General features: G+C 34.8%; 5 protein-coding genes and 1 non-coding gene across 6 annotated transcripts; 4 read left to right on the top strand and 2 right to left on the bottom strand.

Moving 5' to 3' along the window:
- The first annotated feature begins 22,765 nt into the window (after positions 1-22,765).
- LOC133336424 (uncharacterized) lies at positions 22,766-28,224 on the top strand. The gene is made up of 3 exons (XM_061544717.1): positions 22,766-23,065; positions 24,322-24,618; positions 28,015-28,224. The coding sequence occupies exons 1-3, from the start codon at positions 22,766-22,768 to the stop codon at positions 28,222-28,224; spliced, it is 807 nt and encodes a 268-aa protein (XP_061400701.1).
- Positions 28,225-29,200: 976 nt separating this feature from the next.
- On the top strand, positions 29,201-30,016 carry LOC133336422 (protein insensitive-like). The gene has a single exon (XM_061544716.1). It carries the CDS (start codon positions 29,201-29,203, stop codon positions 30,014-30,016), a length of 816 nt encoding a protein of 271 aa, XP_061400700.1.
- A 2,446-nt stretch (positions 30,017-32,462) lies between these two features.
- Positions 32,463-33,269, bottom strand: LOC133336421 (protein insensitive-like). Its single transcript, XM_061544715.1, has one exon. It carries the CDS (start codon positions 33,267-33,269, stop codon positions 32,463-32,465), a length of 807 nt encoding a protein of 268 aa, XP_061400699.1.
- A 5,617-nt stretch (positions 33,270-38,886) lies between these two features.
- Positions 38,887-49,339, top strand: LOC133336420 (sodium- and chloride-dependent glycine transporter 1-like). The gene is made up of 10 exons (XM_061544714.1): positions 38,887-39,145; positions 44,925-45,056; positions 45,122-45,285; positions 45,358-45,419; positions 47,068-47,191; positions 47,247-47,580; positions 47,702-47,853; positions 47,918-48,046; positions 48,138-48,338; positions 49,022-49,339. Exons 1-10 carry the CDS (start codon positions 38,887-38,889, stop codon positions 49,337-49,339), a joined length of 1,875 nt encoding a protein of 624 aa, XP_061400698.1.
- Positions 42,907-43,118, top strand: Trnay-gua (transfer RNA tyrosine (anticodon GUA)). Its single transcript has 2 exons — positions 42,907-42,943; positions 43,083-43,118. It is a non-coding gene; the product is annotated as a tRNA-Tyr (tRNA).
- Positions 49,340-49,678: 339 nt separating the features above from the next.
- LOC133336419 (sodium- and chloride-dependent neutral and basic amino acid transporter B(0+)-like) lies at positions 49,679-66,641 on the bottom strand. Its single transcript, XM_061544713.1, has 10 exons — positions 66,461-66,641; positions 58,466-58,600; positions 58,231-58,400; positions 58,026-58,159; positions 57,325-57,460; positions 52,269-52,596; positions 52,059-52,207; positions 51,839-51,967; positions 51,576-51,782; positions 49,679-49,961 (listed from the first exon to the last, which is right to left on the bottom strand). The coding sequence occupies exons 1-10, from the start codon at positions 66,621-66,623 to the stop codon at positions 49,680-49,682; spliced, it is 1,833 nt and encodes a 610-aa protein (XP_061400697.1). The 5' UTR covers positions 66,624-66,641; the 3' UTR covers position 49,679.
- Positions 66,642-72,089: the final 5,448 nt, after the last annotated feature.

Raw genomic sequence — 72,089 nt, 5'->3', positions numbered from 1 at the left:
AATTATTACAATTTATTTCAATTGGACATGATAAGAAAGTGATGGAGGACTGGATTCATGGGAACGCACATGAAGACAGCCACACAATGTATATATGTACGTATGAAGAATTAGAATATCAATGCTTGCAGCTCTGAATAGATAAATAGAGATTATATGTTTATCAACATAGTCATGCTTAACGATAGATTTATGATTATAATAATACGATCGGATGTTTGCCGTGTGTGTCCTTTTTTATGCTTTACCAGGTATTTGAACTCTCACACAAGTAATACCGTCATAAAAGAATCGTTTCACTTTGGCAGCGACCTTTACGATTGGTATACATTGTGGTGAGTTTTACAACTGGGAATTCCCCAATTTATGGATGTGCGGTGCAGTGCATTTGGACAGGTCCTTGAAATCGAAAGAACAACTTGTTGTGTTGGCATATTGGATTTTGAAAAGAATTCCTATGAAATGTTGAATGTGCATTTTGTTGCTTCTTTTGTTTTTGGTTGCAATATTCTTGTAAGGATTAGAATGTATAGATGTATGTATGCTAAAACTCGAACAGACATTTTTTGTTTTTATTTTATGACATCCTTGACTGAAACACTTATTGTTGTTACAGTGTCAATATACGTGATTATGTGTTCCTTAAAATTTCATGGTGTATGGGGATTAATTATTGGCCTGATGGCGAGTAGTCATCGAATCACGTCAGTACTATAGTTATTTTTGTAAAGTTTTTTTTTTTTATATTGCAGATATCCTTCAGGAAAGATACTAGAGATAACGTGCTTCACTTATTCTTCAGCATATCCTTGATTTTGTCAATAGCAGTCCTCCATAGGAGCAAATGTTATAGAGCACACCAAGCCAATCACAATTCATCCCCAACATTTCGTTATAAAAAGGCTGGCATGTGTATTTGATTTGACACAATAAAAACAAGAGCAAAGCCAGCCAAGGTTATCATAAAATAAAACAATACTTTCATAAACAACAGAAATGCTGTTTATAATTCTCAACAAAAATCTTCTAATCCTTACAAGACAATTGCAAACATGAAAAAAATTCGGATATATGAAAACACCGAGGCTTCTTACATCTTCGCAGTGTAAAAATTTCTTCTGATATAAGAAATGTTTGTCAAATACCAAAGATGACAAAAGTATTTGAAAACGTTTTATATAAGAAAATATTAAGATTTTTGGCCACACAAAATATATTTAATATTGTTAGTTAAACTATGAACAGATTTTAATTTTGTTATTTTTGTTTATTTAAATTTTTAGTTTTTAAGATACTGAATTTTTTCTTGCAAAACTGTGATTTAATTTCTTAACTTTGTATTTTTATATACTGAATTGTTTTATTTAATAACATATTGTTCTTTAAACATGCTTTTCATTTAAACAATTTATTTTAAAAAAATATTCGTATAAGAAATAGATTTCCTATATGCATATGTACTCTTATAAGGAACAACTTTCTTATATCTCATAATTCCATATAAGAACAAAACGCATATAAGAAAGAAATCTCTGACTTTTTTGAGTTTCTTATACATATCTATCTTTATATCTTTACGTTAAATTCGCACTTTCTTCTTACTACGTCCAATTGGAATATATTGAACAATTCAAAAAGGGATTTTCTAAAGTATTATATAGATGTAAAGACTTATTTAGTCTTTATCTTTTTTAATGCCTCACCTGATTTCAGAACATACCAAAAAGTGTTCCTGTACCGACAATTGTTCCAAGCGATTGTTGTAAGCTATAATGCACACGAAATACATATTTCGGCAATTTTAGTGGACATTTTACTAAAATCTCAAAACTCAAATCGTGGTTCGATATTGATTGTGCATGGTAGGGTGTAATATGTATATAAAATCCTCAAAATACTGCAATTAAGAGGGCAAAGATATATATGGGGCTATACCTAAAGGTTGACCAATATTGATTATTATTATGTGAGGGGCTATGCCTAATTGAGGACCGATAAGCTCAATTTCGAACCCAATATTTTAGTTTTGTATATCAATTGGTATATAATAATATCGTGCAAACGGACTATCATATTTGAACCAAACATTGAACAACCTATTATCTTTATTAAGTCTAGATCAAGTTTGAAGATGGGACCCATTGGTCCACTCCTTCTGGTACCTTCCCCAAAAAGGTTATATGGGGACTATCCCAAAAAGGGGGTGAATGTTAATAATTTTTGGTAGGGAGATTTGTTGGCATATACGACTACAAAATACCAATTTACAGCGAATTCGGATGAAAAGGGCGCTCTGAACCCCCAAAATTCCGAAAATTGGGAAGTACTTTTATATGGGATCTATCCGAAAAAATTGACCTATATTCATATTTTTTGTGGAGAGTTTTGGTACCTATTAAGAACTCAAAATACTAAATTACTGCCAATTCGGTGGAAAATAAGATCAAAACTACCAAATACTGAAAATTAGGGGTACCGTTATATAGGGGCTATGAATTCAGCTGAAAAACGAGTTCAAAAACCACAAAATTCCGAAAATTGGGAAGTAACCTTATATGGGAGCTATGCCTAAACGTGGACCGATATATCCCATCTTCGAACTTGACAAAATACAACCATATGCAATACAACCCTATTTCAGCACCCTATCTCAATTCCTTCAGAAGATTGCGTAATTACAATAGACGGACGGACATGGCTATCCGAAAAAATTGATCTATATTCATAATTTTTTGTGGAGAGAAAATATAGAAAAACATATGTTCTTTGAAATTATAGTGTAAATTTTAAGAAATTGTTAATTTTTCAGCTGCTGACATTTGCTAGGCAATTATTTTTCATTAAAATTTATATTTTGACAAGTAAAGTGTTGCCATTTTGATACTTTTATGAGAAGTGATGCATTTTTTTGGCGCAAAAGCAGGGTTGTGTTTAAAGTTTTCTCGATTTAGCAGAGGATTTCGAACAAATGAAAAGTCTGTAGGTACTCTGATATGTAGATGTCGCACTTTGTATCAGCACGCCATCCTGCGAAGACAATACTAAAAAAGTATTTTCTCATTTGAAGACCATATTTTTTAGAAGGTTTCATTTTGTGTTTTATTTGTAGGAATCGCATTCGATCGACTCTGAATTGGAAAATATAATTACCGCTTATGGTCTTGTATAGATAGAATATCATTTTAAAAAAATTACAATATATTTCAATGATAAGAAGACGATGCAGAATTGGATTAAAGGGAAGGCACATAAAAATCAAATAATTGTATACCTAAAATCATGAACATTGAAATATAAAAAATTATAATACCAATACATATAGCTATGAATAGATTTATAGAGATTATATGTTTATCAACATAGTCATGCTTAAGGTTGTAAGGGCAGATTTATGATTATAATAATACGATAGGATGCTTGTCGTGTATGTCCTTTTTACGGTTTAGCAGGTATTTAAATTCGCACACAACTGATACCGTCATAAAAGAACATTTTTCGTTAACTTCGTAGAATCGTCTTACGTTGGAAGCGACCATTTCGCATGGTACGAATTGTGGTGAGTTTTACAACTGGGAATTCCCCAATTTAAAGATGTGCAGTGCAGTATATTTGGGCAGGTCTTTGAAATAAAGAGAACAACTTGTTGTGTTGGCATATTGGATTTTGAAAAGAATTCCTATGAAATGTTGAATGTGTGTTTTGTTGCTGTTTTCGGTTTTGGTTGCAATATTCTTGTAAGGATTATAATGTACATAGTTAGGGGTATGTATGCTAAAACACGAACGTGTGTAACAGATCTTTCTGAATATTTTTGTTTTTATTTTATGGCATCCTTGACTGAAACACTTATTGTTGTTATAGTATCACAACACATGATTATGTGTTGCTTAAATCCTTCACGGTGTATGCGGATTAATTATTGGCGTGGTGGCGAGTAGTTATCTCTTCATCGAAGAGATGACTACTGCAAAGTATTTTTATATTGTCGATAGATCTAACGCCAATATAGTTAGTGCTAAAAGGCTGAACTTAGCTTACCGTATCGTATAGCCTTGATTTTGTCAATTGCTGTCGCCCTTAGGAATTAATTTTATAAATCACGATTAATCTCCTACACGGAAGACATATATATTTGATTTAAGCCAATAACAACAAGTGTAATGCCAACTAAGGGTATCATAAAATAAAAAAAATAAAGCATTCATAAATAGTAGAAAAACAATTTATTATTCACAGCAATATCCCATAATCCTAACAAGATAACTGCATACAAGAATACTTAAGCGAAACCATACATAAAACACTTCTTAGGAATTCAATATTCAAAATCCAATATGCCAACGATACAAGTTCATCTTTAGAATTGAAAGACAAAGATCTGGCCAAATAACATACAACAACCAAATGTATTGTTCTGCAGATGTACTGTGTGTCCTAAAAATGGGGAATTCCCAGTCGTAAAACTTGCTACAAATTCCTGCTATGCAAAATGGTTGATGCCAAGAAGCACACATTCTGCGAAGTTAATAAAACTCTTCTTTTATGGCCACACACACAGAGACTAAATACCTGCGCAATCATAAAATGGACGACTAACATCCGATGGAATTATACTAATCTTAGATCTTATCCTACAGTTTTGAGTATGACTACACAAATGTAGATGTAATTCTACATACAAAAGGGATATAATTCCTTTCAAACGTTCTCTTCTCCTTATCATATCCAATTGGAATATTTTGAACAAGATAAAAAGTGGAACATTTGAAGTGGTATTATGTAGATTAACAAATATTATACAAAACGTATAGTTTTCAAAACATATTACAATTATAAAAGGTAACAGCAAATCCCAGCTGATATGATTCAAACGTATTACTCTTGTCAATATGTATATGACAAATTTTATTTTTAACAAGTGAAAAAGAGTTAAGTTCGGCCGAGCCGAACTTTAGATACCCTCTCCGACATTTCTACAAACCGATTATGGTTCTAAATCCCATGATTTTTTGGACCAAATTTGTTTCAAAAAATGTTGCTTTCATCCAAACTTTGTCCATCTTATTATTTCTTCCAAATTTAGTTCCAGTTCGAACGTGGGGAATATCGGTCCACTCCTTCTGGTACCTCCCACTTAGGGGCTAGGCCTAAATGCGGGTTACAGTTCATATATATATGAATATATAAAGTTAATTATCGAACCTTATGTTCTAGTTTTTTTTTCGTATCTTCCTTAAATGATTACAACAGAGTCTTAGAAACAAACCCAAACACGGAACAAATCATATAACTATTTTAATACAATATTTTTCGGTTAATTGACCTTACGGTTAATTGGTTTCCACGCTTTATTGAACCACATGATGGAGCAAAAAATATTTCGTAGGAAAATACATGTAAATTTTCTCGGATAATTAAACCCTGTTAATTGATTTTCCCGCTTAATTGGTTCAAAATTCATGTCATCAAAAATAAATTTCCTTTTACTTTTCACCGGTTAATTGCATAATAATAATTGACAAGTAATCTGTAATTTTTTACATACATATTTGACATAAAAACTGCGAGAAAGCGTAATTTGTATTTGACATTGGATTTTTTTAAATCATTAGTAGTTCCAATTATACGTGATTACTGTAATTGAAAAAACTATTCAATTAAGCGGGTTCGGATAATTGATTCCTCGGTTAATTGAATAAAAATTTGTGCAAATTTTGATGTGCAATTAACCGAAAAATACTGTATAAACAAGTGAAAAGAGCGTTAAGATCGGCCGGGCCGAACTTTGGATACCCTCCACCATAGGTATACTAACAGATACTAGTATCGAAAATATAGGGTACATACCCAAAATTCAATGTACACCGAAAATTCTATGTACACCAAATACAAATTTCAGCAATTTTTAATGGATATTTTCCTAAAAACCCCAGAAAGTGGTCCGATATTGACGATGCATGATAGGGTGCAATTAAGAGGTCTCCAAAATACTGCAATTAAGAGGTCACAGTTATATAAGGCCATCACCAATATACACAGGTTTGATTTCGGCCTAATTGAGAACATATATAGCTCTATTTCGAAATTAACATTTTTGCGTTAGAATACATTTCTTTACGCTAAATATTAAAAATACCGAAAATCGGTAGGTACCATTATATAGGGGCTAGGCTAAATATGGACTATAGTTCAACGTTTTCGATATCCTCCGCGTGTGAAATAATTACAACAGAGTCCTAGAAGCAAACCCAAAACGCGGAACAAATCAGATAACTATTTTAATATAAACCAGTAAGGAAAGTAGTAAAATCGGACTGGACCGACTATATGATACCCTTCCCACTTCGGTTATATTCTACATATGTATCCTAACAGACGTCGCGTTTTTGTTATATATCTATATCTGAACCGATTTCAGGGAAACTTGCTAGAGACTAATTTACATTACTTCAGTACGTTGTGTCAATCGGCCTAGCGATTGAGCTTTTCACGAAGCTTATACCAAAATTCGTGCAAATCGAAAGACATATAGGGACTTTGGTGGACCAATTACATAAAATCGGACGAAAATATATATGGGAGCTATGTGAAAATATATATGGAAAGATGTGAATAAATATATAAATTTGATAGATTTTTATTCATTTTTTGCAATTTTATGTTGAGGATAGAGTCGTCTTTCGTTCTTGGGCGCGTTTTATAGCTGAATTCGCTGACTTTTTTTACATTATTGGGTACCAAATTACTCCACTAAAAATTATAAATGTAGGTCAACTTTTTCTGGTAGTCCCCATATAACGATACTTTGGGAGTTCTGATCGTATTTTTCGACCGAATACTTTGAGTTCCTAATGGGTAGCACATCCCTCAATTAAAAATGATAAATATATGCCCAAATGTTCGGTATTTTGGGGTTCTTAAACGCGTTTTTCAACCAAATTCTTTTGTAGTCATATATGGTAACAAAGCTCCCTCCCAAAAATTATTAATATTCGCCCCCCCTTTTTGGGGCAGTCCCCATATAACCGCCTTTTTATATTAAAATAGTAATCTGATTTGTTCCGCGTTTTCGGTTTGGTTCTAAGACTTTCTTGTAATCATCCTACCTGGAAGTATCTGTTAGTATATTTATGCTGGATGGTATCCAAAGTTTGGCCCGGCCGAACTTAACGCTTTTCCTCTTGTTTTAATTTGTATGTTTGGTTTACATTTTTTTTTATTAAATGACGTTGACACTAGTTTTACTTCCAACAACAAATTTCCAAGTGGTTGTTGTATCGTTTGTTGTACGAACTTACCTTATATATTTATACCATGACTTATATCATATAAGTTCTTTTGGTTTGTAATACATAAATTTGTACAGGTATTTATTGGAGATGTCAAAAATTGATTCTATATTTAAATAAGCGAGGTTATGATCATATTGTTAAATAAGAGTTATGATTGCTGGCCCTAAAATGTTTACTCTGCACCATGTGTTGTGTATCAGTAGAGACCTTTATAAGATGGCCGCGTCATGGTAAATTGTCGATAAGTAGGTTGTTTATGCTCTGAGAATATTAAATACTAATTTACCACTACACAGGTTGAAAAATTGAGGCAGGAACTTCTACAAAACGAAACATATATTCTCCATCAGAATAAAATTCTATGTCGATTTACGCACGTCCGTCTGTCTGTTGAAATCACTATAGAGATCGCAATATTTAAGATAGAGCTCATAAATATCATGGGTTCTCATGATATAGCATATCTCCGAACCAAAAAATCTTAATATTAAACCATGATGAGATCTACGGACGGAACCACGATATTTCTGTGGCGGTCTTTAATGGTCTTGGGGACATTTTATAGCGACGGAATGCTTGATTTGGCATTTCCTAGTTGTCGGGTGTATTCAATGGAGTACGTTCAAGTATTGGAAGACAAATTATTGCCATTTTGGGAAAGCAGCAACAATGAAGGACTCGTTTTCAGCAGGACAACGCGCCAGTTCATAAAAGCCGACATTTTCAAGTATGGTTAAAATAAAAAAATATTAAAATTTCTGGCTAGAATCCGATCGATAAAGTACGTGGAATCTTAACTCGCCGTGTCTATGCAGAAAACAGCCAATATGAAACTATATTTTACTCCAAGAAGTGATTATCGATGAATGTCGGTCAATCGATGAAGATTTGCGAAAATTTTTGATCATAGTGTGATGGATTACATTTTTGAACTTATTCATAATAAGGGAGGCCCTACTCATTATTGATTAAATTTATTTTATTTTATTTAAGTTTTTAAAAATAAATTTATTTAATTTTGTAAAAGTGTGTCTATGGTTATGCAACACCAGTAAGTTTGAAAGTGCAGAATTAGGCGAAACCATAAAGAGTAAATTAATTATTTTTGTTGAATAATATGTTTTTCTGATCATTTTATTGTGAACAATAACTTAATTGGTACATTTTATTTGTCAACTAACATAATAATTGAATAAAAAGTGCGTCTATAGTTATGCTATGCAGTGTATACCCTCCATAGTATGATGGAGTGTATAATAAAAATAATAATATAAATATCTATTGTTGTGTTCACGAACATGTAATATTTTGCATTGTTTTTGATTTTCCCTTAATATATTTGAGTACGTGAAAATAGCAAATTTACATAAAAATATACATTTAGATTAACTTATCTGGCTTATGACAGAACGTTTGTTCTATAAGCCGAACTTAAAAAAGATTTCCAAGCGAATCTCATCCAATTTTAAAGCCCATGTTCCGAGATATTGTTTTCTACTTGATTTTTCCATCATTCACCGTCGACGCAGATCGGTCAATAGATCTTCCGGAGAATTTTTCTCTCAAACACCATCTGCTTACGCAAGTACCCATGCTTTAAATCCATACAACAGCACGGGTAGTATCTGCGTCTTGCGTGCGTTTGGTCTGGCGAGAGGTGGCATTGCTTTTGAGTTGCTTACTCAGACCATAGTAGCATTTGTTGGCCAACACTATTCTCCTCCGGATTTTAAAGCTTATGTTATTAGCTTTGTTCATGGCGGTATTGAGGTATATAAAATAGTTCACTACATCGAAGCTGTAGTTTTCAAGTTCCACAGTTGGTTCGAGTCTATTGAACGACTTGCGCGTCGATACCACCAGCTTGGTCTTCTCACCATTTACTGCCAGTCCCACTTCTAAATTTGTTCAAAGGTGTCTGTTACCGCTCGCAGTGTTCAATGGGTCCATATCATCGGTGTAGGCGAGTAATATATGCTGTTTGGTGTATACCGACTTAATCATTTTTAGTGCGGAGATGTGGTAAGGGTACCCCAATTAATCATTTTTAGTGCGGAGATGTGGTAAGGTTGCCCCATTTTTTTGTATTTTGGGGTTTTTAAGATCCTTTTTTAATCAAATTCGCTCCACTAAAAATAATAAATCATGGTACAATTATAAAAGGTAACATCAAATCCCAGCTGATTTGATTCCAACGTAATACTAGTGTCAATATGAATTTGACAAATTATGTTTTTAAAAATCACCCAACAGGAAAATTGGGAACGGATACAATTTGAAATTGTTCTTTATTAAATGTGCTCCGTATTCAATTTACTCAATCTGCCTGCTGGGAAAGTTTGAGGAAGCAAATCTTTCTTCAAGGAATAACTCGCTATTCCCAGCATTTTCATATGTGTTACACATATATATGGCAATGGCTCAATTATAGGAAAGATGTGGAAGCGATAGAAATATAAATTTGATAGATTTTCATTCATGTTTTTCAATTTTTATTTTGAGGATTCGAAAATATTTAATTTTCAAAATAAAAATAATTTGATGATAATTTGTTTGTTTGTTTACATTTTTCTGTCAAATGAGTTGACACTAGTAGAACTTACAATAACAAATTTCCATGTGGTTGTTGTATCATTTTTTGTACAACAACACTTGCTGTTACCTTCTATTATTATACCATGATAATAAATATAGGTTCACTTTTTCAAGATTCCTTCATATAAAGTGTTTTGAAGCTTTTAAGGGTGTTTTTAACCGCAATCGCAGTAATTTGGTATTTTGTAGTCTAAATTTTGCACATAGTTGTATATACATATTCCACCCATGCGTTGTCAATATCGTTCTAAGTTTTGGGTTTTTGAGATTTTAAGAAAAACTTCCATTACAAATTGTTGAAATTTATATTTGGCGTACATTATAGTTTACAACAATCAGTTGGTACAATTGTCAAGTAACTATATGTGTACCTATTCCCGGCCCAATTTAACGCCAAAATTGAAGATTATACTATTTCTCTTTATCAATTGTAATCAGATTCGAAAATTAACAATATTGGTCCATATTTATTGATAGTCCCCTATAATACATCGCGATTTTCATTTATAATCATTAATAGTACTCTTTCAGATATACGGGTATGTTCTGGAATTCACGGCGTGTTGTTCTCACTTCACACATACACTTCACCTCATAAGTTACCTCCTGTTCTGGTTCTCACGTGAATTGAAATTTTTAACTGCGACAATAATAAACGCCAACATGGTACTTTGCAAAAATAGTGTTGCCATACATTATAAACTGTATTCGTTTTTAACATGGTTTCTCTAATTTTTTTACTAACTTCGTTAGTTTTAACGGTAATTTTGGTATTATTTTTTAATATTTTATTATTCGCAACATAAAATATATGTATGAAAGACTCTGTAATATCATTAATTTGTTGATTGATTTAAGAGGATCATTTGGTAACCTTGTCTTCTTCGGCCTAACTTCAAATCAGCTGTTTGTGTCAAGCGAGCAATCCAGTTGAAGAAAATGGAACACAAACCATAGTATCTATTTAAAATTTGTTTTTAAAGACGTTTTATCTTAATTTTGTGATTTTAAACAAATTATACGCAATAATAACATATTAATCTATCATCATGTGCCTTTTTTATTTCAAAAAAGATTTTCTTTTCTTAGTTGATTTTTTCAGTGGTTCGTGAAAATTAGAGTTTTGTGGACGCTTAGAAAAATGCCAGTGAAATTAAATTTAGTTAATGATTAATTGTAAGCAAAAAGTGCCATCAAACAAATTCTGCAAAATCATTGAAAGATGAAGACACCAAAAAAATGGTCGAATGGCTGGATTGTCAGAATCTGTATCTTCGTACAGATTTAAGTTTTAATATTCCTGGGTAGCTGCCAAGGTTACTTTTGTTAGCTTGCAGTACTAAGACAGGGAGGATATAAGAATGCCCAAAACAATGTTATTACTTCCTGACGAACGTGTTGAAACATGATTTTCATTTCAATGAAATTTGAATATATGTATTTCAATTTATTTTGAATAAATTTTCAAATTCAAAACAAAACACACACATACACAAAATATGATGGAACATGCCACCTTGAGAAAAAATTGTAATCAGTTGGTACCTTGTAATAATTTTAATTTTCAATATACATAATAATCTTTTCAAAAAGTTGACATATCTTTATTGTTTACAAATTTCCAGTTTGGAATAGAAGACGACACGACACTTGCTGAAGTCTGAAATCCGAAAATGGGTTTAAAACAGCAGCATCACATCTTCAGTTGCATCCCCTGTAGTTGAAGTATCACGTTGGAATGGTTCAATATAAGATCAATATAGAAAAATCTTCTTGTAAAATTGTTTCATTCTTAATTTAACATTGTTTCAATGTTAATTATATATGTATGTAATAATGAACTACCTTCAATTAACAACATTTTCACATTGATTGAAGAAGAATTCAATTTTAAATCTACATGGATTACATTTTAAATCAACATGGATTAAATATTAAACCAACATGGATTCAATATTAATTCAACGCCGAACAATGCTAATTCTAAGTTGTTTCCATATTAAATTTGGCATTTTAAAATCAACATTGTTCAATATTGGAATAAGAATATCCTACGTTGATAGACTTTCATTATCGTTTCATTTGAATTTGACATCGTGTTTCTTAATTTTATGTTGCTTTTCTCTTTCCAAACATATTCGCTGTAGTATAGGTCCACGTGGGCTTTATCTTTAATTATCGATTACCCGGCCAAAAAAGTGTACAATTTTGTAGAATATGAACTTTGACAGGTAAATGTTGGTAATGTTATTACCAATATTAAGGACCGCTCACGAGTTTTCCGGTGTATCGCTTCCCATCTGTTACGGACCGCTCACGAGTTCTCTTGTGTTTCACGTTCCGTCTGTTACGGATGGACAAGCTACGAAAAACTTGTCCATTGCTTCATAAATAACAAAGTTATGATGATTTTAGAACGTACAAGTTTGCCCAAAAAACGTGCGGTCCCAGGCGATTTAAGCATGTCCGTGCGTTGTAATCACTATACCCTCTAAACGAATTGAGATAGACCGTCAAAAATTTTGCACAAAGTCGTCTTTTGTCTGCAGGCAGGTCACGTTCGAAGATGGGCTATATCGGCATAGCTCCCATATACGGGTAGCCCCAATTTTCGATATTTTGTGGTTCTTGAACTTGCTTTTCTACCGAAATTCGGTACATTGTCTTCTTATTGGATACCAAATATCTCCACTAAAAATTATATACCTTTGCTGGTAGCCCCCATATAACGGTACTCTCCAATTTACGGTATTTTGATGTATATAACCACGTTTTTCAACCGAATTCGCTGCAATTTTGTACAATGGATTCTTATTGGTTAAAAAATAGGCCAATATAGATCAATTTTTTCGGGTACCGCCCATATAAGGGTACTCCCAATTTTCGGTATTTTGGGGTTCTTGAGCGCGTTTTTCAACAGTTACGATCTGACAACTGCTTCATATAGAAAAAGGTGTTCAAAAAAGACGCATCCGAAGACGCATTTTTTTACAATCAAAGCTCGCATTTCAAATTTTTGTATAAAATTGCGGATAAGTCTATTTAGAACACCCGTTTCTATATGAAGGAGTTGCCAGATCGAAACAAAATTTAGTATGTATGCATAACAGAGATGGAACTAAACTTTTTTCCGTTTATACCGCGCTTTTTGTGCTAGAATAACAACTTTCCGACCTCGTACCCTTCACCACTCTGTGGTACAGGGTATTATGTCTTTGTTTATATATTTGTAACAGGCAACAGGAATCGAGAAAGACCCATAGAATCACTTTCTGAGCCGATTTATGCATGTCCATCTGTCAGTCCATGTATTTTTGTGAACAAAGTACAGGTCGCATTTATGATCTGATTTGGATGAAATTTGGCACATGTCACTTATTTGACTTAAGGACGAACCCTATTGAAATTGGAGAAAATCGGTTCAGATTTAGATATAGCTCCCATATATAGTTTAGCCCGATTTCATGTAAATGGTGCACCAAAGTCCCTATATATCATTCGATTTGCACGAAATTTAGCATGGCATACTAAATTGGGCCTTGAGTGATGTCTGCCAAGTTTTGTGAAAATCGGTCTAGATTTAGATATAGCTCCCATATATAGTTTCGCCCGATTTAATGTAAATGGTGCACCAATGTCCCTAAATATCTTTCCATTTGGACGAAATTTGGAATGGCAGACGGAATTGAACCTGGAGTGATGTCTGCCAAGTTTCGTGAAAATTGGTCCAGATTTAGATATAGCTTCGCCCGATTTCGTGTAAATGGTGCACCAAAGTCCCTATATATCTTTTGATTTGGACGAAATTTGGCATGACATACTGAATTGTACCTGAAGTGATGTCTGCTTAGTTTCGTGGAAATCTTTCCAGATTTAGATATAGCTCCCATATATATTTTCGTCCGATTTAATGCAAAAGGTGCACCAAAGTCTCTATATATCATTCGATTTGCACGAAATTTTGCATGACATAAAGAATTCAACCTTGAGTGATGTCTGTCAAGTTTCGTGGAAATCGGTGTAATTTAGATATAGCTCCCATATATATTTTCGTCCGATTTAACGTAAAAGGTGCACCAAAGTCCCTATATATCTTTCGTTTTGCACCAAATTTGGCATAGTGTACTGCATTGAGCCTGGAATGATGCCTGCCAAGTTTCGTAAAAATCGGTTCAGACCTATATATATATATATATATAGCTCCCATATATAGTTTCGTCCGATTTTATGTTAATGGTGCACCAAAGTCCTTATATATCTTTCGATTTGCACGATATTTGGCATAGCGTACTGAATTGAGTATGGAATGATGTGTGTTGAGTTTCGTGAAAATCGGTTGGGATTTAGATATAGCTCCCGTACATATTATCGATTGATTTTAAGTACAACGTACAAAATTGAGCATAGAATAACGTTGTTGCGTTTCCAACGGATGTCCTATTGATATTTGTTTCAAGTCGATTTACATACTTTAGTCCCATTGTAACAAACGAATGACATGCTTATGGATTGATCTAAGTCGATGCACATTTATATAAATATCACATATTTCAGTTCATCCAATTTCATGTTAATAGTCCTGTTTAATATATCCATAGTGGTGAAGGGTATCATATAGTCGGCCCCGTCCGACTTTACTACTTTCCTTACTGGTTTTCATACTGACTCAAGGTATGTGTGTTTACCTCATTTGCATCACCTCCTCTAATTTCGTTCGATTTTATCTAAATGGTGCACCATACTGCCAATATTGGTCCGATTAAGATATAATTTTGCACAGAGTACTGAACTAGGCCCAGATTGGTGTATGCGAAGTTTTCTGGGATTCGGTTCTGATATTGATATAGCTTCCATATATAGTTTTGTTCGATTTTATGTAAATGGAGTACCATACAGCCAATATTGATCCGTTTGAGACAAAATTTTGCACAGAGCACTGAATTAGGCCCAGACTGATGTATGCGAATTTTTTGGAATCGGTTTAGATTTAGATATAGCTCCCATATATAGTTTCGTCCGGTTTTATGTAAGTGTAGCACTAGTCACATTTAGGACGAATGGCACAAAATTTTTTTCGGCTGATTTTATGTAAATGGCGCACCGTATTGGATTGAAGACGTTGCAGGTTTAGATATAGCTACCATATATATTTTCATCCGATTTCATCAAAAAGATGTACAGTAGATTTCGGATATAAGAAACTCAAAAAACCGGAGATTTCTTTCTTATATACGTGTTTTTCTTATATGGAATTATATGATATAAGAAAGTATAAGCTCGGTGTTTTTGATAATCTTTCTTATATACGATTATTTCTTATATGAGATGTGCTTATATCCGATATCTACTGTACCAAATAACTAAAGTTTGTACGCTTAGGACGAAGTACACAACTTTCCAAATTGAACTTAGAATAACGTGTATTGGATTTTGTGTGGAGATAAATTTTGTATATGGAGTTCATGGATCTTATACATATTTTGCTCGATGACTGACATTGATTTTTTCATAAATTACAGATTGGTACGTGTATGGGCTGTTTAAATTTAGTTCATATCTATAAACTTCACGCAGTTAATTTCGTCCGATTCCATTTCAATGGTTCTCCAAAGATGCTCGGTCTATTCTATCTAAAGGATATTGTACATATGAGCATCTCTTGTATGTACCCAAAGTGGTGAAGGGTATCATATAGTCGGCCCCGTCCGACTTTTGAACTTTCCGTACTGGTTTATTTTTGAGATTTTAACTTCGTGAGACATAACCATGTTAAAAAGTCTCCAATCCAAACGGGGTTTTAAGCAAAGTTGGTTGCTTTTTGTTGACTAACTTCGTGTCATATATTGTTGTCCAAAAATCGTAAAACACCAAAACGTGAACTGAGAAAAAAATCTGCATTGGTTGTAAATTGCGGTTAAGATCGATCGACTTCATTTAAAATAACGATCCAGCTAAGTTGTCGGAGGGACATATTTGCATTGCCTTCAAATATCCTGAAATAAATGCTGTTCAAACAGCCTATATATATTCCAATTGAAAATGGTAAGAAAAAAATAAGATTGGGTTGAGAAGGATCTTTCTGATCGTACCATTTTACATATATATGTATTTACGTATGAGAATTGTGATGGTAATAATACCTGTATCTGTGCTTAGTTTGACACTGAAGGTTGTATAGGATAAATCTATGATTAAAATAATTCGATCGAATGTTTGGCGTACCACGATTCTTCGATGTTTTGTTTGGGGCGCTCAGGTAGTTAATCTTTCTTTGTGTGTGGTGCAGAAGCAGCACTAGGGCCATAAAAGGACCTTTTTATTAACTTCGCAGAATCTGTTCACAATTTCACTATAAGCGAGCACAAGTACATGGTACAAGTTTGCGGCTACTTTTACGACTGGGAATTCCCCATTTTAGGTATGAACAGTTTGTGTGTGCGCTCGCAGTGCAATGCAACCACATTGCAGGTTAGCTGAACAGATCAGACCTATACGTTTCAAAGCAAAAGAAGAATAACTTGTAACGTTGACATATTATTGGATTGAATAGAATTCTGGAGAATTATCGAATATGTGCATTGTTGCTGTTTACGTTTTGTTGTTGGTTTTGTTACTTTACGGATTCTTGTTTGCAATTGTCTTGTAAGGATTATACGACTGGGAAGGTGTATTGTTTCTATTCATGAATGTTTTTGTTTTTATTTTATGACAGACTTGCTGTTGTTATTGTGTCAAAACAAATGCACATGTCTTCCTATTTTTATTTGTCTACGAGGTGTAGAGGATTAATTATGATTGCCCTGCTGTGCTTTATAATACTTGTTCCTACGGAAGACTACAATTGTTGCAATGACATTATTAGAGGGTGTTTAGGATTTTGAGTAGTATTTTTTCAATACGGAGAAGGTTATACGATTGCCATTTTCGTCCTTTTTATTCTCGATTCAAACAACACTAGGATACGTTTTTATAAACTAAAGTAGTTTTATCCTGGTCTAAGTTGAGGTATACTAGGTTTAGATCACACAGGATTCACCATTCGGTTTATTTTATGTATATGTATTGTATTGACCAAGTATTGACCAAAACGAGTGGACCGATTGGTCCACTCGGTCTTGATCTGGGTTTGGTGAAAATATTTCGATGTGCATTTAACGGATCAAATCCGTTACCCCATCAGTTCCTGCACAACTTATTATTAGTGAATCTAAATCTCGATTCTGAGGAAAAAAATCGCGAGAGTTGTCCATTAGTAGAGGAGACTGGGGCACCTTCGGCACTTTTTGTTTAGAGCTCTATATCTCAGTACTTATTCAACATATATATATATAAACTTTATGGCTGATTATTGTCCTCTGACACTTAATTATAAAAACTAGTACCAAAAAGATATAAAAAATTAGTATTAGTTAAATTTTTTACAGTTTTGTAAAAAAGTCAAATTCGCCGGATGTGCCCCAACCCGGGGTTGCTTCGGCATTTAATGGGGCACATTCAGCACCATAGTCATAGCCTGGTAATTATGATCGCTATCAGTCTGGTTGAAATTCAGATCCTCTAAAGGCTCTATTTGGTTTTAAAACGCGACAAAATGTTTGAATTTTAGGGCTATATTTTCAAGCGGCGGACGTTGAAATCTCAACGTCGCACACACCATCAAAAATAGGGTTTTTCTATTGCATTTTCGTCAATACAAGCATGTTTAGTCTTATATATGTAATTTTGAACCATATTAAAGGAATATTTTTAAAGACAAATTAACCCCAATTAACCCCAAAATACCGAAAATTTGGGGGTACCCTTATATGGGAGCTATGCCTAAACGTGGACCGATAAAGCCCATCTTCGAACTTGACCTGCCTGCAGACAAAAGACGACTCTATGCAAAATTTTGCCGATCTATCTCCATTCGTTTAGACGCTAGAGTGATTACAACAGGCAGACAGACGGACATGGCTATATTAATTTATATTAGAATTTTACGCTGATCAAGAATATATATACTTTATAGGGTCGGAAATAATTATTTCGATGTGTTACAAACGGAAAAACAAAACTAATATACCCTCCATACTATGGTGGAGGGTATAAAAAGTGTTATCGGAGTAAAAAATAGTAGATTCTTGCAGTACGGGAACATCTATATATATAAAATAGAAAAAAATTTGTTTGTTTGTTACCGATAGACGCAAAAACCGCTGAACAGATGTTGATGAGATTTACCCAGTATGTCATGGCATGCCCTGAAAGTAACATAGGCTACATAAGCTATTAAAATTCCGCGTGGATGCAGAGTTATATCATCAATAGTAAACATACCTCAAAAATTCAGAACATGTAATATGCGTATATCTTAAGAACGGTCACAGATACCGTCTTCAAAATTTGTCTGAATAACGTAGGTGTAAATACACATCATCCTTACAAAAATGAGCCTGGTACGATTGGGGGAAAATGCACTCCCCGTTGCACTTAAATTATTTACATGTAGGAAATAAAAAGGTTTCGTTTCTAGATGCAAACACCGTAAACAGATTTTACTGAAATTTTCACCGCACATCATACCATCTGAGGCAAATAATATAGGCTATACAAACTTCTAAAATTCGGCGTGGATGTGGATTTATAGCATCAGAAGAAATCATAAATCTGACATAATATTTCAATTCTATACTTTTATCTTAAAGAGGATTACAGATTCCAACTTCTAAATTTGTCTGAGTAACTTAGATACAAATATGAATCATCCCTATAAAAGTTGACGATATAGAATGGGGGAAATTTACTCTGAATTGCGTTTAATTTATCTATACATAGGAAATAGGAACTATTTTGGTTCTAGATAAAAAAATCAATTAATAAACTCTACATAAATTTCCGCAGTGTTATTCCTTCCCATGGAAGCAAGACAGGCAAGATAAACTTCCAAAATTCCGCAATCACGAAGAGATATAGCATCAAAAGTATACATCTGAACTAATATTTAGTTTCTATGCATATCTATGAATATCTTGAAGTGGTTCATAAGCATGTGTATGGTACTCAGATGATTACATATCCAATGTTAAATGACCATGAAGTAAAAAAATGGTCCAAATTAAGAATTTCCGACTCATAACTTTTGATTGTATTACATATGTATGTATGTCATTATCAGTAATGATAATAACCACCAGTTAAATAATTCCGTTAACGTCTGTTGTTTTTCATTTCACCATTATCATCACATAATGGATAAAAAATTGTGTAAGATTAAAAATTATTGATATTTTCTGAAAAAAAACACAAACACACAATTATAAAAATGAGAAACATTTGAAAATGAAACAAATATTTTTAAAATTGTCATTTATTTCGTTTGTTTTCATACACTGAACGAAAAAATTAGGATAAATTTGGGCAAAATCCGTTTGGCACAAGTCGAAATACATGATTAATACAATGGCAGGAAAGAAGCAAATATATCTTAATATGGGAATATATCACCATCAAACTAATTTGCAATTCCTTAATTTATTAAATAAAAATTTTTACAATATTTTCACAGTTGAATGGCAGAGAAACAGAAATTTTGAAATGTTTGTATTTAAAGCAAATACAATCACATAAATTTTATATTAGTGTGGACAGCCCTGCTATAAATTCTATAAAATTATGCACCAACAATATAAGGGAGATATCAACAATAGAAGGACCTGAACTGGATATGACTAAAGCTATTATTTCGAGAATGTATAAAGTAAACGACTAATACGGCATTTACATTAGAACTTTTTACCGGGTTATCCTACTTTATGAGGATTTATTTGGCATATATTCAAAGAAATTTACAATTTAAACCCACTGGGATAACCAAATCCGGTACAATGTAAACGTACTTTAACTCAGTTCTCATTCCATATTGGGAATTGATCTTGGTTTGTTAAAAATACCAAGGTGTGTACAGTTAAGCCCAATACTAAATTAAGGTTGGGTTAAAATATGAAGTGGCACAAATGTATTCATTTTTAAAACCTTTTTTTGGCAATAAAACAAATATACAAAATTCAAACTTAGTAAGAAATATTCAGCAGGGATCTATGCGATATTATTCGGAGCGAGGAAGGGATCAGACAGACATATAGGTTGGTGATAATGGGAATGAAGGATTGCATTGGCATTTAAATAAGCCAAATTTGTTTAAGCCAATTTTGTCTTTTTAGTTTAAGATGATATTATTTTTACCGAAATATTTATAGTCGAACATTAATGTTCAATTTTGGGGCTACTATAATACCGATATCGTACTTATCAATAAATAGCAAACCATTGTTAACCGTGGGAATTATAGGTCATGAACCAAATCCCATATTGATGTAAGTTTGGCAGAAGGATCAACTGCCATCAAATAGTAGCTTCTTTAAAAACAGCCTTGAATTTACGTGGAATATCCTAGGTTAAAAACTTAAGTAGGGGCAGCGAAGCGCCACGGGTTCAGCTACACTATATATTTTTGAATATTTATATTTTGTGTAAATGGTGCACCAATATCCCTATATAACATTCGATTTGCACGAAATTTGGCATAGCGGTCCTGATTTAGATATAGCTCCCACATATATTTTCGTCCGATTTAATGTAAATGGTGCACCAATATCCCTATATATGATTCGATTTGCACGAAATTTGGCTGAATTGAGACTAGAAAGATGTGTGCTAAGATTCGTGAAAATTGGTTCAAATTTAAATATAGCTCCCATATATTTTGGTCCTATTTTATGTAAATGGTGCACCAATGTCCCTATATATCATTAGATTTGCACGAAATTTATCATAGCGTACTGAATTGAGACTAGAATGATGTGTGCTAAGATTCGTGAAAATCGATTGAGATTTAGATATAGGTCCCATATATATTTTCGTCCCATTTAAGGTAAATGATGCACCAAAGTCCCTAAATATCTTTCAATATGCACGAAATTTGGCACAGCGTACTGAATTCAGCCTAGAATGATGTGTGCTAAGCTTCGTGAAAATCGGTTGAGATTTAGATATAGCTCCCATATATATTTTCGCGCGATTTAAGACAAATGGTGCACCAAAGTCCCCATATATCTTTCGATTTGCACACAATTTTGCATAGCGTACTAAATGAAGTCTAGAATGATGTGTGCTAAGTTTCGTAAAGATCCGTTCAGATTTAAATATAGCTCCCATATATATTTACATCCGATTTAATGTAAATGGTGCACCAAAGCCCCTATATATCTTTCGATTTGCACACAATTTTGCATAGCGTACTAAATGAAGTCTAGAATGATGTGTGCTAAGTTTCGTAAAGATCCATTCAGATTTAAAAATCGCTCCCATATAAATTTCCGTCCTAGTTACATAAATGTTGCACCAAACTCCTAATGTTTTTCCGTTTAACACGAAATTTTGCACAATGTATCAAATTAAGACTTGAATGGCGTTATTAGCTTTTGTCGAAATTTATGCAGAACGGGTGTCTGATATAGATTAAATTTTTAACAGTGCGGAGTACCGAATAGCGTGTATCGATTTTGCTATAAATCGTTTTCCATAATTTTGTCCCATTGTACGCAGACGACTCTAAATCGGCCAGAATGAAATTTATTTATCATTTATCATAGGTTGCAGAAAGACAGGAGTATGTTCTTTCGAGGTACATTGACATACAATTGTAAGGATACATATGTGCAATATACCCAAAGTGGTGAAGGGTATCATATAGTCGGCCCTATCCGACTTTATCACTTTTCTTACTGGATTTTAAATAAAATCCTTTTAAAAATTAATTACGGGGGAGGTTCGAAAACTTCTTAGCCTATCAATGAAAGAGAATAGTTAGTTTTTTAAAAATATTTTTATTTTTTTTTCCAGCATAATGTCCTGAAAATTCAATACACTTAGTCCAACGCTTTTCTAGCAATTCTATACCTAGTTTTCCTCGAGGTCTTCAAAATAGTGGTTTACAACTGTAATTGCAGCTTGAGGGAAAACGCTTGCCAGCAAGGATTTTTTTAGGTTTGAGAACAATTAAACGTCACTGACTGGGAGCTAAATCAGGAGCATAAGGTGGGTGGTCAAGCAACTCGTAAAAATACATAAATTGCGATGATTAAAGTCAATTCAGTACAGTTCAAAAAATTAAAATAATGTTATTATCATGAATAGTCCTATACGCCGAACAATTGTCAAATTAAATATTATATCTCAAATTGCGACATAATCTCTTTTTGTTTTTGCACCATATCTTGCTCATATGTACTGTTATAACAGCGATGGTACAAACATTAAAGTTACTGTCATAGTTATTCTAATGTCAAAATCATAGTTGGGCAGACGTCCACACCAGCGTTGATGCGTTCTCTAAACATTTTTTGATGTTAAAACAAAAATAAACCTTAATAAAATTTTTTCCGCAATTTTTTTAATGAATTTATTTTTTGAACTTACTAAGATGCTATTTATGTTTTAAAAATATTAAATTAATTAAATTCCGTAGAATTATTCATGTTTTTATTTTCCCTTAACAAAATTTTAAGAGAAATTTTGCCCACCATTGGTCAACATATTATTTACGTAGAAAATGGCAAATATCTTTAAAATAAATGAGAGTCTATCTAAAAATTGCGTAAAATGCAGTTTCTATTGCAATGTTTATATAAATGCCTTTTAAAGGCAAGGTTTTATTTTTATTATTTAATTTTTATTATTTAATATAGTACGTCAAAAATGTTGTCAACATATACGACATGCCATCCCTGACTATAAAGATAAATATTATAAATTGCTGCAGTCATCAACTGTTAGTGGGCATTAAACACAATTTTCTGCAATTCTTCAAAAAAAAAAAAGATAAATAAATAAAAAAAATGGATTCAAAAGACTTTCAAAAGGATTTACTACCCGCCAGCGATAATAAAAGTGAATGGTTTCTGGTGCAATACGATCAGGATGCTCAAAAATTAACGAGGAAAATAGTCAACTCCGATGATTTGATGTGGAATGAAGAATTGCTAAAAGTCGAATCGGACGACAGTGGGAAGAAGAAAGAACATGTGCTAATACGAGATCAGAATAAACTGCATTTGGGCCACATCATTTATAGGGCAAAAACACTGGAGGAGTGTATCGATCATCATACATATTTGCAAATAATATGTATGCAACTGGTAAGTAGTTGATGGACGAACAGTGGTACTGGGTACTGTCCGTCCATGTTTCAACCTAATTGTATGTCACTTGGTATTTTGGATTGTGGTGTGGTAGTAAATCTACCAACTAAAAATGATCAATATTGGTGCACTTTTTATGCAACCAATTTGGGAGCAATTTGATATTTTGGATTTTCTTTGAGTAGGAAATGTCCCTACGACATTGGTCCAAGCTCCCGGGAAGCTCTCATATTATAGTTATTAGATATTTTGGTGGGTGTGAGCATACTTTTCAATCGTATTCGCTCTAATTTGATTTTCATATTCTCATGGGGTGTCAAATCTTCCTACCATAAATCTTCAATGTCATTTAATGGTTTGGAATAGCTCCCTTATAACGGTACCCTCCTACCTTTTTTCGGTATTAATACTTCTACCCTTCACCACATTGTGGTACAAGGTATTAGGTCTTTGTGCATATGTTTATAAAAGGCAAAAGGAAGCGAGATAGATCCATTAGAATATGCATAGAATCACTTTCTGAATCCGATTTGGATGAAATTTGGCACAAGTCACTTGTTTGGCCCAAAGACGAACCTCATATAAAAATTGGAGAAAATCGGTTCATAGGATTTAAATATAACTACCATATATAGTTTCGTCCGATTTTATGTAAATGGTGCGCCAAACTCCCAATATTGGTCCAATTGAGGCAAAGTTTAGCACAGAGTATTTAATTAGGTCTAGATTGATATACGCCTAGTTTTGTTGAAATCGCTTCACATTTAGACATAGCTCCCATATATAGTCTCGTCCGATTTTATGTAAATGAAGCACCATACTGCCAATTCGATTCGTCCGATTCCATTTCAATGATCCCCCAAAGATGCTACGTATATTCCATCTACAGAATATTGTTCATTTGAGCATCTCTCGTATGTACCTAAAATGATGAAGAGTATATATCATATAGTCGGACCGGCCGAGTTTTGAATTTTCCTTACTGGTTTTTAACCGATTTTTTGCATGAAAGTGGCTATAAATTGGAATATCGAATTTCTAGTGCTGGTCTCGTTTTATTTTCGGTATTTTGAAGTTGTCCAAATCAAACAACCTACTACCACATAATGCAATAACATAGTCCCCATATAAATGTCCTGATCGATTGAAGGAATTTTGAATGCACACTACGTTGTAGAGGGTATAAAATGTCCGGCTCTTATACCCTCTTAATTTTTCCATCGTATTACAAAAATGTGGTTTTGTCTTTTCAGCTACATACACCACACGAAGTTAACGATATTATGGATCGTTTACATTTCAACAATAACTTCTGGCTCCTCGTGATGTACAGTCGTAGCCCTAAGAAGGAGGAACAAGTTGTCTATGCCGTTTTCCATAGAAATGATGTCATTATGAAAGTGGACTCTCATACAAATGCCCTTATGGCATTTGTCCAAGAAGGACCGGCTACGTTCAAAGGCATGGTTGTAAAGATCTCCAATGATTTGAGCGATATGATGTTTGTCATCGATATCATACGTAATGAATTATTGAAATCGTGTGAGGAGGTAAGTACATATATTGTTTAATAACCCCCACCATAAGGTGGAGTGTATAGAAGGGGAAACTGGGGCACCTTCGGCATCCGGACACATCCGGAATCGCGTTTTCCATATGAAGCTATTACATTAGATCATTAGCTTCGATACATAGGTATCGAATATAAAAATAAATAACTGTCACAAAGTTTGAAATCTCTACAGATGTTTTTTTCTAATATTTCCATTCCATTTTGTAGGTATTTCGTGTATAAAACCTTTTAAATTTTAAGGCAGTATTATTAAAATTAGTTAATTACATTGTATATTCTTATAAAAATAATTAAAAATGTAAAGTTTTTAGGAGACTTTATATTTTTAGACAGCATTTTGAAGTGGGGAATATTCAGCCAAATATTTATACCCTTCACCACACTGTGGTACAGGGTATTATGTCTTTGTGCATATGTTTGTAACAGGCAAAAATAATCGAGATAGACACATGGTTCCTTTTGAGAATATACATAGAATCACTTTCTAAGTCGATTTATGCATGTCCGTCCGTCCGTCTGTCTGTCCATGTTAAATTGTAAACAAAGTACAGGTCGCATTTATGATCCGAATTGGATGAAATTTGGCATAGGTCACTTATTCGGCCCAAGGACGAACCCTATTGAAATTGGGAAAAATCGGTTTAGATTTAGATATAGCTCCCATATATATATTTAACCGATTTAATGTAAACGGTCCCTATATATCTTTCGATTTGCACGAAATTTGGTACAGCCTAGATCCAGATTTAGATTTAGCTCCCATATATAGTTTCGTCCGATTTCATGTAAATGGTGCCCCAAAGTCCCTATATATCTTTCGATTTGCACGAAATTTGGCATAACGTACTGAATTGAGCCTAGAATGATGTCTGTCAACTTTCGAAAAAATCGGTCCAGATTTAGATATAGCTCCCATATATAGTTTCGTCCGATTTCATGTAAATGGTGCCCCAAAGTCCCTATATATCTTTCGATTTGCACGAAATTTGGTGCAGCCTAATAATTTGGGTCTAGAATGATGTCTGCCAAGTTTCGTGAAAATCGATTTAGATAGATATAGCCCTTTTTATTATAGATTGATTTTAAGTAATTGACGCACCATATATATTTTCGCCCGATTTCAAGTAAATTGGGCATCAAACTCCTCATGTTAGTCAGATTGACATAAAAGTTTGCACATCGTACAAAATTGAGCATAAAATTATATAGTTGCGTTTTCTAGAAGTACATACATATTTGTTTGAAGTCGATTTACATACTTTATGGATAGATTCACATTTAGATAAATATCACATACTTTATTTCATCCAATTTCATGCTAATAGTCCTGTTTAATATACCCATAGTGGTGAAGGGTATCATATAGTCGGCCCAAATTTCGGGTAAATTGAAAGATATATAGGGACTTTGGTGCATCATTTCTTTTTAATCGGACGAAAATATATATGGGAGCTATATCTAAATCTGAACCGATTTTCACGAAATTTAGCACACATCACTCTAGACATAATTCCGTACGCTATGCCAAATTTCATGCAAATCGAAAGATATATAGGGACTTTGGTGCACCATTTACATAAAATCGGACGAAAATATATATGGGTGCCAAGCAAATGAGCCTTGGACCAAAGAAATGAGCTTTACCAAATTTCATCCAAATCGAATTATAAATGCGACCTGTACTTTTTTACAATTTAACACCAACAGATGGACAGGCGGACGGACATGCATAAATCGACTCAGAAAGTGATTCTATGCATATTCTCAAAAGAAACCGTGTGTCTATCTCGTTTCCTTTTGCCTGCTACAAACATATGCACAAAGACATAATACCGTTTACCACAGTGTGGTGAAGGGTATAAAAAGCTATTTCTGATTGTGTATGTGGCCTTGAGACGTCAACGTCCGCTGCTAGTAAATATAGCATTAAAAGTCAAACATTGAGTCGCTTATTAAAACAAAATAGAACCTTTATAGGATCTGAATTCCAAACAGACTGATAGCGGTGATAATTACCATGATATGACTATGGTGCCGAATGTGTCCCATCAAATGCCGAAGCTACCCCGGGTAGGGGCACATTCGGCGAATTTGACTTTTTTTACAAAACTGTAAAGATTTTTAACTAATACTAGTTTTTATATGTTTATTACTAGTTTTTATAATTAAGTATCAGACGACAATAACCAGCCATAAAGTTTTTATATTTATTGAATAAGTACTCTAAAAAAAGTGCCGAATGTGACCCAGTCTTCCCTAAATGTGCCATACCGTTTGCAACATCTCAAAATATTCGCCGTATTGATCAGATGTCTATTTAGCAATGTTCGTCACGATAGAGATCGTAATATTCAAGATAGATATTTGAATTTTTGTACTGACATTGCTGTTACTCCTATGATGTTTGATATTCAAAATGGGTTATATCGGTCCACGTCTTGGTATCCACCCCATCTTCGAATTTAATGTTAATGGTCTATTCTCAATTTGACCCGTTTCTTGTCACTAAAACCCTATATGGATGTATTTCAAAAAATTCAGTAGGGGAGATTGGGGCACCATATTAAAACAAATGTGCCCCATCAAATGCCGAAACTACCACGGGTAGGGGCACATTCAGCGAATTTGATTTTTTTTACAAAACTGTACTAACTAATATTAATTTAATATATGTTTTTGGTACTAGTTTTTATAAATAAATATCAGGCGACCAGTCATAAAGATTTTATATCTGTTGAATAAGTACTGAGATATAGAGCTCTAAAAATGTGCCGAATGTGCCCCAGTCTCCCCTATACATTCTTTATTATGTAGATCTGCTGTATTCGTCGAATTATTTTCTAAAATATAGTTATGCCAAATACGCAAAAAAAAATAATAAGGAAAAAATAACCGAATTTTCATGTTTGAACCGGATATTCACATAATGATATCGTTTTCAATGCCATATATGCATATTATTAGAAATCTAGTAAACAAACGTAGAACCGGACTATTGTCGGTTTTATAATCTGAATATACGGTTCAAAAATGTAGAAACCCGAATTACAAATGTATTTTTATGAATTGCAATTGGAAAGCTTGATTACAGTTGGAATGTTTTTAATTCTATCTGAAAAGGGTGCAAAACAGTTTAAATTCCCAAATTAAAATGGGTGTAAAACATATTTGAAAATTGTGTAAATCGGTTAAGACCTATTGCTTATAATACGAATCATATGGCCGTATATTCGAGGTTGCATGTTCAGTCAGCTACTTGTGTAGTTGTGTCTTTACAGCTCTGCTGGCTGTTTGATACATCCTGTACTATATTTCGATTTGTAAATTTAGTCTCATGTTTTATTAAATTCGCCAACTTTCTGTCTCATTTCAGAATGCCACCACAAACCCCTATTACAAACGTCAGGAGTTTAAAGAAAAAATTGCCATATTAGATTTTCGAATGCACTGCGAGAGTCAATTGTTGATCAAGGCCATACAGGCGGTCGATAGAAGTAAGACACGAATGGAATATCGTTACATGTATTTGCAACATCTTTACAATATGAGTCAACAGCAGCAGCAGCAACAACAACAGCAATAATAGTAGTTATAGTATCGGGAAGCCAATATGCAATACCCAACTGACAACAACTGTTTAACAGTGACGTTGACGAATTTTACAGCGAACCTAGTTCGGAACAAAAAAGGAAAATATTTAAATTGTTCAGGAAGAACAAAAAATAAGTTGTAATTTTATTTGTATATCCTTTGTATTATTTTTTAGTTTAGTTATCCTTTTTGAATATGTGTTTTATATATTTGTATGTATGTGTGCACCTAATAAATACGCTAATCCATAGGCAGATGTCACTGCATTTTTCTGAATAAAGATTTTTGTAAAACAAAAGCATTTTTGTATCCTTGGACCTTTCTTATTCCGTAGTCGGTTGGTTGGTTAGCTCAACGATGAGTACCGATGACATTGGTGATAGGTAAAGAAGATCATCGCCATTCATGTGTGCCCGCCCACAGTACACAACAAAACTGTTGGTGGTCCACTGTTAGATGACTGGCTAGCCAGGATACCTCCTGTTGGCTTTTGTTTAACAATGATCATTGAAGGTCCTTTGTATTCTTTGGTGTTTGTGTTTGCTCGTGCGATCATTCATGCCATAAAAATCGAGGTTACTGGCCTCGACCAGCAACAGCATCTGGAGTTGGGTGTGTGTAGCTGTTTATGACCCTCTTTGAGAGATTTGCACGAGCAGGTAAAAAAGGATTATCTATATGGCAGAAATGCAAATAAGGATATAGAATTGCATATCGCACATCCTCTAACTAGGTTAGCAATTCTGCATAGACATGTACGAATGTACCTGTCGGAAGGAGCCGAATGACAGGTGAAATGTTGTGCAAGGTGCAAAGATGTTGTTGTTGTACAACCAAAGACACATCTCCTTCGGATGGGTATAAAAACTCGAACAGTGAATGAATTCGGCACAGTTCAACCAAGAACATCAAACCATCCACATTTCCAACACAGAACAAACAGAAAAATAATTTTTTAAACTGCAAAAATGGTTTTCGAACAATTTGTAGCTGATTTTCCTGTTCACAATCCCTCATACAGCCGCAGCTATGTGGACATGTTAACCACCGAGCTGCGCCTGAAGCGGCTTAACAAACGCCAAATGGATAGCGCCATTATGTTTGATCGCCTCAAGGTTATCATCGATCAAATGGAGGAAGCCTATTGTCCATCCAGCTGTAATCAAGTCAAGGATCCTGCCTTTATTGCCGATCACAATTATGCCTATTCGAATTCTTCCTCGGGTATTACCACATCCACCTCATCGTCCAGCACCTCCCCACCACCCTTCGCAGAACAACGTTTCAATGGGTGTTCTTCCAATGAACCAAGTGCCAAGAGAAAAATCATCGATGATGATTACGAAGAATTCTCTGCCGAAGATGATACAAATTCTCCCAAAAATTATCACATGGATATGGATGCAGCACAGTATCCCCAACAAATGGGCGATATGGTAATACTTGGACCCAATGGCACCACCGTAGATGCACGTTCCTACAGCAGCATTATATGGGCCTCATCGGCCTCTGCCACCCGCCAGCTATTAAGCTTTGTCTTTAGCAGTGATATTTTGGCCACTCACACCCTAACCGGCAAACCATCCCCAGCCTTCTATGGCCGTGAGCGGCCAGCCAAAATGCAATTGGATCCCATCAAGGCAGCGGATATCATTCATTGTGTCAAATCGAAATTCAATTGCAGTGAACGTGAAATTCGTGCTGCCATCACCACAAAATGTTCGGATACCTCCAAGAAATACAAACGGCGTTCACAAAAATTACAAATGGACTCGGTTGCTTAAGCGAGAGTTAAAACGTTGTTTTGTAAGTTTTGTTGGTGTTTTGTGAATTTGTAAATATGTAAATAGTATCTATTGTATAATTTGTAAGAGTTCGGAAATCCGAATGAATTTTTATATAGTTTTTAAATAAAATAAAAAAGAAAACATTAAGAAAAATAACTTTTTGGTATTTTAAATTTGTAAAAAGCGAAATGGTTAGGGCGGGTAATTTCAAATTCAAATGATGGTATGTGGCTTACAATTATAATATTCGAATTACAATAGAAACAGTTAGGTGTTGCCGATAGATATATAGCCTTAGCCTATGGTTTGTGGAGATCTAAAGAATTACTTACAGGTTTTATTATTCGCTTTATAAAAGGTATATGCTATTTTGTTTTAACAAATAGTTGGGACTTACCAGAAGAACCCATCCTATAGGACCCATCTTTAATGCAGGTTTGGTAAAATGTTGCAAAAAGCTTCAAAATAAATTTACAAGCTTATAAAAAGTTGACCCTTTGGTTAAGGAAGGGACACTAGCTCCCACCTTCGTACTTGATTCAATATTTTGTGTCATATTATTGTCGAATTGCAAAGTGTGCGAACTATCCGATTTGAAGCAAAATGTTCATCTTTTTATGGGGGTGGCCCCAGAAGGAGTGGGCCCATTTCCCACGCCTTCGAAACGATTCAAATTTTGAAAACATTTTACAATGTGCAATGCATGGATTAAATCGGCACATTCAGTCACACGGAAAGATGGACATTTGTAAATCGACTGCAAATTATCTAAAACGGATTTGGCCAAAGAAATGTTGTTTCTAAAAGCAATATTTCGATGAGGCACATTATTGTCGTAGCAAAGTGTATATATCCTGATTAGCAATAAGGCTGAGGTTATACAAATGTGTAGTTGGAAAGGGCCAATCGGCATTACCAACAGATACATACCATAAGTCGACAGATGACAGATATATATTCAACATTTATCCAGGTCTGCGGAGTTTACGTATCAGCAGTGAAAATGTTGCTGCCCTTTCCTGTCCTTCCTATAGAGTGATACTTCTCATTATTCGAAATTTTAGTGAATTTAGGCATAAGTTTTCAACCGAATTGGCTCTATTTGACATTTAAGATTCACGTTGGGTTAAAAATCTCGAAAAATTATCAATATTGGCCCATAGATCGGTATACCACCATTATTCGGTATTTTGCGCACATTTTGACTAATTTGATATTTTAACTGTAATTTCATGGGGTGCCAAATCGAAAGATATGTAGGGACTTTGGTGCAATACTTACATAAAATCGGACGAAACTATATATGGAAGCTATATCTAAATCTGAATCAATTTTCTCGAAACTTAACACACGTCATTCAAGACTCAATTATGTTCGCTCTGCAAAATTTTGAGCAAATCGGAAGATATATAGGGACTTTGGTACACCATTTACATAAAATCGGACGAAACTATATACGGGAGCTATATCTAAATCTGATCTGATTTTCTACAATTTAAATAGAGTTCGTCCTCGGGCCAAATAAGTGAATTGTGCCAAATTTCATCCAAATCGGATAATAAATGCGACCTGTACTTTGTTTACAATTTAACATATACGACTGATGGGCGAACATGCAAAAATTAACTCAGAAAGTGATTCTATGCATATTCTCAAAAGGAACCATGTTTCTATCTCGTTTCCTTTTGGCGGTTACAAACATATTGACAAAGACATAATACCCTGTACCACAGTGTGGTAAAGGGTTTAAAATGTTTTGTGAATAAAAAACTTATTTTCAGAATATTTTCAATATAGGCTTAGGCTTTTTGCATTGCTCCCAAACAAAGACCTCGCTTATTTTTCATAGCCCAATTTTCCAACCGGAGTGTTTGTAATTTGGGTTTTCATTTTCACAAATAAACAACCTACTGGCCGACAATTTAAAGTTCTTCTAAAGTTCCTTATATTTTTGAAATTTTGAATGCCCACCACATGATGGGGGGGTAAAAAGTGCCGACGACCTTAATGACGTTTTTAAGTGTTTTATGAATGACCCAAAAAGAAGTTAAAATTTTAATTTGAATATAAAACCAACCAAATTTAAGGAAATTAAATTGGGAAAATTTTGTAAAGCGGCATAGAACTTAATTCCGATCAACTTTTGGAGTCTCAGGTGAAAATTTCGAGGGGTTGCAAACGGTATGACAAATTGAAAATTCAAATGAAATCATTCAAATTTTAAATTACCCATCAATCCTACCCACCTTACTCCATAAAAATTGAAAATACCAAAAAATGTATTTTTTAATTATTTCTTTTGTATTTTATTTAAAAACTATATAAAAATTTTATTCGAAATTCCGAACACTTACAAATTATACAATGCTAATACTATTTACATATTTACAAATTCACAAAAAAACAACCAACAAAAATTACAAAACCAAATTTTAACTCCCGTTTAAGCAACCGAATCCATTTGTAATTTTTGTGAACGCCGTTTGTATTTCTTGGAGGTATCCGAACATTTTGTGGTGATGGCAGCACGAATTTCACGTTCACTGCAATTGAATTTCGTTTTGACACAATGAATGATATCCGCTGACTTAATGGGATCCAATTGCATTTTGGCTGGCCGCTCACGGCCATAGAAGGCAGGGGATGGTTTGCCAGTTAGGGTGTGAGTTGCCAAAATATCACTGCTAAAGACAAAACTTAATAGCTGGCGGGTGGCAGAGGCCGATGAGGCCCATATAATGCTGCTGTAGGAACGTGCGTCTACGGTGGTGCCATTGGGTCCAAGTATTACCATATCGCCCATTTGTTGGGGATACTGTGCTGCATCCATATCCATGTGATAATTTTTGGGAGAATTTGTATCATCTTCGGCAGAGAATTCTTCGTAATCATCATCGATGATTTTTCTCTTGGCACTTGGTTCATTGGAAGAACACCCACTGAAACGTTGTTCTGCGAAGGGTGGTGGGGAGGTGCTAGACGATGTGGTGGATGTGGCAATACCCGAGGAAGAATTCGAATAGGCATAATTGTGATCGGCAATAAAGGCAGGATCCTTGACTTGATTATAGCTGGGTGGACAATAGGCCTCCTCCATTTGATCGATGATAACTTTGAGGCGATCAAACATGATGGCGCTATCCATTTGGCGTTTGTTGAGCCTCTTCAGACGCAGGTCTGTGGTTATCAAGTCCACATGTGGGCGACTGTATGAAGTATTGTGGACAAGAAATTCACCTACGAACACCATTTTTGCAAATATAAAATTTATTTATTTTTTGCTTGCTCTGTGTTAGAAATGTTGATGGTTTGATGTTCTTGGTTGAACTGTGCCGAATTCATTCACTGTTAGAGTTTTTATACCCATACCTGAAGTAGATGTCTTTGGTTGTACAACAACAAAAATATTTGCACCTTGCACAATATTTCACCTGTCATTCGGCTTCTTTGGACAGGTACCTACGTACATGTCTATGCAGAATTGCTAACCTAGTTAGAGGATGTGCGCTATGCAAATTCATATCCTTATTTTTTTATTGTTCGTAGGGTTAACAAGTGCCCTATAGGATTTTAATAGGTAGAAATTCTAACATAGTTTCTTCTATCTCAACATAGAAGACATTCGACAAATACAAGACATTCAATCATTTCTGGACAATGTATGTAATTTTTGGCGCTCTTTAATGAAATAAGGAAATCTAAAATGAATAATAATTTTTTTAATAATAATAAAGATCACATTGAACATACGGGTATGTACCTCTATATATTCGTATGCAGTAGTGTGTTGGTGTTCTTGAACCCACGAAACAAACATCGTCAGAGGCACTTATCAAATTTACTTGACTTGCGATTATTGCAGCACCTTTCTAATGGTTAGTTTTCTTCAGTTTTGGGAATGAACTTAAATTGGTGTCTGACGACTAAATCTATTTAAATTATCTGGCGACAACAACAAATACAACAACATTGTAAATAATATAATTCGTACACTCAAAGAAAAGCGCAAAGTAAAATGAATAATTGTAAACGAAAATTATAAAAATGTAGAAGATGTTAGTGGCGTTGATGATAAGGAAATGGGGATAAACTTTTGAATATTATTTTGTGGAATTTATGATTTTGTGGTAATAAGAAGTTTTACTTAAAGCCTGAAAGATATAGATGCAGATACATTTTTGAAATATGGTACATAAGAATCGTAATCCTCATTTTGTAGGCTTTTTCTTTTCCTATGGCACGAAGGCCGTGTAATGAGTGGCTTAGTCACAATTCGAGGATAAACATAAAAAAATTGGTATGCCCCAACCAGTTTTAACCCTTTTTGTACATTAAAGAAGACACAGATTTCACGCAAATACACTTTGAAAGTCAATTTTATGAAAAGTTTGCAACGACAGATAAAGTAATTCCAAAACATTTAAATTGTTCTCACATACAGTCAAGTGCGTATATAACGAACAACGGTTATAACGAACTTTTCTTATAGAGTACACATTTCTTGGTCCCGTAGTTTTAAGATATAATTTTCATGCAAATTTTGACTTTTATAGCGAATTACGGATGTAGGGAACTTCTTTATAACGAACTGTTTTTTTTCTTACCCAAATTTCAATTTTCGTTTATTTTAATAGGTGTTTAATTTATCAGTGAAAGAGAATAGTTAGTTTTTATACCCTACACAACTATGTTGTCAGGGTATTATAGCTTTGTGCAGCCCCAAAGGTTTGTAACGCCGCGAAATATTGGTCCTAGACCCACCCACCTTTAAGTATACCGGTCGTCATATGTCGACTAGCTGAGTCGATCTAGACATGTGTGTCCGTCCGTCCGTCTGTCCATTATAATTTGTAAACACGATACAGGCCACAGTTATGGACCAATCTTCACGAAAATTTGCATGTAGGATGGGTTCTGGCCAATAAAGACCCCTATTGTTTTGACAAAGATCGGTTAATATTTAGGGGATGAAATGGACAAAAAACTTTATTTTTGTCCAATTTTCTGGTCCTTCAAGGGGCCGCAATTATGGCCCGATCTTCGCAAATTTTCACATGGAGCCAAAGAATAAGCATGCCTGTTTATATAAAGATCGGTCAATATTTAGCGGGTCAAATGGACCCTGATTTTTATGTGAAAAATTACAAAATTTCTATTATATTGCGTATATATTTACCCCCGAAGGATATAGACCCGAGAAGTTGATAGTATATCCAAGAGGAGTGGTTGATCTTTAATTTGATACCAATCATATTGTCGTAGGTACTCGGATGCGGGAGTTACACTTAAATATGTACAGGTGCTTACGTATTCATATATTATTTAGTAACCTATTACCACACTTTAGGGCGGATATATAGCCTGATCGCTTTGAAATGTTCAATGACCGAAAACTTAATTATTTGTACTTTTCGAGTCGAACATCACAACACAACCCACGGTGAAGGGAATCTGGACAAGTTATTAGAGGGGCTGTACTGATTATAAGTAAAATTTTCTGACCTCTAGCCAGTCAAAAGTGTGCAAATATCGCGAAATATTGCCCAATCTCAGAATATAGAACCACAGAAAGTTAGATTTTCATGTAAGTTGTGTAGGGCGGCCCCGTCCGACTATACAGCTCCGCTCACTGGTTTAAAAATATTTTTATTTTCAATTAATCTCCTGAAATTTCAATACATTTAGTCCAACGATTTTCTAGCAATACTATCCCTTGATTATCAACAGTTATGAAACGACGCTTAAATCCATTTTATTTCGTTTAAAACGATCCAAACAGGTTTGAGAAATGTGCATTCTTATGCGCTTGCAGAAAGATTTTTCATTTGTAAAATTAAATGGACTTGATAATTTGAGAGTCGATCATTTAATACGATATCATGCACTTTGGCTACAATTTCTGTTGTTGTTGCTGTTTTTTGGACGTCCACTACGTGGTTCATCTTCAATGCTTGTACGACCATGTTTAAGTTCAGCAACCCAATTTTTTACTGTTGCATATGAACAGTGTTGCCAATTTAGCACTTTTCAAACTCGTTTAGCACCAAAAAAGTTATCTAGCACCTTTTTTAGCACTTTTATTTTTTTCTGGAATTAGTTAAAATTTTGGGTATTAATTCCATTTCAAATTGACGCATTAAATTGTCCCTATGTTTCACGCTATGAGTTTGATTTTACAATGTTAAAAAAGTGTCAGTACATCTGTAAACAATTAAAAACTCTTCAACTTCGGCTGGTCAGAACTGCACAATGTGTAGTGTATTAACATTTTCTCAAAAAATTGTCGGGTACTTCACGTGGTTACTATAGTGGGCCTTTGCATGGGAGTGATGTAGAAATCATGAACCTAAACTTTTTATTCACCGTAAATCCGGAAATTATAGCCATTTCAGAGTACCGAAAATGGGCCGCGTTCCACTTTATAATGGGGTTATGTCAAAAGATCGAACAACATCGAAAAAGTTCCGTTAACCTAGTTTTAAAACGGAAAAGGTTCTCAACCTTAAAAGTGGGCAAGAAGGATAAAACCTTTATATGGGGGATATTTCCAAACATATACCTGTGTAGATAATTATCCGCAAAAATATATTACAAGAACCCAGAGAATGCGTATAAATCTTCAAAGTGATGAAGATAGACCAGTACTTTAATATGAGGACTATGTGCTAAGCCTCACCTTGACAGTTTTCTGCATGCCATTCTCCAAAACCCCAAAAACTGGTATTACTTGTTTTAGGGGAAATTTGACACACCATTAAAATAAAAAGTTTCAAATTATATTCAATTTTATGGAAAAACGTGACCGACGTCCACAAAATTTCGTTCTCTAGGCCCTACCCTGAAACATAGACTCCCATTGATATTTTTGGTGGGGAAATTTGTACCTAATGAGAATCCAAAATATCAAATTACAGTTAAATCTACTAATTTCTTTTATACACTTTTTAGCACTTTTTTAAATTTTTTAGCACTTTCTGGCATTTTTTTAAACAAAATCTAGCACTTTTTATCAACAAAGTTTTGGCAACACTGCATATGAAGGAGCACTTTCACCTAACACATTCACCCAGGGCTCCCCAGGGCTCCCCCCTGCGTACGTCCCTGATATGATCACATACTTTTAGTAGTTGATAACTTAAATGCTATACGATAAAATAGTGACGAGAAGTTCCGCAAAATATTTATGAAAACAAAAATTTTTGCCGACAAATCGAAGTAGAAACTTTTTTACAATGTACTGATGTTAGTATAGCCTTGCGTGTATCAAGTTTTCCTGAAATCGGTTCAGATTTATATAGCTTCAATATATATTTTCATCCGATTTTAAGTAAATGACCCTCTAGCGTCTGTTGGTTGATTCAATGAAAAAATTCGCTTTTGCAAACATAAATTTACTGGGAAAAAATTTCATTTCGGGGGTCCCAGGGCTATGTCATTGGCCAGAGACATTAACGCCCAACGCTGTTTGCTCCTCATCTTTTTCGGGGTTATTTACTTGCCAGTACCAAATCAGCAGGTAGAGGGTGGAAAACCATTATATCTCGGCTAATTCCGTCTTTCTTTTTGACCAACACAACTGGGGAGACCCAAGAACTTGACTTCTATGACTCCACTATCCTACATATCTGTTGTATTGGCATGCTTCCATAATATATACTTGGCCTTGTTCCTTTCGGAAGGTGATAATTTGTGTGTTCACTCTTGTACGTACTCTTCGAGGTGCGTCTTATCCATGACAGATGACTTTTCGATGTAAGTTTCCAAATTGATTACAGTTTCAGCTTTGGCAAATTTGCTCTTGCTTGTCTGACAGGTTCGAAACTCTAACAGGAATCAGCCCGTCATCATTGCTTTTCACCAGGGCATTCGTTACTCAGATGTTGCGGTATCTGCTTCCTGTCGGTTCCACCACCCACAACTTCTCGGCTCCACAATCTCCATACATTGGCACCCATATTATTGCTTCGGCACAAGGCGGTATTATCTCTGTAGTCAATGTGTGTATTTTCATCGTAGTCCGCGTTTAAAGGAATTTCGACGACCAGGTCACAACACGTTCTTTCGTATCCAGATTAATATCAAAGGAAATCGCAAAATCTGCGCATATTATCATTTCGTTAACGATATCGTCAACTATAAAATCGTAATTCACCGATTTATTGGCAATTTTTATTGAACAGATTTTTTTCTTTGAGCGTAAAAATGAAATAGATGTGTGAGTAAGTAATGAAAATTTTAGAAAATCTAAGAAAAGTTCATTAGAATCAATTTAGTTGACGGCGAGATTTCAAGCGGGTCGTATGTGGGAATAAATCTTACTTTGAAAAGGAAAATATATAGAAAAAATGGGAACTTAGAAAAATACCTTTAAGGATCAAAGAAAAGAAAAAATATTGAAATGAAAATTAAATAAGGATCTAAGCAGTTCTAAAATGTTATTAACAATAAATATTGTGCTACTAGTGAAACAATTACCTTATGGAAACAGATTCGAAGTGCATAACCCATTAAAACAACTGGACCACGGTGTAATGTGAAATATTTCCACTTCAAAAATAGTCCAGTATATAACGGCTTTTTTGCAAAAAAGTATTTCTATACAATTTATTTCCTTTTCTGTTAAATACTATTTCGGTACATTGGCACTTAAAAAATTGTGCCATTTGTTTAAATTATTGCGGTTGCCTATTTTTAGATGCAATTTTTTTTCGCCATTAACTTTGTTGTGAATTAGAAGACAAAAAGTGGACAGAAGAAGAAAAACGCCAAACAACTTAAACGAAAACCTCCCACAAGGAAATTAGACATCATTTGTAAATTAGTCAACATCATCAGCAACGTTCGTCGAAATTCCGGACACCGGCACAATGTCGAATGCCAAATTGCAACTGCATTATAATGATGCGGCGAGAATGTCGTATTGTTCGTATGATGAAAATCACCATCATCATGGAGGTCAAAGTTCACAATCGACAGCAACAACAACAGCAAATGCCAAATATGATCCCGATGAAAATCGTGGCAGATGGGCATCGAAAACAGAATTTATTCTATCGTGTCTGGGATATGCTGTAGGTTTGGGCAATGTATGGCGTTTTCCATACCTATGTTATCGCAGTGGTGGTGGTAAGTATGGAAAGGGTATTAATATCTAAAGTCTGTATGACATGTCTGCGGTAATAAGAGGAGGTGGTTATATTTGTGAAGATTTTAAGGATAATGTTCGAAATGTTTGCTACATAAGTTATATTCCTATGATATCCTTTCAAACAGATAAAATAAAAGGCAGAATGAATAAATAGCGAAGGAAAGGAGGCGAAATAAAACTCAAAATTAAAAGTATTTTAATGTTTGCAAATGCAAACACTTCGGAGTAATCGTCGGATATCCTATCATGTATATATTGATCAGAATAAAATTCGATATAAATTTAGCAATGTTTTGTAGCAACTGAAGTACAGGAAAGTGTTTTCTGTTTGCGACTCCTCTGTGTCCAAATTCTGGAAGGTTGCTGCATCCACTTAGAATTTGGAGAGAAGTGAGCAGGCTAACCTGGGCAGTGGAATAGGTACAACGTGTCGTGGGGTCCTAGTCCTCATGCTGAGCATCGAGCAATTAATTCGTGCCCAGTAGGAATTTACGCAGTTCCATAATCCAGATCTTAACTGTGCGAAGAATACTCGTGTCTCCTTTGCTGCTATGGAAGGTATCACAGTATGAATGATATTCAGACCTGTTTAATGAGCATTTTGATCTAGAGATACACGCTTGTAACTTTGAAGTTCTCTCTAGATCATGAAGATATCTCTTGACATGGTATGTGAGGGTTCCCGACGATAACATCCAAGCAGGTACGGCATTGACAAAATTTGATTTGCCCATTGATGACAGGGAGGCATTCTGACAGGTCTGTATATTCTCTAACATTCGCAAACAACACTGGCGCGGCATAGCTAACTTCTGATCGTCCCATTGCTTTATAAAGGATCAACAAGCTTTCCTTTTCAGTGCTGCTGGCCAGTAAATTGGGGGCCTTGTACCTACTTCTCAGCTTATTGCAAATAGCAACTCAGTTGGCGGATATTTTCATATTCCTCAGATCGAAGGAATTCACAAGATCAGCTATGTAGACGTGTATCCTCTCACATATGCCATCAATAATAGGACCCGACGCCATGATCCTACAATCGTCCGCATACATTACGACTTCTATACCATTAGATAGTTGTGAAATATACCAAATGTAAAGTTTGTACAGTTCTGGAGAGATTATCCTACCTTGGGGAAATTAATATTTTACTCAGCGGGACTGGTGTCCACACATAGGGTTGATTATTCAACGTTCCATGTTTAGACATATAAAAGCTAAATTTTTAAGGTTCTCACCAATCTATGTCAGTAATTTGGTGTTCCGGTTTGAAAAATAATCCTGGCAGAAATCCTGAAACCACGATATTCTTCTGACCGATTTTGGGTATGGGGTTTTTAATACTGAATTTTGTTCTATGTCCTGATTTAGATTAGGTGAGTTTACTTGCACCAAAGCCTTCGGTTTGGTGTTTTACCCGTTGGTAGAATTTTCGGACTTCATTCTGACTCCTGCATATCTCGATTTGCTCACGCTCACGTTTTTCTTGCTCTTTCTTCTTTTTTCTGAAAATACGTTTCGCATTAAGTGTCGCTACTGTTCGCAGGGTTACCCTATACGCTGCGTTTTTCATATCAGTAGCATTACGACACCCCTGATAGTACCACGGATTTCTTGATGGTGGTCTTTGGTACCCAAATGTTGCTTTTGCTGCAGTTTGTAGGGAGTGGGCAATTCTCTGCACTTGTGCTTCTATATTATTATCGGGACAAGGGGTGCTTTCATCAAGCAGTTGGGTAAGTGGAACGGAGTACCTTGTACCTTGGCTGCCACAAGGTAATGGTCCGAATCAATATTCGCTTCCCGGATCGATCGAATGTCTAGAACACTGGATGAATGCCTTCCGTCTATCACAACATGATCGATTTGATTTCTCGTTGTTCGATCGGGAGAAATCCAAGTGGCTTTGTGTATATCGAGATGCTTGAAACTGGTGCTGCTAACTACCATGTTTTTTGCTGCCGCGAATTTAATCAACCTCATGCGGTTGTCTGTTGTTTCTTCATGGAGGCTGAATTTTCCGACGGTGGGGCCAAAGATATTTTCCTTCCGATTTTTGCATTAAAATCTCCTAGCAGAATTTTAATGTCATGGCCAGGACAACGATCATATGCTGTTTCTAGGCGCTCGTAAAATATTGGTTTGGTCTGTTCATATTTATCTTCGGTCGGAGCATGGGCGCAAATGAGACTGATGTAGAAGAACTTCGCTTTTATACGGATTATAGCAATTCGTTCATCTACTGGAGTGAATCTGGAGACGAGGTCTTTTATTCTCCTGTTAACCATAAATCCGCAGCCAAATTCATGTTTCGTTCCATGGCAGCTATTATACAGGGCGTAATGATCAGATTTACTTACGCCAGTCCCTTTCCATCGCATTTCCTGTAAGGCAATAATATCGGCTTTGTACGTCTTGAGTACATCTGCCAAAGCTGACACTGCGCCTGTTTTGTACAACGTGCGCACATTCCAAGTGCAGATTCGCATATCGTGATACTTTATACGTTTGCGGGGGTCGTCAACATTAGGGGGGTTTGGTTTTCTTTTTCTTTGCTTTTTCATACGCCTTTTTACGATGCCTCGACCCATTTTTTTTTTAAAGTTTTTATGGGTGAACTCGCGGCACATATTAGCTCACTATTTCATCGGGGGATGAAAACAGCTCCCCAGCTGGCAACGCGGGGAGGTCTGTGTCCACAATTGAGATGAAAGACGGACCAAGATAAGCCTGGACTTCGCCATGTTAAAGCCAATCAGAGCCGTTGCTTGGTATCTATCATCCCCTACGCCACCCATTGTTGAGTGACTAATTTGTCATAAAGTGGATTTTCTATAGTAATCTGTTGTACGTTTACATGGGCTGATATATGATACATTACGGTCTGCTAGTTAAGGTAATTTATCAACCCATTTGTAACCAACCGATATATGAAGAACACTGATTTGTTCACCATATTGAGCATCTAACATCGGTTGTTCCACATTTAACTGTTTTTGCGACACCTCTGGCTCAAGTGTGAGAAGTCTGTATTCTCCAGCCATGTATATCCACCTCAATTCAATTGACCTTGATTTCCTGCATCGATGCGGCCAATGTGTTATTCGAATTCGAGAAGTCACCAAACAAATCGATTTTGAACCCCTAGTTCAAAATTTCAGTCAAATTGTTCGGAAAATTTACTGTTTTATACGACAATTGTTGTTCTCAGAAATAAACAGGACCAGTGTAGCTTAATTATTTTCAAAGGGCTAAGTGTTTCTCGTGGTGAAGAACATAAAGAAGTTCTTCCCAACAAAAGTGTTGAAAAGCTCTATTTTATTTATAGTAGTTGTATTCAACACGAAATTTTGCATTGCTTTCTTGCTAAAGCTTTATTCGACTACCTGCATTCAACATGGCAGAAGATGTATACATGCAAAAGTGTCAACTTGGTCAGGGAACTAGTTATTTAATTCAGAAAGTTTCTTAATACCACATGGCCACATTTCCACTGATCTCCCTTTTAATATACGTGTACATAATCACGGTGTCCGCTGCCTGTTTCATTGTTTTGTGTATACATACGATTAGGTTTATTGGACGATAAGTCTTTGGTGTTACGTTGTTTGTCATATCTGGAACAAAGAACTAATACTGTTCTTAACTAGTAACATGCAGACAACAGAAACATTCAATGTGTATTTGGTGTATCTGTCTGTGCTATTTATGGTAGCTGTTTGTTCAACAACGAATATTGCCTTCGATAGCTCAGTTGGTAGAGCGGTGGACTGTAGTACTTATGCTAAGCTTGTGTAGTTAAGGAGAGGTTGGTTCCAAACAATTAGCGGGTCGCAAAATTATCGGCGCGAACTTACGCAGTTGACATTTGGCTTTCGTTTCCGCTATGCAACGCATGTTTTCATCAGACGAGATATCCATAGGTCGCTGGTTCAAATCCGGCTCGAAGGAAGTTATGTTTTTGCTTTGTTGTTAATTTGTATATTTTTTATTATATTTTATACGTATGAAATTCTTTGAAACATTTAAAGAAATAAATAAAATATATACATATTAACAATATACCGGTTATACCTCAGCAAATTTCATAATTATTATTTGTGGAATTATATGTATTGAAAATGAAAATGGCACTTGTGCAATTGATTTTTATTTCGTTAAGCAGAATTTTTATGTGAAGATGGTTGTAAAATTATCATGTATTGCTGAAAGCAATGAAAGTAAATTCAAATAAGTGCCATTCTGTTAAAAGATCCCTTATTAAAATTATTATGACTATGTGTGGTAGATATTCAAATTTGATTAGAATAAATTAAAAATATTTATGCGTTAAAAAATATAAATTGATGAAAAGAAACGGAAAATTAGTAGGGGAGACTGGGGCACCTTCGCAATCGCGTTTTCGATATGAAGCTCTCACCGTACATCACTAGTTTCGATACATAGGTATCGAATATCGAAATAAATAACTGACACAAAGTTTGAAATTTCTAGCTAATAAGTTTATTAAGATACATGGGTTTTTATATTTTTATAGATGTAAAAAGTACATTCGGCATTTTAAAGTGGGGCACGTTCGGCCACACACAGATTGTGCAATATTATTTCCTTCAAATATTTTTGAGTTTTTCTTTAAAACTAATCCTTTAATATGGTTCGAAATTGCATATATAAGATCAAACCTGCTTGTATTGACAAAATGCGATAGAAAACCTCTATTTCTGATGGTGTGCGCGACCTTGAGATGTAAACGTCCGCCGCTAGAAAATAAAGTCCTATAAATTTTTTAACTAATACTATTTTTGTATATCTTTTTGGTACTATTTTTTATAATTAAGTGTCAGAGGATCAGCCATAAAGTTGTTATATATGTTGAATAAGTACTGAGATATAGAGCTCTAAAAAAAGTGCCGAAGATGCCCCAGTCTCCCCTACATATTATATAATAGGCAAGTTGTCTATATCGCGGAGAAGTGACAATTTGACCGAACTTCTAACTCAATTTGAAATTGGCCGACCCGGTGTTGAGATTAATGAGTCGAAGGTAGGAAACCAAGCAGTTGAGTTTCAGTGGGTATTTGGTGGCGTTGGATCGACCAATAAGTATTACATTGTGCTGGTGAAAGATCGCCCCAAAAATCCTAACTGCACATTGTTTAGGGTTATTTGAAAAGAAATGCCACATATATAAACAAGTAATAAGGCCACTAATTGGGTATGCCTTCCCTGTTTGGTTTGGAATCTCTTCCCACCAAATGGAGAGGCTGCGCATTTGGGAGTGGCGAATCCTTAGGTCATGCTTGGACTTAATGCCACAACAAGAAGTAGATAAGATCTGGCGGCTACCTGCTAACAAAGTGGTGAATGGTAAGCGCTTTTCGGTTCCTAGACCGAGCGGCAACTTTGGAAAATAAGTTAGTTAGAGATAGCCTTTCGTCGAAATGTTAGTTCGGGCCAACTACAAGCCTCCAAACAGTTTAGCCACATTGAACAAAGAAGGTCTTCTATATAGAGTTGACCAGCTCCTCTTCTATCATCATAGGTTTGGGACACTAGATATATATAGTACCGTTTACAGAACATCAGCAGTAAAACTGCACGACGTTATGTATTAGTGAGATAAGCTTAGGAAAATAAGAATTAATGTTAAGCATATGAAATGACAAATTGTTAATTTTAAGTTATTAAATAGACGTAGATTAGCTACTACATTTACATAGCATTTTTTACAATCTTTGTCTTATTTTCTAATTTCAGGTGCATTCCTCATTCCTTACCTTTTAATGTTATTCCTCTGTGGCATTCCATTGTTCTTTATGGAAATAATAATGGGACAATTTTCTAGTCTGGGGTGTATTGGCATTTTTCGTTTGGCACCTTTGTTCAAAGGTACCACCAACCCACATAAAACAAAACATAACATTTGTATTAATTACCGATTTTTATATTTTTAGGTGCCGGTTTTGCTATTGTAGTTGTTAATATTATCTGTACAACATATTATTCAGTTATAATATCATATCCGTTGATGTTCCTAAAACATATATTCTCATCCAAATTACCCTGGGAGTCATGTGAAAATTCGTGGAACACAAATCATTGTGTGGAAGTGACAGAGGTATGTTTTAGATGCAACTATCGATTAGTTAAACGGGCAGAGAGGACTAATGTAAAATGTTTGATTATTTAGATGGCAAAATATAATTTTACAACACGTGGAGAATTTAAAACAGCAGCAGATGAATTTTTCCAGTAAGTCTATAAGAAGATTATGAGATGGTATACCCTGTGCCAAACATGCAACATTTGTTCAATTGAACTGTGGGTAATTTGTCCCGTTTTTAAGGCAATTAATAACGGCGACGTTAAAAGTGAGAAAATACAGAGATAAAGAGAGAGAGAGGGAGAGATAGAGAGAAAAGACACAGATTTTCATAGTAGAAATCGGGTATAAGGAACAACGGTTATAATCAACTTCGCATATAATAAACATCCTCATTGTAGACTTCGTTAATATTTTCGTTAATTTTCAGAAACAACAACTTCTCTCTAAACCGGTTACTGTATAGGTTCTGTAATCCGTAATTGGTAGCTGAAGATATCTCAGCATTATTTTGTTGTAATTAGGAACCCTGTATTGACTTTTTGTAAACATTTTTGTAGAACTTTGTAATTTTTGGGAAACCTTATTATTTTTTTTTTACGAGAACGTACAAATGTTGTCTACGACAAGTCGGATGAAAAACGTGTCCAAAATCCCCAAAATACCGAATATTGGGGGTACCGTAATGCGGGGGCTACGCCAAAACGTGGACCGATATTTACCTTTTGCAATACCAAACATCCTAGAAGTACCAGCAATGTCTGTTCAAAATTTAAGAGCTCTATTTTAAATGTGGGGACCTTTAAAGAGATTTCAACAGACGAAAGGACAGACGGACATGCATAAATCGGCATATAATTTTATTCTGATCAAAAATATGTATACTTTATGGGGTCTCCGGTGAATGTTTGAGGTGTTCCACTTTATGGTGGAGGGTATAAACATGAAAAATAATCCATAGGAATTACCTTTGGGGTAGATTTTGTACAGCGTACTGAATTAGGTCCAGATTAGTTTATGTGAAGTTTTGTTGATTTTAAGTCAATGGTGCATCAAAGACCCCGATTGACACAACATTTTGCACAGCGTACTGAATTAGGTCCAGGTTGATGTATGCGAGGTTTTGTTGAAATCGGATCAGATTTAGATATAGTTCCCATATATATATATATATATATATATTCGTCCGATTTTAAGTCAGTAGTGCACTAAAGTTTGGACGATTGACATAACATTTTACAAAGCGTACTGAATTAGGTCCAGATTGGTGCATTTTAGCCCGTTCGGTGCAAAATTTTGCACAACGTTCTGTTAGCGTCGCGTAACGTATGTCAAGTTTTGTATTCATCGGTTCAGATTTAAGTCGGTTCAGATTTAAATATGGCTCCCATATATATTTTCGTCCGATTTTAGGTAATTGGTGCATCAAAGGCCCAAAGATAGGATGTTTGACACAAAATTTTGCACAGAATACAGAATTAGGTCCAGATTGATTTTCGAGGTTTTGTTGAAATCAGATAAGATTTAGATATGGATCCCATATATAGTCTGAGAAGGATATAATAAAAGCTACAAATAATAAATCGGCTATAAAGACGGACTTGTGCTCGGACGACTTAATAAATTTGTGTGTGCCTATTTTCGGAAGAATTATAATTATCAGAATTATCTGTGTATGCATTAATTTCGACTAGATTCATATATTCACCTTACTGGCCTTATAGAACAGTTGGGGTGTAGGGCACCATCTTGCATACATCTTTTATTTATTCCTTTCGTTCTTTTTCCCAAAAAAAGTTTAGAAATATTAAAAATATCGAATGGTATCTATGAAATTGGAACGATTCAATGGTCGTTATTTGCTGCCCTGGTTTTGTCATGGATTATGGTCTACGTATGCATTATCAAGGGTATTGAAACGGTAAGTGAGGTTAAACCGAAGCCAATTCTGCAATTTAATTTTGTTGCCTTCCTAGGTTGGAAAAGTTGTTTACTTTACTGCCACATTCCCATTCATTATTTTATTTATATTATTTGTGCGTGGCGTGACACTGCCCGGTGCCATGAAAGGTATTCTATTTTATATTAAACCGGAATGGTCTCGTCTCATGGACTTAAAGGTGTGGGCTGATGCTGCCATACAAATATTTTTCTCCCTGGGTCCTGGCTGGGGTGGCATTGTGAACATGGCCAGCTTTAATCATTTTCGTAATAATGCCAAAGGTGATGCCATCTTTATACCGATTATAAATTGTTCGACGAGTATTTTTGCTGGATTTGTGGTGTTTTCGGTATTGGGATTTTTATCACGTAAGTTAAAGAAATTTTGAGGAATACAATGATCTAGATCTAGAGTCTCGCAACCGATCAATAATTTCGATAAATAAAAAAAAATATTTTTATTGACTGGTATTCATGACTTTCTTCTCAGATCAAACGGGTATACCTGTGGCAGATGTGGCAACCTCTGGTCCAGGTTTAGCATTTATTACATATCCTCAGGCCATAGCTATGCTGCCATTTTCCCAAGTATGGGCTGGATTATTTTTTTGTATGTTATTCCTATTGGGCTTGGATAGTGTGGTATGTTTTCAAAACTGGATCTGTACTCTTTAATCAAAATGTAATTTCCATATTTATTTCCTAGTTTGTGCAAATCGAAGCCATCATATCATCAGTATTGGATGAGATACCCAAGGTTAGGCCTTACAAATATGCGGTGACCTTAGTTTCGTGTCTGATAATGTTTTCAATGGCAATACTGTTTGTAACAAATGTAAGTAATAGGATGGGTCCGTTTGAGGGCACACATATTTTCCGGAAGGACTTTATAACGATTCCTCAAAATATATATTTGTCTCTTCTAGGGTGGTATGTACATCTTGCAACTATTGGATTGGTATTCTGCTTCAATATCGGTTATATTGATTTGTATACTGGAAGTAATAATGGCATCCTGGATTTATGGTGTCGATAATTTTCTGGATGATATTTATTTTATGATTGGCAAGAAACCTGAGAAAATATGGCTCTATTGTTGGAAATATGTTACGCCAGGTATACTGGTGGTAAGTTGAAGTGTGGATTTTTCAAGATTTGCCAAGGGCTTTGAGTTTATTTTTTTCAATAAGAGTTTTGAAGTACAATTTTAAGGGTAGTTTCTTTTAAGAATATTTTCAAGATAACTTTCAGGAACGTCTATTTTTTAAAGAATATTTTTATTTCAAAGGACACGACTAATCAGGTTTTCAAGAACTATAGACTATAGAGCCGTTGATTTTTAAATAATATTTTTCAATGACTATAGAGGCGTGGATTTTTTAAATAATTTTTTTTCAAGAACTATAGAGGCGTGGCTTTTTAAATAATATTTTTTAAAGGACTGTAGAGGTGTGGATTTTTTAAAGAATATTTTTTCAAGGACTATAGAGGCGGGGATTTTTTACATAATATTTTTTCAAGGACTACAGAGGCGTGGATTTTTTTAAGAATATTTTTTTCATGGACTATAGAGTCGTAGATTTTTTAAAGAATATTTTTTTCAAGGACTATAGAGTAGTGAATTTTTTAAATAATATTTTTTCAAGTATCCTGTCTGTCAACACAAGTCGTGGATTTTTTAAAGAATATTTTTTCAAGGACTATAGAGTAGTGGATTTTTTAAAGAATATTTTTTCAAGGACTATAAAGTCGTGGATTGTTTATATATTTTATATTTTATTCAATAAATCGTTAAAACATATTTTTTCAGTTTATTTTCTTCACCAGCATTATTTTTAATCGTCCGGTTCGCTACAATGATAAAGTTTATCCTGAATGGGCCGTGGCTTTGGGCTGGTGCAGTTGTGCCATATCAATTATTTGCATTCCATTATATATGCTGTGGACTCTGTTTCATCGTCGAGGCAGTCTTAAGGAAAACTTCATGGCTTCGTTGAAGGCGAAATTTTGGCTGCCAGCTCAAGAAGATTATCGTGTGGCCTATGCTGAATTTAAGACCGCAAGAAAATTAATGGATGAGCTAAGTAGTCGTAACTTTGAGAAAGTGGAAATGCTAAGGAAGTCGTAGATAAAACGCAAAGGTGTTCAACAAAATAGTGACTAAAGTTGAAAATAATTCCAAAAATTATGTACAAAAATATTAAAACCCATTTTTTAGAAAATATAATCTCAAGAAGAAGACAATTTAAGAAATATATTTGAATAGCTTATTCTCAACTATATATTATTTTAATTTATTTTTTAAAAAACAATCTCATATTTGGTTTTATATTTATCTAAAACGAAAAGAAGCATATTTACATTTGAATTTATTCGACTCAGTTGTTGCGGCGGCTATCACATTTATGTCTTGGGTTTTGAAATGATCTTTGTACATTCTCTCGATTTCAAGTACATGCATGTCAAAATTATAGCACCTCATCGGTTACTTCGTTTAATTGATGGGTAATTTCCATATTACCCATTGCCTCCTCATAACGTTGTCGATCTTCGGCCTGGGTGGGATACCAATCGGTTGGGCGGCAGCATCGTTGAAAACGTGTCTTAAATGATCCCAAACTTTGCAGCATTGAGTGGGCGGCATAGCCGGGTATAAATAGCCAGGGTAGGAACATAAATATGAAACCCAAAATTGCTATGAAAACATTGGACAGCATGTGCTCATAGAAGGCCACAATTATGCCGAGTAACTGGAAAAAATAGAAATATAGATTGAAAAAAAAATTAAAAAAATAATTAAAATAGGAGGCGTGGATTTTTTTTAAGATTTTTTTTTCAAGAACTATTTAGACGTGGATATTTTAAAGAAAATCATTTAAGGATTTATCAGACATGATTTCTCAAATAATAATTTTAAAAGACTAATAGGGCGTGGAATATTTTAAAGGAAAATTTAGCAAGGACTATGGAGGATGGATTTTTAAATAATATTTTTTATAATATTTAAATATTTGCAGGGACTATGGAGGCGTGGATTTGTAAATAATACTTTTCGCAAGGACTATGGATGCGTGGATTTGTAAATAATATTTTTTGCAAGGGCTATGGAGGCATGGATTTGTAAATAATATTTTTGGCAAGGACTATGGAGGCTTGGATTTGTAAACAGTATTTTTTGCAAGGACTATGGAGGCGTGGATTTGTAAGAAATATTTTTTGCAAGGACTATGGAGGCGTGGATTTGTAAAAAATATTTTTTGCAAGGACTATGGAGGCGTGGATTTGTAAAAAATATTTTTTGCAAGGACTATAGAGGCGTGGATTTGTAAAAAATATTTTTTGCAAGGGCTATGGAGGCGTGGATTTGTAAGAGATATTTTTTGCAAGGACTATGGAGGCGTGGATTTGTAAAAAATATTTTTTGCAAGGGCTATGGAGGCGTGTACTATGCAAGCGTGAATTTTGATGGTTGGATTTGTAAATAATATTTTTTGCAAGGACTATGGAGGCATGGATTTGTAAAAACTATTTTTTGCAAGGACTATGGAGGCGTGGATTTGTAAACAGTATTTTTTGCAAGGACTATGGAGGCGTGGATTTGTAAGAGATATTTTTTGCAAGGACTATGGAGGCGTGGATTTGTAAAAAATATTTTTTGCAAGGGCTATGGAGGCGTGTACTATGCAAGCGTGAATTTTGATGGTTGGATTTGTAAATAATATTTTTTGCAAGGACTATGGAGGCGTGGATTTGTAAAAAATATTTTTTGCAAGGACTATGGAGGCGTGGATTTGTAAACAGTATTTTTTGCAAGGACTATGGAGGCGTGGATTTGTAAGAGATATTTTTTGCAAGGACTATGGAGGCGTGGATTTGTAAAAAATATTTTTTTTGCAAGGACTATGGAGGCGTGGATTTGTAAAAAATATTTTTTTTGCAAGGACTATGGAGGCGTGGATTTGTAAAAAATATTTTTTGCAAGGAGTATGGAGGCGTGAATTTTTAAATGGACGATGGGTGGATTTGTAAAAAATATTTTTGGCAAGGACTATGGAGGCGTGAAATTTTAAATGGACTATGGAGGTGTGGATTTTTAAATAATATTTTTTATAATATTTAAATAATATTTTTTGGAGGTGTGGATTTGTAAATAATATTTTTTTCAAGAACTACTAAGGACTAGATTTTTAAATAATATTTTTACAAGAACTATGAAGGCGTGGATTTTTTAATTAATTTTTTTAAGGACTACTAAGATTTTTAAATAATTTTTTTTTCAAGTAATATTAAGGCGTAGATTATAACATAATATTTTTTCAACAACTCTTGAGGCTTGGATGTTTTAAATATATTATTTTACTTACCAATGCCACCAGCATACCCAAGGGTGCTACAAATCTCAAAATATTAATATTCCAGGTCGAGAAACGATGATTTGTCATAAATTCAAAATCACGTTGGAAACGAACGCGACCATATATCCAGAGTACGACTAATATTAATAGCAAATTAATTGCTGTATGGGTGGTATAAGTATCAACTGCCAGGGCCGTGAAGTAGGTAATGCCGTGCTGAAATTTAAATTAAATATTATTTATTTGATTTATAAGATGTTTGATATACTTACATTCGACGTAAAGTAAAGGGAAACAGCAGTCATTAGGCCAACTAGACCCATTGCAACTTCCAACTTCTTTTCACGCAGTTTTACAAATTCATCAAATATTGTGGTTAAAATTGAATTAAATTGAATGAGCTGTAAACGAAATTTGAGAAACAATTTTAGTTCTCTTATGAAATTAGTTTCACAAAGTTAGGGCAAGGGTACTTGCCCATGAGATACCTACAATTAATAATAATGCACTCAGGAATAACATGAAATACAACAGCATAGACCAAAAGTTGGGCCAGGGCATATCTGCCATTACACTGCCGCTTGACAAATACAGCGTCCAAATATTCTCAACATCAGAGTAATAATTATTGTCCGTTTTTACTAAAATACAAATTGCATTTGTATGAAATAAATATTAAAAATTTTAATTGTTCCTCCTTACCTCTCAAATAGACTTCTGTAAAATTCTGCAACATATCTATGCCCAACATTAGGAAAAATTGTCCCAAACCAATTATCCAGCTATATTTTACAATATTCGTTTTGAATTTATTATAGCTGGAGAGGGTTATAAATAGACCCCAGCCGGGGCCAAATGCAGATATACCATAAATGGGTATGGCAGCAATGCCGACTTCAACATCTCGCCAAGTTGGTATAAAGAGATGACGATAAACTTTCTCTGCGCCAGGTATGAAACTGAAGCGTATCAAAAGGAATAGCAGAAGACCGAGCAAAGTCCAAACGCAGTAACGAATGATGACACCGAACTGAAAAATGACATCGACATATAAAAGGATATCATCTTAGCTGTGGTTCAAGTCTCAAGGATCAATTGGCCAATAGATTAAATACATAATTTTTTCAAGGACCAACGACATTAAAATTTTTAATAAATTTTAAAAGAAACCATAGTACATTTTTTAATTTATATTTAAAAAAAATAAGGAACATTATTTAAGGGACATATGTAATAAAAGGGAAGATTTTTATAGTTCTAGTAGATATATAAATGGATTTTTGGGAATGATTGAAAAGGCATTTTAGAAATGTAAAACTGAGTTTTTGAAGGGTCCATTACAAATATAAGCGTCGATTATTTAACAAAATATTTTTTTGGAGGAATATTTAGTCGCGTATTCTTAAAAAATATTTATTCGAGGAATATTGAGGCTTAGATGTTTTTAAAACATATTTTTCAACGACTCTTCAATGGTAGATATTTTAATTAAATTTCTTTATGAACCATAGAGGAGAGGATTTTTAAAAACATTTTTTAATATTCAGGCGTGTAGAGGAGTAAGTTTTCAAGAATATTTTGTTTTTAAGAAACATAGAGGCGGGCATTTTTACTGAATGTTTTTTTCAAGTGCTTTAGAGGCTGGGCGAAAAAAATAAGGGGCGTAGAGACGTGAATTTTTAAAGACTATTTTTTCAAGTACCATGGAAGCGTGGGTTTTTTAAAGAATATATTTTTTAAGGACCATAGAGGCGGGGATTTAAAAATATTTTTTTCAAGTACCTTAAATGCGTGGATTTTTAAATAATAGTTATTTCAGAGACCATAGGGGCGTGAATTTAAGAGGCGAGGATTTGTTTTAAATATAAGAAAACTTTTTCAAGAACCATAGAAGCGTGCATTATTAATGAATATTTTTTCACTGACCATAGAGTTCTGAATTTTTTATAGAATATTTTTTTCAATGACCATAAAGACGTGAATTTTATGATAAAATAATTTTTGTAAGGGCCATAGAGGCGTGGATTTTATGATAGAATATTTTTTCAAGGACTATAGAGGCGTGGATTTTATGATAAAATATTTTTCAAGGACCACAGAGGCGTGGATTTGATGATAAAATATTTTTTCAAGGACCATCGAGCCGTGGATTTTATGGTAATTTTTTAAGGACCATAGAGGTATAGAATATTTATTAAGGCGTTGACGTTTAAATATTTTTCCAGGAGTAGGCTTTTTAACAGAATCGGGGATTTTTTTAAGAATTTTTTTTTTTCGGGTGAGGTTATATATAATAATTTGTTTTTTATACCCTCCACCATAGTATGTAGGGTATATTAGTTTTGTTTTTCCGTTTGTAACGCATCGAAATAATCATTTCGGACCCTATAAAGTATATATATTCTTGATCAGCGTAAAATTCTAAGACGATCTAAGCACGTCCGTCTGTCTGTTGTAATCACTCTAGCGTCTAAACGAATTGAGATAGAGCCCCAAAATTTTGCATAGAGTCGTCTTTTGTCTGCAGGCAGGTCAAGTTCGATGATGGGCTATATCGGTCCACGTTTAGGCATAACTCCCATATAAGGGTACCTCCCAATTTTCGGTATTTTGAAGTTCTTGAGCGAGTTTTTCTACCGAATTCGCTGAAATTTGGTACTTCGAGTTCTTATTATGTAGCAAATCTCCCCATCAAAAATTATAAATATAGGTCAATTTTTTCGGACAGCCCCCATATAAGGGTATCCCCAATTTTCAGTATTTTGAGGTTCTTGAGCGCGTTTTTCAACCGAATTCTCTGAAATTTGGTATTTTGTAGTCGTATATGGTAACAAATCTCCCCACCAAAAATTATTAATATTCACCGCTTTTTAGGGGTAGTCCCCATATAACCCCATTTTTATACCCTCCACCATAGTATGGAGGGTATATTAGTTTTGTTTTTCCGTTTGTAACGCATCGAAATAATCATTTCCGACCCTATAAAGTATATATATACTTGATCAGTGCAAAATTCTAGGACGATTTAAGCATGTCCGTCTGTCCGTCTGTTGTAATCACTCTAGCGTCTAAACGAATTGAGATAGATCGACAAAAATTTGCATAGAGTCGTCTTTTGTCTGCAGGCAGGTCAAGTTCGAAGATGGTCCACGTTTAGGCATAGCTCCCATATAAGGGTACCTCCGAATTTTCGGTATTTTGGGGATCTTGAGCACGTTTTCAACCGAATTCGCTTAAATTTTGTACATTGGGTTCTTATTTAGTGTCAAACATCTACGCAAAAAATTATACACATCGGTCTACATTTTCTGATAGCCCCCATATAAGGGTACCCCCAAATTTTCGGTATTTTGAAGTTCTTGAGTGCGTTCTTCAACCGAATTCGCTGAAATTTGATACTTTGAGTTCTTATTGGATAGCAAAACTTCCCACCATATAGGTCCATTTTTTCGGATAGCCCCCATATAAGGGTACCACCCAATTTTCGGTATTTGGGGGATCTTGAGCGCGTTTTTCAACCGAATTCGCTGAAATTTGGTACATTGGGTTCTTATTTGGTGCCAAATATCTAAACCAAAAATTATAAACATAGGTCCACTTTTTCTGATAGCCCCCAAGTTTCGGTATTTTGGGATTCTTGAGCGCGTTTTTCAACCGAATTTGCTGTAATTTGGTATTTTGTAGTCGTATTTGGTAACAAATCTCCCTACCAAAAATTATTAATATTCACCCCATTTTAGGTGTAGTCCCCATATAACCCCCTTTTTTATATTAAAATAGTTAGCAAATTTGTTCCGTGTGTTGGGGTTATCTATAGACGAAATTCTCAGTTCATACCCTGCAGTATGGAATTTTAAAACGATATAGTCGATTTGGCCATATGTTGTAATCACTTTTCTATTGGAGGATATTGACTTAAAAAGTAGAACGTGTAGGCCTAGGTCCTACATAAAACATCCTACATATTTAATATTTAGCGTGATGAACGGTATTGGGATTCAAAACTATATTATTAGCTTGGAGCTTGAGCTATATCGGCCATTGATTAGGAATAACCTCTTATTTAATAAAAACACCACGTATTCGCTAATTCCTACACAACGTTGTTAATATTGGTCCCGCTTTAGTATGCCTCTTATAAATTTGGCCTCTTAATTGGAGTATTTTCAGGATTTTATACACATGTTTCACCCTACTATGTCAACATTTTGGGGTTTTGAGATTGACATTACTGAAATTTCTATTTTGGTTGCAACAATCGGTAGAATTGCAGTTATATATATGTTCCCTATATTTTTATTTAAAATTTTTTTTTAGAATTTCTATGGTGGAGGGTATCCAAAGTTCGGCCCGGCCGAACTTAACGCTTTTTTACTTGTTTATATTAAAATAGTTATCTGATTTGTTCCGTGTGTTGCGGTTGTGTAGTCGTTACGGGGAATAGTCAATTTTTACCCTGCAAAGACTATTTAGCTATCTGTTGTAAGCATTCCGCCTTCTAAAGATATTGTGATAAAAAAACTCAAACATGATGATAATGAAATATATCGGCAGACATTTAGGCATCTCCTCAATATTGCGATACCTCCTGAAGGAAAGAATTGAGATAAACAATTAAAATATTGGGTTCAAAATTGGCATATACCGGTCATTAATTAGGTATAGCCCTCATATAATGATATCCCCAAATATTCACTAGTTCCTACACTATGTAATCAATATTGGTCCCTCAATATTAGTATCAGTCCACTTTTTGGAGCTTACAGATTTTAGGAAAAATCACCATTTAAATTTCTGAAATTTGTATTTGGTGTAGATAATGGTTTACATAAATCGGTTTGTAGAATTATCGATATATACCCACTTTTTGGTATGTTCCCTATATTTTCATTGCATGTACCTGTCAGTATAACTATGGTGGAGGGTATCCAAAGTTCGGCCCGGCCGAACTTAACGCTTTTTCACTTGTTTATATTAAAATAGTTATGCAAATTGTTCCGCGTTTTGGATTTGGTTCTAAGACTCTGTTGTAATCATATCACCTAGCCCCTGTGTGGGAGGTACCAGATGGAGTGGACCGATATTCCCCATCTTCGAACTTGAACTAAATTTGGAAGAAATAATAAGATGGTCAAAGTTTGGATGAAATCAAACTTTTCTAGAACAATTTGGGCCAAAGAAATATGGGGTCTAGAACCATTTTAACCGTGTCAAAGTGTATACACCCTCATTATCCATAAATTTCTAATGGACAAATATACCCTCAATTGTCCATTAAAAATTTCTGAAATTTGTTTTATAGTTTGCATTGTGGTTTACATAACCGGTTTGTGGAAATGTCGATATAGGTCCACTTTTTGGTATTTTCCCCTACGCCACCCTTTTTCAAGTACCTGTCAGTATATCTATGGTGGAGGGTATCCAAAGTTCGGCCCGGCCGAACTTAACGCTTTTTCACTTGTTTTTTTTTTGACGTAGTTTTTAAAATAAAATCTTTTCTGATGTAGGGTTTTAAGAATATTTTTTAAGGTCTACAGATGCATAGGCATTTTAAAGACTAATTATTTTTTCGAGGACCACAGAGTCGCGGATTTTTTAAATAATATTTTCATATTCACAAATCTTTAAAGAATATTTTTATGGCAACGGAGGCGTGGATTTTTTGTTAAAGAATATTTTGATTTTCAAAGGCAATGGAGACGTGGAATATTTAAAAATATTGTTTTTTACTAATAAAATATACGTTATCCTTACTTACCGTTTCTGTTTTGAAGAATTTATAGACTATAACTGCAACTATGACCCACACCAACAAAGCACAAAGAATCAATTGCCAGGACATAGAAAACTCCACATCATCATAGTGGAACATATTTACATCATGGAAAAGGGAACTAAAACAAAAGAAAGAAAAAATAATAAGGGAATGACCAAAATCGGACAGGACTGATTATATGATAGCCTACACCACATAGAGTGTACACAAGAGGCAATCTTAAGTTTTTGTTGTTGTTGTAATCTTTAATACCGATTTAAACCAATCTTAATAAATGCCATATTCAATGATTTTTGTTGTATGTGTACAATAGAAGTAGCATCTATGGAGGACCATTGACATCGAAACAAACTTAACACAAATCTACAAATTCGCATGAAATCATAGAAAAAATATATGGAAGGTACATCTAAAACTTCACCGATTTCAATAGAACTTTACGTCAGTTTGGTACGCTGTGTAAAATGTCGTAGCAATCGGACACAGGTTAGGAATTTGGTGCACAATTTGCATGAAATCGGAAGAGTAAACCGATTTTCCGAAATTTCAATAGGGGTTTCGTTTCATTCGGGACATAAATGCGACCTGCACTTTGTTAGCCAAATGACAGACGGACTATAAAAGGTATGGACTATAAAAAGGACAGGAATACCAACAACAACAAACTTGTTGTTGTAACTTACTGAAAATATAAAACCGATGGTATATGATGATTAATATAATTATCATTATATGACATTGATGTTTCATTGCTGCTATCTCCCGAACCACTGCCTTCATTGGATTCGGTAAGGTTACCAAATTTCATATTACATAACTGAAAGATAAAAATTCAAAATTTTATTATTTATTCAAATTGAATGAATTGACATCCTTTTTACAACTTACATTGATTTCTTGTTCATCGGTTAAGTTTTGGGCCCATTTTTTAAATCCTTCACAACTCCATGGCAATGTGGGATTCAGCGATGCAAAGAAGTAGAGCAATGGTACCATGGCAAATATACTGTAGTAAGTGAGCACACATATATTCATAGCCAGCGTCACATAACCAATTCCTGGGATTTTTTATTATTTATTATTTTTAAAGTTTTTTAATATTAATAATTATTTTTAATATTACCTTTAAATAACGGCGATAGACGAAATGCCGATATAAATCCACTGCTGGAAAATTGACCCATAAACGATTGTATCACAATAAAGGGTATTATGTAGACGGCCAAACTTATGAGATAAACCGGTAGAAATGAAACCACTGTAATGAAGGAAAAATCATCATTCGCCGAATATGATACAAATTAAAAAAAAGGGATATATTGCAAAGAATGCAGTTATAATCATTTTCATATTTTTACGTCGGATATTTTGTTATTTATCAAAATGATGAAAATATTTAAGGCCAGGGGGCCTAGCCCCTGCCCCCTCTCTCTGTCTGTTGTTTACTACCTGTGTATAGACTACCTCATTTCTGAACCTCTGAACGCCATTGTAAGTCCTGGACCCCTGTGTACGCCCCTGTCTTTGTCATATAAGAACCATCCGAGCCGAGGAGGTATCACCACAATTTACGAAGGTTGTCATATGAACCGCTAAGACATCCAAAGCATTGGATCGGATGGAACAGCTGTATTCAACCCTTCGCCAGCCGCTACCGAAACAAATCAAAGATACCAGCAGAGATGAGCCTTACAGTCTGACTTCACTTCTGTCCCCAGTAAATTAGTAAATACGTTGTTAGCAAAAATGTTCCCTCTGATGAAAAGTTGGTATCGAATTGTTCAATATTAACGTAGATTTCATACATTTAATTTACACGCCATATGCAGAGGACTGAACCTGAACGGTTTTAGCGATCCTTGACTTGTCGAAATGTGTTTGTTGGACCACCCTCCTATTTGGAAATGTTGGATAATTATCAATAATTATAATCAATTTTACGCGTGAACGCCAGTTATAGGCGAAATTCAAAAACAAGAAGTCGAAGAGTGAAATAGGGTGTTCGCCATGAAAGGACCACTCTACGGAGACCATTTACTAAAATTAACCGAAATCAGTAAGGAAAATAGTAAAGTCGAACTGGGCCGATTATATGATACACCTCACCATTTTAGGTATATTCTACATATGTATCCAAACAGATGTCGCCATTTCGAAGGAACATTGACATGAAATTGAATGAACTTAAATATGTGATCTTAACATTACACACTCTATTAAAATATAATATCAATCAGGAAAATATATATGGAAACTATATTACATCTAAATCTGAACCGATTACAAGGAAACTTGCCAGAGATTAATTTATATTTAGTGTACCATTTACTTAAAATTGGACAAAAGTATATATAGGAGCTATCTGTAAATCTAAACCGATTTCAAGAAAACTTGACACACGAAAGGTTATAGTAACTTCAGCAAATTGTACAAAAGTGTGTGCCAGTACGCCAAACTTTGGGTTATTGTTGTACAATTTACCTTAAATCGGACGAAAATATATATGGGAACTATATCTACATCTGAACCGATTTTCACGAAACTTAACATATGTAATTCTAGACGCAATTCAGTACACTATGAAAAAATTCGTACAAATAGAAAGATATATAGAGACTTTAATGCATCATTTACATAAAATCGGACCAAAATATATATGGGAGCTATATCTACATCTGAATCGATTTTCACGAAACTTAGCACACATCATTCTAGACCTGATCCAGTACCCCATGACAAATTTCGTATAAATCGAAAGGTATTTAGGGTCTTTGATGCCCCATTTACCTTAAATCGGACGAAAATATGTGTATATAGGAGCTATATCAAAATCTGATCAAATTTTCTCGAAACTTGACACACGTCATTCTAGACTCAATTCAGTACACTATGCCAAATTTCGTGCAAATCGAATGATCGGACGAAAATATATATAGAAGCTATATCTAAATCTGGACCGATTTCCAGGAAACTTAACATACATCATTCTAGACCTAATCTAGACCAAATTTCGTGCAAATCGAAAGATATATAGGGACTTTGGCACACCATTTACATTAAATCGGACGAAAATATATATGGGAGCTATATTTAAATCTGGACTGATTTTCAGGAAACTTAACATACATCATTCTTGACCTAATTCAATACGCTATGCCAAATTTTGTACAAATCGAAAGATATATAGGGACTTTGGTAAACCATTTACATTAAATCGGACGAAAATATATATGGGAGCTATATCTAATATATATATATATATATATGTCACCTATGCCAAATTTCATCCAATTCTGATCATAAATGCGACCTGTACTTTGTTTACGAACGAAATTCAAGCCGGAATAATAGCCTGAAATGAGTACTATTTTAATGTCCTTTAAAGATGTGCGAGTGTATACTAGAGTAAAGTATACGCAACGAAATATTGAGTTTAATAGTTTTTTCTGTATTTTAAATCAGGAGGTGCTTCAGTTTTGTCCGCGTGCATTTCCGACTTAATTTTTTTTTTTAATTTGAAAATTTTTGACTTTAACTTCGATTTTTTTATGTTTGTATTTTACAAATTGCATTACTTTGTTTTCAAAAAAAAAAAAAAAAATATCATTTAATATCATAAAGTACTGAGAAATTTCAACGAAAAAATTGCTATTTATACCCTCACCACACTGTGGTACAGGGTATTATGTTTTTGTGCATATGTTTGTAACATGCAAAAGGAATCGAGATAGACCCATGGCTCCTTTTGAGAATATGCAAAGAATCACTTTCTGAGTCGATATATGCATGTGCGTCTGTCCACGTATTTTTGTGAACAAAGTACAGGTCGCATTTATGATCTGATTTGGATGAAATTTGGCACATGCCACTTATTTGTCCCAAGGTCTTGATTGATATATGCCTAGTTTTGTTTAAACCGGTCCAGATTTCGGTATAGCTCCCATATATAGTTTTATGCAATAGATTATATAAATAGATTTTATGTTAATGGTGCCCCAAACTCCAAATATTGGTCCGATTGAGATAAAATTTTGCACAAAGTACTGAACTAGGTCCAGATTGATGTATGCGAGGTTTGTCCGATTGAGACAAAATTTTGCATAGCGTATTGAAGTAATTACAGGTTGATATCCGTAGTCCCATTTATGTAGTCCCATTTTATGTATATTGTGCACCATAGATCCTGTTCTGTTTGCACGGTATTTTTTGTTATTCCGATTTTATGCAAATGGAGGAGCCTATGTCTTTACATGAAATATAGCATAGCGAATTGGATTGAAGTAGTTTCAAGTTTAGATATAGGTTCCAAACATGTTTTCATCCGATTTCATTAAACGGTGTACCAAATATCTGAAGTTTGTCTGATTTGGACGAATTAGTGCATAACTTATCAAATGGAACCTACAATAATGTGTATTGGATTTTGTGTCGAGATAAATTTTGGATAGCGCCTTTGCTGCAGGATGCGAAAGTTTATATCAGTAATTTTGTCCAAGACACCATATACGTAAAATGCAACGATTTGGAGAAATCTTAATAATAATATTTTCAAATGTCTTCGAAATGGGAAATATTGCCACGCCTTTTTAGGTTACCTCCCGACGTAAACTTTCAAAATGCGCATCTTCTATTTTTGGCAAATCGAAAGATATATAGGGACTTTGGTGCACCATTTAAATTAAATCGAACGAAAATATATATGGGAGCTATATATATATCTGAACTTATTTTCACGAATCTAAGCAGACATCATTCTAGACTCTATTCAGTACACTATGCCAAATTTCGTGCAAATCAAAAGAGATATAGGGACTTTGGTGCAGCATTTAAGTAAAATCGGATGAAAACACATGAGGGAGCTATATACCGATTTTACGAAACTTGACACATATAATTTTAGATCCAATTCGGTACGCTATGCCAAATTTCGTGCAAATCGAAAGATATATAGAAACTTTGGTGAACCATTTCTATTAAATCGTTTGTAGAATGTAATCTTCAATATTTTAAAAAATCTATTTTTTATATTTCTTTGAAATTCAAATTAATAATATAATAAAAAATATATATATAATAAAAAAAACAGTAATAAAATAATAATCATTGTGGTGGCCTTTGGTATAGGTATGTATGTAGGTACATCGCACCTATTGCAAACATGAGAATAAATACGGCTTGTTGATAACCACAAACCCATAATCGAAACGAATAAAGATTACAATTATTATTATATTTAAATATGAATATGTACATATATAGATGTTGTTTAGTATATATTTACCCGGGTATTACCTATTAAGATGAAATGATACATACCCGTATATACATTTCAATTCGAATATTTCTTTACAGAATGGAAATTTATTTTAGTGTATCAAACCTGTAAAGAACATTTGACTTCTTTGACTATATTACACGGACATAAAAATATAGTAAATAATTCTGATATATCCTATATCTTTTTAGATTCGAGATATCTTCATCTCCTCCTAAACGGTTCGAAAACAGTCTACCAGCGGGTCATTATTAGAAAGGTCTTGAAGTCATCTTTTCAGAGTTGAAAAATATATACAATTTTGTGGAAATTTTAAAGGACCTTTAAATAAACTGCAATTTTTAGTTAAAAACCACAGTATAGAAATCAGACACAGTATATCAGGATTGATTATTAAACATTTTCATATGTAAAAGCTCGAAATAACACTGATTATATTACTTTTGATATTCGTTTGTTATATATCGTCGGGTTAGTTGCCCACACTCGGAAGCCCCCTCTTACTATGAAAAAGCAACGAAAAAGAAAACCAATCCCCCCAATGTTGACGACCCCCACAAACGCATAAAGGACCACGATCTGTGAATCTCAAGAAGTACAAAGCCGATATTATTGCCTTACAGGAAATGCGATGGAAAGGAACTCGCGTAAGTAAATCAGATGATTACGCCCTGTATTATAGCTGCCATGAAACGAGACGTGAATTTGGCTGCGGATTTATTGTTAATAGGAGAATAAAAGACCTCGTCTCCAGATTTACTCCAGTAGATGAGCGAATTGCTATAATCCGTATAAAAGCGAAGTTCTTCTACATCAGTCTTATTTGCGCCCATGCTCCGACCGAAGACAAAGATGAACAGACCAATGACATTTTTTACAAGCACCTGGAAGCTGCATATGACTGCTGCCCTCGCCATGACATTAAAATTCTGCTAGGAGATTTTAATGCAAAAATCGGAAGTGAAAATATTTCTGGTCCCACCGTCGGAAAATTCAACCTCCATGAAGAAACATCCGACAACGGCATGTGGTTGATTGACTTCGCGGGAGCAAAAAACATGGTAGTTAGCAGCACCAGATCATCTCACAAGATTCATAAACACAAGGTCACCTGGATTTCTCCTGATCAAGCAACGAGAAATCAAATTGACCATGTTGTGATAGACGGGAGCGTGAGCAAATCGAGATGTACAGGAGTCAGAATGAAGTCTGAACACCAAACCAAAGGCTTTGGTGCAGGCACATCCTTCTGTAGAGATGGAGAGGGAAACCTGGTGATAGATACAGGCAGCGTGCTGAGGATCTGGAAGGAGCATTCCGAAAAACTTCTGGTATCAAATAGTAGCGGTGAAGAGGATACCCCAGAACCAATAATAGATGACGGTATAGAGTGTATACCACCTAGCCAAGATGAGGTCAGAATAGCAATGAAGAATAATAAAGAAGCAGGTGTCGATGGGTTACAAGCCGAACTATTCAAGACTGGTGGTCAGATGCTGGTCAGGAGCATACACCAGCTGATTAGTAAAATTTGGCTAGAGGAATGCATGCCCAATGATTGGAACCTCAGCATCCTGTGTCCCGCGCACAAAAAAGGAAACAAGACGATATGTGCCAATTATAGATTAATAAGTCTCCTTCCCATCGCATATAAAGTGCTATCCAGCGTACTTTGTGAACGACTGAAGCCAATGGTCAATGACATTATTGGACCATACCAATGCGGCTTCAGACCTGGCAAGTGCACCATTGACCAGATTTTCAATCTGCGTCAAATTCTGGAAAAACCCACCAAAAACACATCGAAACATACCACATCGAAACATTCGTCGACTATAAAGCCGCATTCGATAGCCCTATCCGTTCAGAGGTGTATAAAGCCATGTCTACGTTTGGCATTCCTGAAAAATTAATACGGCTATGAGGGATAACTTTAACTGGCACTAGATCGGAGCCCTTTAATACCGAACGAGGATTCAGACAATGTGACAGTTAGTCGTGTGACATTTTTAACCAACTGTGGACCAACTGTGGAACTTGAGAACTACATCTTCGAGGTAGTCAACGATTTTATATACGTTGTTCCGCCATAAAAAAACTAATGACATCAGTTTTGAAATTCGGAGAAGGATAGTGATGGCCAACAGATGCTACTATGGTCTGAGTAAGCAACTCAAAAGCAAGGCCACCTCCCGCCAGACCAAACTCACACTCTACAAGACGCTGATACTACCCGTTCTGTTATATGGATCTGAAGCATGGGTACTTGCGCAAGCACATGAGGCAGCTCTTGGGGTGTTTGAGAGAAAAAATTCTCCGGAAGATCTATTGGCCAATCTGCGACGACGCTGAATATCGGCGTCGAATGAACCACGAGCTTTACAATCTATACGCGGACATCGAAATAGTCAGTCGTATCGAGCTGCAGCGACTACGTTGGCTAGGCCATGTTGTGAGAATGGATGAAGATGCCCCAACCGAAAAGGCATATAAAAGCGAACCAGCTGATGGCTCACGCAGAAGGGGAAGGCCACGAATAAGATGGAAAAATGAAGTGGAAGACAACATTGCCGAATATGATCTTTCAAACTGGAAAACCTGCGCAAAAGACGGACGCGCCTGGAAATCTGTTTAAGCTCGGCTTATGGAACGAAAGTTCTGTCACAAGAGTCGTATATGGTAACAAATCTCCCTACCAAACATTATTAATAATCGCACCCTTTTAGGGGTAGTCCCCATATAACCCCCTTTTTATATTAAAATAGTTATCTGATTTGTTCCGTTTGTTGGTGTTGTCCCCATATAGGCGTATTCTATTATAGTATGGAGGATATTCGTTACTCGAATTTGTAAGTTTTTACCCTACCGCCTTCTAAGGATGTCTTGATAAAAAAATCGAATCTGATAATGAAATATATAGGTCAGCACTTAGACATCACCCCCATAAAATGATACCTCCTGAAGCCAAGTATTGAAATTGAGCTATTTCGGTCCTTAATTAGGCATTGCCCCTCATATAATGATAACTCCAAATATTCGTTAATTCCTATACAATGTAATCAATATTGGTCCCCCTTTAGACATAGCCTCATATAACATTGCAATCTAAATTACAGTAGTTTGAAGATTTCATACACATGTTTCACTCCACCATGCGTAATCATTATAGGTCCACGTTTTGGGGTTATTAGATTTTATGAAAAATGTCGATTAATAATCGTGGAAATTTGTATTTGGTGTACATATCGGTTTGTAGAATTATCGGTATAGGTCCACTTTATGGCATGCTCCCTATATTTTCATTTCAAGTACCTTTCAGTATACCTATGGTGGAGGGTATCCAAAGTTCGACCCGGCCGAAATTAACGCTTTTTTCACTTGTTAGATTTCTTTTTTTCTATTTTAATCTAAGAAATGCTGCATCTATATATTTCAGTAAATTCAGTATAAATTCTTGATTATGAATAATTTTTGGACTCGTCCAAAATGTTAATTATAAATAAATTTCATTATGTCGAACAAATATCTTGGAAGACCGAACAGGTTTTCTAAGTATTCGTATGAGGGTTTTGATATAATAACGTACGTATTTTTAAATCCCGTTTTAATTGCAAAATTTATTTTTATTATGTGGTCATACTGCCCAAATTCTTTATGCTGTGATTGACTGATTTCCAAAGTTTCAACATTTTCTTGATGGCGTTTTCACGTTTGAAATTCTTTAAATTTATTTAATGTTTTTTTGTCAAGCTGCTTTAATTTAATTACTTATCACCTCGAAATAATATCATACAATTAGATTCTACTTACACATTTGCTTGTTCGGAAATATCACAAACTTACCTCCCGATTCCATTGACAAATACCAAGACATGGAGAAGATATCAACACGAAATGCCAAACTTAGGCCGGCATAAATAAAATCATTAGGATGCAGCCAATTGCCGCGTTGAGTGTCGGGAACAAAAGGCTGGCGCCCGCTTTCATATGACGTCTCGTAGACCATAATGACGGGGCAGATCTAGAGTTTGCCGGCAAATGTAAATATCTTTGTAATTGAAGTGTGTGTGTGTTTTGTATTATCTTTACGTTGTGATATTTACTTTGCCCCACTGGGCGGGCTTTTTATATTTTGCACAGGCACACACTCAGACAAATAAAAACAAAATTTCTATGAACTTGACATTGAAAATATTTTATTAAGAACGCACATTCAGACTGACCGACTGACTGGCTGACATACGACAACAAAGTATGATTTATTTATTGTTGTTATTTTAAGAACGCGTTCAAATAATAAAGAAACGGATCACGGTAATGAGATTTGTGTTTTTCACTTGAACGCGATGGAGATTTCTACGCCTCGTTATTTCCGGATTTTTTGTTTTGTTTTTTTTTTTTTGTTAATAAATTTAGCACTAATTTTAATTAATCTTTTTATTTGTTGGTCATTTGTTGTTGTTTTTTCGTCTTCATTCGCAGTTTTTAATTAATATTAATTTTTTCATTCAAAAAGCGGTCACACACACTCAAACGAACACACACACACACACTGGGCCCATTAAACATTCAATATGTATGTTATTGAATATTATGGCTGAGAGGGTGGGGGCCTGGATTTGTTGATTTGTTTTTATTGTTGTTGTCGCTGTTAATATTCAAATGCATCGAAAGCAGAGCGTAAATATGCAGCGTTCTAATTAGTCGAAGCTTTGACGAACAACTAAACGATCTGTTAGCTAAACAAATCACAAAACCTTTGATAGGCCCCCAACCGTTGAGTGAGAGATTCCGAAAGCGGTAGCCGCCACAGCTACATATCACCACCAATTGAGAAATTTATCCACACTGAGTAACCACAACAAATACGAAATGCAGCTTTTTTGTGATCACAATGAACGTTGAAATTCGGAAAGTCGGAGAGATGATCTTTTATATCAGCTGGTAAGTATGTCAGATGGCCGGTCGCTCATTCAAATACTGCGAGAATACACATCATCGGGAACATCCAGCTAAAATCGTCATCATTGAAAATTTGTATTTGTTTGTATTTAGTTCACACACTGGGTAATTTGAGATTTTATTTGAAATTCATGTTGAAATGCAAAGTGACCTAATGGGGGAGTAATTATTGTCGGCGCCAGTGAGAACACGATATATTAACATCGATAAATCTCGATAGAATATAGTTTGTCGTCTATATATTTAGTATCGCGTTGTAAGCAATAATGATATAGATAGGTTTAGTACGGATTGATATATGAGGGATGTAACAGTGTAAGTCAATTTGTAGTTAGCTAAGCTAGCCTTTTTTTCACCATCCAACTTGTGTATTCAATATTTCTTAAATATACAGATGTCCAGAATGGAAACAAAGGCTAAGATTTCCGGCAGAGATTTGTTTAAGTAATTCCAATAAAATGTCGAATATCGAAACATCTATCGATGTCGAACATTGTCTCCGTAGTTTATTTTCAAGAGTCCAGAAAGCCAAATTACATTATCTTCGTTTGGAGAAAGCAGCTACAGTCTTCAAAAAAAAAAAAAAAAAAAAAAAAAACAGTAAGGAAAGTAGTAAAGTCGGACGGGGCCGACTATATGATACCCTTCACCACTATGGGTATATTAAACAGGACTATTATCATGAAATTGTATGAAATAAAATATGTGATATTTATCTAAATGTGAAACGACCTAGATCTATCCATAAACATGTCATTCGTTTGTTACAATGGAACAAAAGTATGTAAATCGACTTCAAACAAATATCATCCGTTGGGCTATGAGGAGTTTGATGCACAATTTATTTATATATGGATGCTATATCCAAATATGAACCGATTTCAACGAAACTTGTCACAGGTTAGGTTATACTAATTTCAGTACATTTTGTTCCTATCAGACATATATTGGTTCCTTGGTGCGTCATTTACTTAAAATCAATCTATAATATATATCTATATCTCAACCGATTTTCACTAAACTTGGCACACATCATTCTGGATTAAATTCAAAACGCTATGCAACATAAAACCTTATTTAGATTAAATCGGACGAAAATATATCTAGATCTCAATCGATTTTCACGAAACTCAGCACACATCATTCCAGCATCAATTCAGAACGCTATGCCAAATTTTGTGTAAATCGAAAGATACATGTGGTGCACCATTTACATTAAATCGGACGAAAATATATATGGGAGTTATATCTAAGTCTTGACCGATTTTCACGAAACTTGGCACACATCATTCTGGATTAAATTTAAAACGCTATGCAACATAAGAACTTGGTACATTATTAAGATTAAACGGGCGAAAATATACATACCTAGATCTGAATCGATTTTCACGAAACTCAGCACATATCATTCCAGCATCAATTCAGTACGTTATGCCAAATTTCGTGCAAATCGAAAGATATATAGGGACTTTGGTGCACTATTTACATGAAATCGGACGAAACTATATATGGGAGCTATATCTAAATCTGGGCCGATTTTCACGAAACTTGGCAGACATCATTCTAGGCTCAATTCAGTACGTTATGTCAAATTTCGTACAAATCGAAAGATATATAGGGACTTTGGTGCACCATTTACATGAAATCGGACGAAACTATATGTGGGAGCTATATCTGAATCTATACCGATTTTCTCGAAACTTGGCAGACATCATTCTAGGCTCAATTCAGTACGTTATGCCAAATTTCGTGCAAATCGAAAGATATATAGGGACTTTGGTGCATAATTTACATGAAATCGGACGAAACTATATATGAGAGCTATATCCAAATCTGGACCGATTTTCACGAAATTTGGCAGACATCACTCTAGGCCCAAATCAGTACGTTATACCAAATTTCGTGCAAATCGAAAGATATATACGGACTTTGGTACACTATTTACATGAAATCGGACGAAAATATATATGGGAGCTATATCTAAATCTGAACCGATTTTTCCCAATTTCAATAGGGTTCGTCCTTGGGCCAAACAAATAAGCTGTGCCAAATTTCTTCCAGTTCGGATCATAAATGCGACCTGTACTTTGCTCACAAAAATACATGGACAGACAGACAGACGGACGGACGGACATGCATAAATCGACTTAAAAAGTGATTCTATGTATATTATCAAAAGGAACCATGGGTCTATCTCGTTTCCTTTTGCCTGTTACAAACATATGCACAAAGACATAATACCCTGTACCACAGTGTGGTGAAGGGTATAAAATAAATTGGTTGGCTAAACCTACTAAATTGTATGGTATAAACTGACAATTTTGAGTACAGCATATCCCCCATAATATGGATACCCTCCACCATAGGAATATTGACAGATACTTGAAATGAAAATATAGGGAACATACCAAAAAGTGGACCTATAACGAAAATTGTACCAATCAATTATTGCAAACCATTATGTAGACCAAATTTCAGCAATTTTAGGGTGGGGTTTCCTAAAAACTCAGAACCCCAAAATATGGACCTTATTATTAACGCATGGTAGGGCGACACGTGCGTATGAAATCCTCAAAACACTGCAATTTAGAGGGCAAAGTTATATGAGGCATACCTAAAGCTGGGGCAATATTGACAACATTGAGTAGGAATTACCAAATATTTGGCGTTTTTATAATAAAAAAGGTTATGCGTAATTGAGGACCGATATAGCTCAATTCCGAACCTAATATTTTTACCCTTCACTACACTGTGGAACAGGCTAAAGGAAACGAGATAGACGCATGGTTCCTTTTGAGTATATGCATATAATCACTTTCTGAGTCGGTTTATGCATGTCTGTCTGTACAGGTCGCATTTATGATCCGAATTGGATAAAATTTTTCCCAGCGCATTTATTTATTCGGCCTTAGGACGAACCCTATTGAAAATGAAAAAAAATTGGTTTAGATTTAGATATAGCTCCCATATATAGTTTCATTAGATTCTAAGTAAATGGTTTGGCCGATTGCCACACAATTTTGCACAACGTACAGAAATATGTTCAGGATTAGATATAGCTCCATATACCATATACGACCACAAAATTCAGCGTATTCGGTAGAAAATTGCCCTTTTAAACCCTCATTGAGGTTGAGAGGTACCGTCATATGGATGCTACTCGAAAAAGTGGTCATATATTTATAATTTTTAGTGGAGCGTTTTAGTACACAATGATAATCGAATGTTCCAAATTACAGCGAATTCGGTTTAAAACCGCATTCAACAACCCAAAAATACCGACAAAGCAGACCTATTCTTATAATTTTAAGTGCAGATATTTGAAACCCAATAAGAACGCAAACTGCCAAATTACAGCGAATACGGTTTAAAAACGCACTCAAAAACCCTCCAAATACAGAAAATTGCAGGGTATCTTTATATGGGGTCTAACAGAAAAATGTATCCTATATTTAAAAGTTTTAGTGGGAAAATTTGGTCACCACTAAGAACCCAATGTACCAAATTTCAGCGAATTTGGTTGAAAAATGCACTCAAGAACGCCAAAATACCGAATATTGGGAGTTACCCTTATATGGGGGCTATGTCTAAACGTTGACCGATATAACCCATCTTGGAGGTTGACATGACTGCAGACAAAAGACAACACTATACAAAATTTCAGCATCCTATCACAAATCCTTCCGAAGACCTGACTTGATGCATGTTAACATAGCATGGGACACGGGACCCTAAAAAATCCTGGAATGCCATGTTACAGATACTTCGTTTTGATCATTAGTCCAAAACCTTCAAAATACAGAAAATGGGTCGAGTCCTTTATATGGATACATGTATCTATATTGAAAAATTTCTTCAATGGTCCCAGAATACCATTTAACACAAATCGGGGAGAATTTAGAGAAAATACCTGCATAGATTTTTTCGTCATCCAAGAACCTCTTCGTTGAGAAATTTTTATTAAAACCTTCAAATTACCGAAAAAGAGAACGAAACTTTCTACACATCGACTGATATAGAAAATTATCTGCAACGATGTTACTTCGCTCTGCAAGATTCAAATTACGGGCACATAAATGAACTTTATATGGGGATATATCAAAACATGGACCTATATATGTATGAATGTCACAAATAAAAATTTCGGAATGCCAAATTACAGTAACTTCGGTTTGGAAATAAATGACCGAAATAGGTTGAAACAGATATATAGTGGTTATGTCAAAACATGAACCCATATAGGAAATGTTTTGCAAATATGTTGCTCACCCCTCAATAATACCTTAAAACCAGTGAGCGGATCAGTATATTTGGACGGAACCGACCATACAATACTACCACTCTAACTTTCTGCGGATGTTTATTCCGTGTCTGGGCAATATTTCGTGATAGTTGCACCCTCTTGTCCGATAAGATGTCAACAGCACCTCTTCCTTACACTGACATATTTCCCAAATATTACTAATATCCAGTACAGTCCTTCTAATTACTTGTCCATGTTCCCTTCACC

This window comes from Musca vetustissima, unplaced genomic scaffold (genome assembly GCF_032173495.1).
Source record: "Musca vetustissima isolate MV318-11 ecotype Yass unplaced genomic scaffold, APGP_CSIRO_Mvet_v1 utg3365, whole genome shotgun sequence".
NCBI lineage: Eukaryota > Metazoa > Arthropoda > Insecta > Diptera > Muscidae > Musca > Musca vetustissima.
The sequence above is the reverse complement of the archived record's forward strand: the minus strand, read 5'-3'. Positions and strand labels throughout refer to the sequence as shown.

Coding starts and splice junctions, on each gene's coding strand:
- LOC133336424 (XM_061544717.1), top strand. CDS start 22,766: ATGGATTCAAAAGACTTTCAAAAGGATTTACTACCCGCCAGCGATAAT. Junction 23,066..24,321: donor AAATAATATGTATGCAACTG/GTAAGTAGTTGA, acceptor TTGTCTTTTCAG/CTACATACACCACACGAAGT. Junction 24,619..28,014: donor TATTGAAATCGTGTGAGGAG/GTAAGTACATAT, acceptor GTCTCATTTCAG/AATGCCACCACAAACCCCTA.
- LOC133336422 (XM_061544716.1), top strand. CDS start 29,201: ATGGTTTTCGAACAATTTGTAGCTGATTTTCCTGTTCACAATCCCTCA.
- LOC133336421 (XM_061544715.1), bottom strand. CDS start 33,269: ATGGTGTTCGTAGGTGAATTTCTTGTCCACAATACTTCATACAGTCGC.
- LOC133336420 (XM_061544714.1), top strand. CDS start 38,887: ATGTCGAATGCCAAATTGCAACTGCATTATAATGATGCGGCGAGAATG. Junction 47,192..47,246: donor TTATCAAGGGTATTGAAACG/GTAAGTGAGGTT, acceptor TTGCCTTCCTAG/GTTGGAAAAGTTGTTTACTT. Junction 47,581..47,701: donor GGTATTGGGATTTTTATCAC/GTAAGTTAAAGA, acceptor CTTTCTTCTCAG/ATCAAACGGGTATACCTGTG.
- LOC133336419 (XM_061544713.1), bottom strand. CDS start 66,623: ATGGTCTACGAGACGTCATATGAAAGCGGGCGCCAGCCTTTTGTTCCC. Junction 58,160..58,230: donor CCGATGAACAAGAAATCAAT/GTAAGTTGTAAA, acceptor TTTATCTTTCAG/TTATGTAATATGAAATTTGG. Junction 51,783..51,838: donor CCCTTTACTTTACGTCGAAT/GTAAGTATATCA, acceptor TTTAAATTTCAG/CACGGCATTACCTACTTCAC.